Source organism: Camellia sinensis, chromosome 15 (assembly GCF_055761805.1).
Source record: "Camellia sinensis isolate YWXY chromosome 15, ASM5576180v1, whole genome shotgun sequence".
In the NCBI taxonomy this organism is placed as follows: Eukaryota; Viridiplantae; Streptophyta; class Magnoliopsida; order Ericales; family Theaceae; genus Camellia; species Camellia sinensis.
The window spans coordinates 22,551,326-22,623,414 of NC_138975.1; the positions used below are offsets into that span (position 1 = coordinate 22,551,326).

General features: G+C 36.2%; 1 protein-coding gene and 1 long non-coding RNA gene across 8 annotated transcripts; one reads left to right on the plus strand and one right to left on the minus strand.

The window, feature by feature from the left end:
- Positions 1 to 26,314: 26,314 nt before the first annotated feature.
- LOC114284126 (uncharacterized) lies at positions 26,315 to 41,118 on the minus strand. 7 transcript variants are annotated; one of them, XR_014357326.1, is made up of 10 exons: positions 40,963 to 41,118; positions 40,705 to 40,853; positions 37,671 to 37,764; positions 34,590 to 34,655; positions 34,331 to 34,487; positions 34,140 to 34,246; positions 33,995 to 34,055; positions 33,820 to 33,915; positions 33,651 to 33,741; positions 26,315 to 26,517 (listed from the first exon to the last, which is right to left on the minus strand). It is a non-coding gene; the product is annotated as an uncharacterized LOC114284126 (long non-coding RNA). The 7 variants fall into 7 exon arrangements; XR_014357324.1 differs by having other exon boundaries at positions 34,391 to 34,487; positions 40,959 to 41,118; XR_014357323.1 differs by having other exon boundaries at positions 40,959 to 41,118.
- A 7,687-nt stretch (positions 41,119 to 48,805) lies between these two features.
- LOC145812852 (FCS-Like Zinc finger 10-like) lies at positions 48,806 to 50,672 on the plus strand. The gene is made up of 3 exons (XM_082908080.1): positions 48,806 to 48,819; positions 49,485 to 50,309; positions 50,516 to 50,672. The coding sequence occupies exons 1-3, from the start codon at positions 48,806 to 48,808 to the stop codon at positions 50,670 to 50,672; spliced, it is 996 nt and encodes a 331-aa protein (XP_082764206.1).
- The last annotated feature ends 21,417 nt before the right edge of the window (positions 50,673 to 72,089 follow it).

The window sequence follows — 72,089 nt, forward strand, 5'->3', positions numbered from 1 at the left end:
TACAGAGCCTTGTGTTCATACTAACTCGTTTTTTAAAGTCTTTAATACTTTATTTGTTTCTAATGTCTATTTTTCTTGCAGCTCTTCCTCAGCCACCAAAGGTCTTCCGCCTATCTTTGTTTCCCAGCAAAGGTCTGAGGAAGCTATTAGATTTGCCAGTCTACAAATGGAGAGCTCCTTTGGTACTCAATTTCATTCCCACCTACAAGTCGGTTCTGCCTGATGTCCCAAGGAAGAAGAAGAAAAGCCTGTCACCTCCTTCTGCCATAACTCCTCAAGCTGCCTCCACATCTCGACCAGATCAAGGATCGACCTCTGATCATACTGAGCAGCCGTCAACCTTGGCTCCATATCTGATCCCAATATCCCAACGCTGATGACAGCGATGAACTGTCTTTGCTGCTGAGATGGGTCACCAAAAAACAGTCGCCAAAGACCTCCTAGCCAACATTTCATCCACCATAGACACTCAGGAAGTACCAACATAGCCTCCAAAGCCAAAACAAAAAAGGATAAAGAAGGCTCAGCCCAAGGCAATGGTGACTCAGGTTGACACTGAGGACACCTTGCCAATCTCCAAATTGGCTGAGAGCGATAAGTCTCATTCTGCCGCTGAGAAGAGGCTTGCCGAGGCCCAACCATCCGAGTCTACCCGATCAAGAGGCCCAGGTCATCCGTTACAACCACCTTGGGGTCTCTAAAGCATGATGCCCCTTGGGCCCCCCAGATCACGTTGGAGGATAAGCCAGTTAGGACTAGCAATAGTGCCGACGACATCAATGTCGGCGTTGCCCTTAGTATCGCTCTGTTTCTTCCCGACGATCTTGACCGAAACGCCGAGCTGAGCGAATATGAAAACTATGCTCTGATGCTCCAGCGCTCTGCTCAAGTAAGTCTCTTTATTCGGTAATTTTTCTTTCTTTTTTCGTTTTTGTACTTAGAAAATTTTCTAATAACTTCAGCTCTGTTCACTTTCAAGCCATCCAGCATGCTCATTCTTTCTCAATGCAAGCCTTTGAGAATCGGAAGGAGTTGGCCGACAAGAAGAGGGAGGCTACTAGTCTGCAAAAGACTAATAAAAACTTGCAATCAAAGATGAAGACCTTGGAGGATCAAGCCGAGGCTGCTATTAAAGCTCAAAATGACGCCGAAGAAAAGGTAAAATTCGCTGAGGCCATCAGGAAGGTTCTCGAGGCCCAAAAAAGAGAGGCCGAGGAAAAGATGTCCCAGGCCCAGAAAGAACTTCAAGATGCCTTGGCTATGAAAGAGGCCGAGGTCAAGGCTGCCGACAAGAAGGGCTATAATGAGGGGGTGGCCGATATCACGGCGGATTACGAGAAACAAGTAAAGCAGGCATGCAACAAGGGTTTCACCCTTGGTTAGATGACTTTACTTAAAAAGCTCGAAATCCCTGATGACTCCCCCCTTAGGAACACCGACGTCCTTCTTCTGCCATTCCCCCCAACTCCAAGCCAATCTGACGACGATTCTGAGTCTGAGGAAGAGGCTCTGGTGAGGAAGTCGAAGGAAGCTGCTGGGGCCAAGTCCCCTATTCCAATTGAGCAAGTCCTGGACTTGACTCAAGACGAGGAGGGTGAGGAGGTTCCCAAGGATGCTACACCTGAGAAGGCATCTTCGGACTTGCCTCTTGCTGACAAAAGCCTCGATCAAACCCTTCAAGAAATAGATGCCGAGCTTGCGGCTGAGAAGGCTGCCGAGATGTCCTCTCAGCAGTCTTTTGAACTTCAAACCCAACCTGCTAGTGGTGTTGAAGAGTCTTAGTTTTGATGTTTTTTCTTTTGCTTCTATACTTTGCATTTTGGTTTTCCTTTGAAACAATGTAAGCTCTTCACATGGCCGATGTGCGTTCTTTTGTAATCTCTGAACAATTACTCTTTTGGTAGGTCGAAGTGCCCTCTTTTGTACATAAATGCAACTTCTTTTCCTGAATGCTTGTATCTTTATCATCCCTTTATTGCTTTTGTATGACTTTTATACTTGGAATAATTTTGTGTCTTCAATATACACCTTAGTCTTGTGCCGCCTTCTCGGGGTGACATACCTCGGTTATACAAGCCAATGGTTTACCTCGACAAGTACACAAGTACCTTTCTTGGTACAGTCTTGGTCTTCAACTTGTAAATTTTTCACAAATTTTCAACAAGTGTTCAATATAAACTTAGTTTAACTTTAACTTGTAAACTCAAGCTTCAACAAGTGTTAAACATAATCTCGGTTGAACTTCAACTTGTAAATTTATCACAAATTTCAATAAGTGTTAAACATAATCTCGGTTGAACTTCAACTTGTAAATTTATCACAAATTTCAATAAGTGTTAAACATAATCTCGGTTGAACTTCAACTTGTGGATTTATCATAAATTTCAACAAGCGTTAAACATGATCTCGGTTTAACTTCAACTTGTAAATTTTTTACAAATTTCAACAAGTGTTAAACATGATCTCGGTTTAACTTCAACTTGTAAATTTTTCACAAATTTCAACAAGCGTTAAACATAATCTTGGTTTAACTTCAACTTGTAAATTTATCATAAATTTCAACAAGCGTTAAACATGATCTCGGTTTAACTTCAACTTGTAAATTTTTCACAAATTTCAACAAGTGTTAAACATGATCTCGGTTTAACTTCAACTTGTAAATTTATCATAAATTTCAACAAGCGTTAAACATGATCTCGGTTTAACTTCAACTTGTAAATTTTCACAAATTTCAGCAAGTATTAAACATGATCTCGGTTTAACTTCAACTTGTAAATTTATCATAAATTTCAACAAGTGTTAAAACCATTTTCCAACTCTCTGCCCTCTAATGTGAACTTAAGTTTCACTTTCACTTGGGTTCTTATTATCCATGTATTCTGGAAACGTCATCAACTATCATATTAGTCATGAAAAAATCAAGCTTTATTTATTACTTCGGCTAATAACAAAGAACAAGAAAAGTTAATGATAAAAAAACTTAAGATTGCAAGTATTCCAGGGCCTTGGTAACTCTTTGCCTTCATTATCTTCAAGCCGATATGCCCCATTTCCCAGTACCGAGATGATTCTGTAGGGTCCTTTCCAATTTGGACCAAGCTTGCCCTCTCTGGGATCCTTCCTGTTGCCGACGACTTTTCGTAAGACGAGGTCACCAATTTGAAACTCCATTGGGTTGACCTTTCTATTATAAGCTTTGGCAAGCTGTTGCTAGTATGCTGCGAGCTGAATTGCAGCTTTCTCCCTTCTTTCTTCTAGAAGATCTAGATCTCGGGCTAAGAGTACATCATTAGTCCCATTCTCTACTCCTTGGGTTCTGATCCCTGGGATGCCGACCTCCAGTGGAATGACAACTTCTGTGCCATAAGCCATGGCAAAGGGGGATTCCCCTGTTGATCTTCTCGGCATAGTTCGATATGCCCAGAGTACACTGGGCAACTCATCCACGCACTTTCCTTTTGCTGCCTGTAGCCTTTTCTTTATCCCATCCAGGATAACTTTGTTGGATGCTTCGGCTTGTCCATTGCTTTGGGGAAAGCTTGGGGTTGAAAAGTAATTCTTGATTTTGAACTTTGCGTAAAAGCTCTTGATTAGTTTACTGTCAAATTTTGTCCCATTATCTGCAACTATTGCTCTTGGAATCCCAAACCGGGTGATGATATTCTTCCATATGAAGCTTTTCACATCCACATCTCGAATCTTGGTAAGGGGTTCAGCTTCTATCCACTTGGTGAAGTAGTCTGTTGCCACTAGTAGGTACTTTCGCTGTCTAGTTGCTTGGGGGAGTTGTCCAACGAGATCCATGTCCCATTGGGCAAATGGCCAAGGACTGGATACTGGGTTTAAGTCTGCTGCTGGTTAGTGTATCAGAGGTGCAAACCTTTGGCATTTTTCATATTTCTTCACATAGGCTTCTGCATCTTTCTGCATGTAGGGCCACCAATACCCTGGGTAATGGCCCTATGGGCAAGTGATCGGCCCCCAGCGTGGCTTTTACATATTCCTTCATGTATTTCATATAAAAAATCTTCAATTTGTGAAGGATGTACACACCTCAAAAGGGGTCCAGTGAAGAATCTTCTGTAGAGTGTCCTTCTGCTGTTAGATTGAATCTTGCCGACTTTAATTTGATCTTGTGTGCCTCTTTGCGATCATCTGGCAGTTTTTCTTCTTTCAGGAATGATACTATTGCATCCATCCAGCTTGGTCCTATGTCCACACACATTGCTTCACACTCTGTGGTCAGTGGTTCAATGCTCGGGCCCGACAAGTAATCGACCATTATCGTCCTTGCCTTTCCAGGTTGTATTGCACTAGCCAGGTTGGCCAGGGCATCGGTGTGGCTGTTATCATCTCGGCTAACCTGCTGTAGTCGGCAATTCTGAAACAAGGCCACCAATCTGCCTATTTCCTTTGCGTATGCCGATATACGTTCATCTCGGGTTGCGAACTCGCCTGTTGCTTGGTTGACTATAAGTTGAGAGTCACAAAAAACTATCACCTCACCTGCTTCTACTGCTACTGCTAGTTTTAGTCATGCGATCAGTGCTTCATACTCTGCTTCATTGTTTGAGGCCTTGAACCCCAAACGAATGGATTGTTCTAGTATCTGCCCGTCTGGAGATACCAGTACTACTCCTGCCCCCGCTCCTTGACGGTTTGAACTCCCATCGACAAATAGTCGGAAGGAGTTGCCGATATAAATCCTGCAGGGCCTTAGTTTTTCTTCTTCCCTTTGTTCTGTTGCCCACGGCTGGGCTCCTTTTTGCTTGCTTGGACGTCGTTCATTTCGGCTCGACGGAGCCCGATGTACGGTGGCTCTTGGAGTGAACTCGGCCACAAAGTTGGCCAAGACTTGGCCTTTGATCATCGTTCTGGGTCTGTACTCTAGGTCATACTGGCCCAAGGCCACTGCCCATCTGGCTATTCTTCTTGTCAGAGCTCCCTGTTGCAACAGGGACTTCAAAGGGTGTTCAGTTAGCACCACAATTCTGTGTGCTTCAAAATAATGGTTCAGTTTCTTTGAAGCCATTACTAATGCCAGTGCTAACTGCTCTAGGGGTAAATACCTGGTTTCTGCATTAGCCAATATTTGTCTTACATAGTAAACAACCCTTTGCTCCCATTTTTCTTCTCGGATTACCACTGTGCTTACCGCGTGTTCTGAAATTGCCAAGTATAGGAACAGCTCCTCTCCAGGTTCTGGATTTGAGAGAACTGAAGCCGTGGTCAAATACTTCTTTAAGTCGGCCAGGGAGACTTCGCACTCCTCTGTCCATAAGAAGTCTGTGGCCTTCTTTACTAATTAAAGAAGGGTTTGCATTTGTCAGAGCTCCTGCTTATGAACCTGTTCAGGGCTGCAGCCCTTCCAGTTAGCATCTGTACCTATTTTGCCGACGTCGGGCTCTTCAACTCAAGGATGGACTTGATCTGATCTATGCTAGCCTCAATGCCCCTTCTGGTCACCAGGTATCCCAAGAACTTACCAGATCCAACTCCAAATGCACATTTGGATGCATTGAGTTGGAGCCGATATGTTTTAAGGATGTCATAGACTGCTTTTAGGTCGGCTAGATGACCTTCAGGTTCCTTGGTCTTCACGACCATGTCGTTGATGTAGACTTCTACCGTTCTGCCAATTAGATATTTGAACATCTTGGTTACCAATCTCTGGTAAGTTGCTCCTGCGTTCTTTAACCCAAAGGGCATCACTCTGTAGCAATACAGCCCTTTTGGGGTGATAAACGCAGTCTTCTCCTCATCTGGTGGGTCCATTGCTATCTGATGGTACCCCCTGTAGGCATCCAGGAAGCTTATCCTTCCATGCCCCGAAGTGGCATCTACCAGTTGGTCAATCTTGGGTAAAGGAAAATTGTCTTTGGGACAGGCCTTGTTCAGGCTGGTAAAGTTCACGCAGACCCTCCGTTTACCATTCTTTTTCTTCACCACCACTGTATTTGATAGCTATGTCGGGTAATTTACCTCTCGAATGGCCCTGATCTCCAGAAGTCTGTGTACTTCCTCTTCCACTGCTTCGACGTGCATCAACGTCGGTCTTCTTGCTCGTGGGATTACAGGTTTGGCCGACCTGTCAACGTTCAGTTTATGGCAAGTGACCTCGGGGTCAATGCTAGGCATTTCGTAAGGCGTCCAAGCAAACACCTCAATATTTGCTCTCAAGAAAGCTTCCAACTCTTTTTCCTCTTCTTCGGCTAAGCCCGAGCTGAGAAGAAAGAAGTGTTCTTCATCCCCCTCCTGGACGAGGATTTTCTTTAGTGCTTCTTCACTCTTCTCGGCTGGCTCCTTGTCGACGTCCTTTAGGACTTCCACATCCTCGTCTTCGATCTATGCCTTCTCTGGTTCTCGTATGCTACAGGTGGATTTCATTGCTGCCATGGAGCAATTCTTTACCTGAAGCTGATCTCCTCTATCCTCCTCTATCCCATGCTCTGTTGGGAACCGCAATAGTTGATGCAATGTTGAGGGAACAGCCCCCATTACATGCAACCATGGCCTTTCCAAGATAATATTGTAAGGGGAGGGTGTGTCGATTATGGGGAACTCTGTCTTTATCTTCTTCGTGCCAGCCTGCACATCTAAGTTTGTTGCACCCAGTGGCCATGTTGGCGTTCCATTGAACCTGACCATTGGGCCATTGGATTGCTCCATATTGTCGGGGTGAAGGCCCAGCTCCTTGTAACATCTGACATACATGATGTCACAGGAGCTGCCTTGGTCAATCAGAATGCGCTTTACTTGGCACTCCCCAACCTGGAGAGATACTACCAAGGTATCGTTGTGCAGATGTTGTACCATCTCAAGGTCGGCTTCAGTGAAGGACACCACCGGTCCCTAGTACTCGTCGGCCCGAGGTCTTTTCTGCCGGACCTGGTACACATGCTGCAGGTGCTTTACCTTCTGGGTCTCCTCCCGTATTTCGTTTTCGTTGACCTTCGAGTGGATTACATTGACTACCCGAGGTCCGCCTGCCTGCGGTTGCTGTGCTGGGGGAGGTGGAGCTGCTGGTGCTTGAGGAAGTCTTGTTTGCTCCTTCCTCGTTTTGGCCTCATCTACAAGGTCCCTTAAATGGCCCTGCCTTACCAGGTCTTCCAGGTGTGACTTTAGGGCTCTGCAATCCTGAGTCAGGTGCCCATCTTCATTATGGTAAGCACAATGCTCACCAAGGCTCCTTCCCATAAATTCTCCTGGTACCCTATCTGGTGCTCTGAAATAGGGTTGGGTTCAGATTTTGTCCAGGACTTTGTGAATTGGAATTCAAAATACAGTTGTGACTGCCTGTGCAGTTCTCAGCCCTATCTCTTGCTTGTTGGATCTGTTGTTACCTCGGCCTCGCTTCGGCGAGCCGCTTGTTTTTTCCTGCTTTGTTGCCTTAATCCCTGGAGTGTCTTCCTTGGCTCTAGGGTATTTCTTAATTCTGGCCATGAGCTCCTCCATGCTTTTTGGCAATGTCTTTGCCAATGACTTTCGTAGTGCACAATCCTCTTTCAGGCCGTTCTTGAAAGACACGACCGCTACCTCTTGGTTGCATTCGGGTATTCGGTTGAACACCTCATAATACCTTTTTGCGTAGGCTCTAAGGCCTTCATCCTCACTGATCCTCAGAGCCATCAGGGCATCCACCCTTAATGGCTGCAATTTGTTCATCACGAACCTGGCCACGAACATCTCAGCCAGGCTTTCCCAGGTCTTCACATTTCTCTTGGGCAATTTGTGAAACCAGTTCGATGCAATCTCCCCGAAGGATGAGGGGAACACTTTGCAGAGCAACGACTCGTTCCCAGTATACAGTGCCATCGAGTTCAGGTATAATTCGACGTGAAAGTTAGGGTCCGACTTACCATCGTATATTTGGAACCTCGGCATACTGAATCTTTTTGGGACCTCAACTTTATCTAACTCTACCGAGAATGGTGTTCTCGGTTTAACTGCTGAAGTTACCTCAGCATGATCTTGCTTCCTCTTGAGGTAATCTCTCAAGTCCTCTTTGGTCCGCCCAGGAGCTTGGCTATCTCCTGATTTCAGTCTCTTAGGTGCACTGCTTTTAGCTTCGCTGTGAGCCCTTTTTGATCTTTCTCCGTTGGGTGTGTCGAAGCACAACTCCTGCCTTTGAACATGCCGATGTTCTCTGGGGTCTGCCTCTTTAGTGCGATGTGTCCTTCGAGATTCTTCCTTTCTTGGCTCTCCTCGCCCGACCTCCCTTGAAGGCCAGTAAGAGAGTCTTTCGCTCCTGGCGTGTTGGGGGGCTATAGGGATTGTTTTCTACCCTTCCTTCCGGGCATGGGCCGCTGGGATCAGCGTGTCCTGTAGCGGGAACGGTGGCTGCATGACGTAATTTGGCATCATAAAATTGACGACCGATTGCAGGTCTACCAATTTATTTGCCATGGTCTTCACTTCGTCGTCCTTCCGCAGGCATCTTTCTTTCCATACCTGGAGGTCATCCTTGTTGTAGTAACCGCTTTGGTCCGTTTTCTTTGGTGCGTCGCATTCCTGGCCGACGTCCTTTCCTCCGTGATTCTGGTCTTTATTGCAGTTGTCTTCTTCAACATCAAGGTCTACAGGTCTCCCATTCCCAACAGGAGTGTTATCCCCAATCTTCTCTTTCTGTCCGTCGTCGTTGGCCATCTATTCTTCTTAAGTTCCCACAGACGGCGACAAATTGTGTGAGTGAATTTCTGACCACACTGCCAACTCAATATCCAGCTGGAGAACATTGACAGAATAGGATTAGCCTGAATGACCTATCACAAAAAGAAGAGACTCCGGCGGTGGTTCGTCCACCTGGGGGCACTCCGATGATTAAATCAGTAATCAAATATCTCTCAAAGATAATCAATAGTGCTTAACTCACTATTCTGAATATAAATTACGTACATTACACCCATCGGGGGTGCCTTTCTTTTATAGTTAATTCAATCCTAGTCCCCATAGAAGCCTAGCTTTAATGGACTTCTGCTTAATGCTTATCTTGGACTCTCCAAGAGATAAAGATAAACTCCCTAAGAGTGTTATCCTTATCCATGCTGAAGTCCTTTCTCATGCTAGGACTCTTGCGCCTTATCCGCTTATCTCAGATTTCGATATCTTCGGAGGTAACTTCGGCCTAGCCGAGATCACCTCGGCGTCACGAACAGGACACATGGCACCTCGGTTGACATGTCGGCGTCACCTTGGCCACGTGTTGGTACTCAGAAAATATATCCTCACAACCCTCTTCTTCTGATGCCTTTCCAAATCAACATTTGGAAATCTCCCTTACCATAAATCATTTGGTTTCATCATCATTTTTTACTTTGCCTATTTCTCTAATTGTGAATTGAATCGTTAATCGTTTAATTTAGTGATTATCTAATATTTTGTTGTGTGAAATTATGAGTTCAATTTTAATGAAAAGAAATTTGATACTAATTGTAAAGCTTATTTATCCTCAAATACAGGAGTTGCATATAATTATTTATTTCTTTCCTAATTTAGACAATTAGTGATTATTGGGCTTTTTAGCTATTGTTAGAATTTAGTTGTTTAGTTTGATATAATGTTTTTCATATTTATATTTATTCTTTTACCAGTTGACAAAAAAAAAAAAGAAAAAAAAAAAAAAGAATTTACATAATTGCATATAATATACATATAAAAATATGAACATAATGTTTAAAATGAAATAAATATCAACATAGTTTATATGTGTAGGGTTAATTTCACTTTTATCTTTCTAAATTATTATCATTTTTTTCTATTTAATCCCTAAATTATTGATATCGTCTATTTAGTCCGCCAAATTTCTAATTTTTTTCATCATGTGATCCAATTAGAGACGATTATACAAATTAATATCTATTGTAGCTTAATTTAATTAAAAAAAATATTGTTTTAGAATTTGAACAATTTGAATCGTACAACAAAATACTCAAATTTCTTATTATTTTGAACAAACTATACCCCACAACCAATATAATGGGTATTTGATTGTATGATTTAAATTGTCTAAATTAAAAAAATTCATTTTGAACCCATCAAATTAAGTTCTAAGGGTTACTGATTTGATTTGTACAATTGTCTCCAATTAGACCACATGAACAAAAATAAAAAACCTTATGGATGAAATGGACACTACAGGAAATCGCACTTTTGCCGACTAAAAATTTGATCGGCAAAAGTCAATTTTTAGTCGGCAAAAGTTATTCGCGACCAATTTTTTTGGTCGCCACTTGGTCGCCAAATGAGGGTTGGCAAAAGTAATTCGCGACCAAACCTTTTTTTAGTCGGGAAAAAGTTAGATTTGCTGACTAAATTTTTGGTCACTAAATATATCATTACTGCGACTAATCCATTTAGTCGCTAAAACACTTTAGTCGCGAAAAGTGACATATTTCCGACCAAGCACGTTAGTCGCCAATTGTCACATTCCATGACCAAACATGTTAGTCGCCAAAAGTCATATTCCACGACCATACATACAACAAAAATAGTCTTTAGAGACGAAAACTAATAACGAATTTTTTTTTTTGTGACGAAATACGTATCTTTTAATGACGAAAATCATATTTCGTCTCCAAATGTACCATTTTTGGAGACAAAAATAAAATTTCGTCACCAATCTAAATCATAATAAAAAAAAATAGGTGACGAAATTATATTTCGTCATTATTTATATTTTTTTTGTCACCAAATATTTTCCCGCTAATATTTTCGGAGGGCGCCAAAATTAATAGACTTTTGGTGATGAAAAAATTTGTCATCAATTAAAAAATTATTAATGACGAATATATTTTTGTCACCAATAATTTTTAATATTTTAATATTATTTAGTGGCAAAACTATTTTTGTGGCCAATATTTTTATCTTTAGTGAAGAAATAATTTTGACACCAAAATATAATTTAGTCACTAAATTTTTTAGGGGGGAAATAAAAATGTTTTGTTACAATCGGTTCTTCTTCTCAAACACACACAATAATTTCTCGGTTCAAACCTATTTCACAGACACACACACACACATACGCACACACACGTTATACTCATTCACACACAGGGCCCTCACCGCCGCTGCTACCATTACATCAACCCACCGCCGCTGCTACCATTTTCGATAGCCCTCACCGCCAACAGCCCTCACCACTGCTGCCGTTAGCCCCTCCTTTCCTCACCGCCGCTGCTGTGCCGATCGGAGAACACCACCGCGGTTAGTCTCTCTCTCTCTCTCTCTCTCTCTGATGTATTTGTCTGATGTATATGCTCTGTATTCATATGAAATATGCTCTGTATACATATAAAATATGCTCTGTATAAATTTCTTTAGGTAGATAGTTGTGTAACTTTTTGGTGTTCAAACAAATTTTTAAGACTTGTACATTAGAGAAAACTAAAGGACTATTGGAGTAAATACTAATGTTGGGGTGAATAAAGGTTTTCCTTAATCCGTAATCAAATGAGGATTGGCTAATGGAGTGAATGGACTATATGGGTTTACTTTCAAACTGAGAGATCAACTTCCCAACCAAAGGAGAAAGTCTATCGTCTTGACTAGAATAAGGAAAATATTTTGTTTAGAGTCTGAAATTTTCTAAGAGCATGGATTAAAAGGAACAAGTGGACCTTGTGGTCCAATGTCAACAGTGTCGGCCTTCTCTTTGTCAAGAGTTATCTACAAGTTGTGTTTCATACACCAAGCTAATGTTGCGATGCTTTTCTTTTTCTTAAGTGACTGATAGTTTTGGTGCTCCTATGAATGGGGCTGCTAAACTTGCAGTTGTTGTAAGGAGCAGTGATTTAAAAAAAAGGAATAGGAATGAGTTATGGAAAAATTCACTTGTATATGACTGCTATTTCTCCAATTTTTTTTTTGTATACCATGTAATGGTCCCTCCAAACTCATTCCAGTGCTGCCAAATTTTTTGGAAAGCTCACTCTATGTAAGAGTTGCCCTTTAAAATTTGGTTACTGATGTAATGGCCCACCCAAAATTTAATCTGATTTCCTATTAAAACGCCATTGGTGACTATATGTTAAAAAAACTTGCAATAAATAAGAAATATAGTCCACTTGATTATTGTGAAATCATAATTTAAAAAAAAAAAAACTTTACTAAAAGCAGTTAAATTGTGGTAGAGAAAAGAGATTTGTTTCTTACATAGATTCCTATGGTTTTTTTTTTATTGGACCACTAGTGAGGCTTTATGGCCCTAAAAATATAACTATAATTGGAGAACACCACCGCTGTTAGTCTCAATTTTTTTTTTTTCTGTTGATCCCCACCTTTCATTCCTCAGTTTCCCTCTCACTGGTTGCAAATTTTTTTACATATAAAATATATATATATATACAACCAGTTATATATATAGGCTGTTATATATATACAACCTGTTGATACTTCAATTTCAATCCCATCTATTGCATATATATAGGCTGCATATTTTAGGCCTTTTGACAGTGGCAGGCCTTTTGAAAGTGGCATTACATGATTGAGTGGTTTCACCTATAAGTTGCACAAACAATACAAGCAACTTAAGGATGCAATTGTTGGAAAAAATGGTTTTTTGGTGACTTTAATTAAATATTAAAGTGGGTCCCAACCATCTATTGTGTTGGGTCTAAGTGGGTCTAGATACTTTGCATTGAGATCTTTACACCACAGATAGAATGGCCAAAAACCATTGAGATTTGAATGAGAAATTACCTCATGAAGTTAGCTTCATACAAAAAAGGTAATGAAGTTTGTAACTCCTGCATTAATGAGGTTTGTAACTCCTGCATTAATGGGGTTTGTAACTCCTGCCTTTATTGCAGAGGTTAATGGTACATTATGAACAACCATAAAGGCTGGAGGCTCTTCTTCTCTCCCCTATACATGTATAAATTGAGACCCTCCTGTCAAGTCTCAAACACAGAAATTTTTACTTCCATTTCACAAGTCAGTTTGCCTGAAAGTTCTTACAGTGAGAGAGTGCTGCCACTGTTTTGTTCGCTAAGCTAGATAGAGAGTGCTTCTGCCGTAGCTGGTTTTGACCGTCGTATCCTAGGAGACAGACGCCGGGATTCCTCAAGCACTCGACCAGTGAGGCGGCGAAATCTGTTTTAAGGAAACTACTTCCGTGCAGGCTTCGGTTTCGTCTCTTTACCCTTTTATGGTTTTGTGTATTTCTGTTGAAATTTAGTTGTAATTATTTGCATGTGTTCTTAGTATATATATAATTTGATTTCTTCATAAATCTATTTATTTAATTTCAAAATTTGAACAACAAGCTTAAAACAGATTTTTCATATATGTTTTTCCTATGAAATTGATCGAATAGATTTATATAGACATTTGTATAATGTCACTAGGAATTGTTGCGGAATTGCTCCCTATTTCAATGATTGTAAATTATACAATGTGATTCTCTAATTGTTTAGTTTAATTAGAATGCCCTATCATAATTTGTATACTTAATTGTATTACTCTGATCTTATTTTATGAGTATGGTTCATCATTCCCCTTCTATGATTTGCATGAATTTTAAGGTTATAAAATATAATTATTGATGTTGCAATTTGACATGCTAATTCTATTCTATTCTAGGTTTTAATTTGTTACATGCTTATTATTTTCTAGACTAGATTACATGATTTAATCTTTAGAATTTTTGCATGTTAATGGTTGAATGATTATATACTTGAAGTGCTTGGTTATTAGTTTATTACATATAAACAATTCAAATTATTTACATAAACCGCATGCTACTTATTTGGTTTCATCCTATTTGTCTAATGTTGCATATGTATATTTTGATTTTGCATGCTTCTAGCTTTACTATCTAATTTGCATGTGAAATTGCTTCTAGTTTTCTAGAGTTATACACATAAGTTATTTCCATGAATAGTGTGTGATTTAATTGGATGAATTAAAGTTTGAATTAAATGTAGTTCTTTGGAGTTATAAAATTTGTGTAACTTGCCTATATTTATTTACATGGTTATTGTGAATTAAATTCTTATATAATTTATGGTAATTAATTTTTTAATTTAATGTAGAAGTTATAAGGTTTTGTAACTTGTATAGTATCTTAATTCCTTAGTTATTTTGCTATTCTATGATTTGCTAGAAGGTTAAATAATATTTGATTGTATGTACAATTGCTTTATATTATGTTGTCGTTTTCTACTAACTCTCTTTGTAGGCATACCTTAGCGTAGAAAGGAATTATATGGACTACTTATAATCCTTAATTGGATTGGTTATTTTTCTTTATGTTTGAAGAAATTTTTTACTTGAGATTTAGTTGGTTTGTTTGCCAATTTGTAGTAGCAAGTTTTATTTGCTTATTAGACGCATTTTATATGCATGTATTTGGTTGTAGCAATTTTAAATTGTTTGCAAGTTTAAATTGCTTGTAAGTTTGGATTTTGGTTTGGTTTTCTGAATAGAAACCAAAGTGTTTAGCCTTGGCTAAAAAGGAGGTTTTATTTGTTCGAAATGGCAACTATCACTGATGCTGTTGCTATTGCTAATGTTGGTGGGGATCTGAACCCCGGGGCAACTGGGTTGCCAACCCCTACTGTTGTGACCTCTGTGGTCAACCATGGCGTTACTCCGGCTGTTTCAGGAGGACCACTCAGTCATCATGAGCGCCCAGAGAAATTTGCTGGGGTGAACTTCAAGAGATGGCAGCAAAAGATGCTGTTCTACTTGACCACGCTAAACCTTGCAAAGGTTCTGAGCGAGGATCCTCCAGCCGTGGCAGAGAATGAGCCTAATAGGCAGAAAGTCATGGCGCTTGACACATGGAAGCAGACAGACTATCTTTGCCGGAACTATGTGTTCAACAGCTTGGCAGACTCACTTTATAGTGTGTTTTGTTCCAAGAGCTCAGCAAAAGAGTTATGGGAATCTCTGGACAAAAAGTATAAGACTGAGGATGCTGGGGCAAAGAAATTTGTGGTTGGACGGTTCCTTGATTTTAAAATGGTAGATTCTAAAACTGTGATAAGCCAAGTCCAGGAGTTCCAAGTGATCTTGCATGAAATTCATGCTGAAGGAATGCCTTTGAACGAGTCATTCCAAGTTGCTGTGATCATTGAGAAACTTCCCAATGGTTGGAAGGATTTCAAGAACTACTTGAAGCACAAGCGCAAGGAAATGTCAGTTGAAGAGCTGGTGGTCCGACTCCGGATTGAGGAGGATAATAGAAAGAAAGGAGGGAGTACCTCCTCAGTAAAAGCCAATTTCATTGAACATGGCAAATCTTCTGGAATAAGAAAGAAGCCCTCTAAGTTGGGGCCTAGAGGTGGTGTTGCAAAGAAGCCGGCTTACAAGCCACCGGAACCATGTAATCGATTCTTTGGGAAGTGCTATAACTGTGGTAGCAATGGGCATCGGGCTAGTGACTGCCACAAGCAGAAGAAGTCATACAAGACTAAACCTCGTGCTCATATGGCAGATTTACAAGAGCACTCCCATGAGGAGGATGATATGCACTTGTCTGCCGTTGTCTCTGAGGTGAATCTGGTAGGTTCAAACCCAAGAGAATGGTGGATTGATACTGGGGCTACACGCCACATCTGCTCCGAGAAAAAGCTGTTTACAACTTTCGAACCGGTTACAAACGGTGAGAAGTTGTTTATGGGAAACTCTACTATCTCGATTGTTGAGGGGAAAGGAAAGGTGGTCCTGAAGTTGACGTCAGGAAAAGAGCTGACCTTGAACGAAGTCCTGTATGTTCCGGACATTCGTAAAAATCTTGTCTCAGGGTCTCTTCTTAGTAAACATGGTTTTCGCATTGTTTTGAGTCCGACAAGGTCGTTTTGACCAAGAGCGGAATGTATGTGGGTAAGGGTTATATGTTGGGGGGTATGTTTAAACTCAATGTAATGACTATTATCCCAAAGATGAATAAAGATGCATCTTCTTCTGTTTACATGCTTGAGTCTTCCAATTTGTGGCATGGTAGACTAGGATATGTGAACTTTGAATCTTTACGTAGATTAATCAAGTTAGATCACATACCATCTTTTAAGATTAATCCGAAACACAAGTGTGAAGTTGACAAGATATTCGTTTTATTCTATTGAAAGAAGTTCAGAACCGTTGGATTTAGTGCATAGTGATGTGTGTGACTTAAAATTTATACAATCACGTGGTGGCAATAAGTACTTCATCACTTTTGTTGATGATTGCACTAAGTATTGTTATGTCTATTTGCTTAAAAGCAAAGATGAGGCTATTGATAAGTTTGTTCTTTATAAGAATGAAGTTGAGAATCAAGTAGGCCGCAAGATTAAGGCTCTAAGAAGTGATCGTGGTGGTGAGTATGAATCTCCGTTTATTGAGATTTGTGCTCAATCCGGGATTATCCACCAAACCACGGCGCCTTATTCTCCTCAATCAAATGGGGTTGCTGAACGAAAGAATAGGACACTAAAGGAAATGATGAATGCAATGTTGATAAGTTCTGGATTGCCACAGAACATGTGGGGGGAAGCAATTCTCTCTACAAATTACATTCTGAATAAAGTACCCCGGAAGAAGGTGGACAAGACGCCATATGAGTTATGGAAAGGCGTTAAGCCTTCGTATAAATTCTTACGAATGTGGGGGTGTCTTGCAAAAGTGGCAATTCCTACACCCAAACGGGTTAGGATAGGCCCGACATCCGTGGATTGTATATTCATTGGTTATGCACATAATAGTAGCGCATATCAGTTTCTCGTACATAAGTCTGAAATTCCAGACATACACAGGAATACCATTATGGAGTCAAGGAATGCATGTTTCTTTGAAGACATTTTTCCTTGCCGAACCCATGAAAGGGTTCCAAGGTCTTTGGAGAAATTTGATGAGCTTGCTAGTGAGGATGATCATATTGATGATTCAGGTGATGATCAAATTGAGGTTTTAGATGAGCCCAGAAGGAGTAAAAGGGCTAGGATATCCAAATCTTTTGGTCCAGACTTCTTAACTTATATGGTTGAGAACGAACCTCAAACTTTCCACGAAGCTGTGACTTCTCCTGAGAGTCCATTATGGAAAGAAGCGATCAAAAGTGAGATTGACTCCATCTTACAGAACCACACCTGGGAGTTGGTAGATTTACCTTCAGGTTGCAAGCCTTTAGGCTGCAAATGGATTTTTAAAAGAAAGATGAAGGCCGATGGGTCTATTGACAAGTATAAGGCGAGGCTCGTTATCAAAGGGTACAGGCAACGAGAAGGCCTGGATTACTTTGATACGTACTCACCTGTTACTAGGATAACATCCATTCGGATGGTGATTGCGATTGCTGCTTTGCACAATCTAGAAATTCACTAGATGGATGTAAAGACAGCTTTCTTAAATGGAGATTTGAATGAAGAAATCTACATGGAGCAACCTGAAGGATTTTCAGCTCCAGGGCAAAGCAGGAAAGTTTGTAAACTTGTCAAATCTTTGTATGGTTTGAAGCAAGCACCTAAACAATGGCATGAGAAGTTTGACAACGCAATGTTGTCAAATGGGTTTAGAATCAACGAATGTGACAAGTGTGTTTATGTCAAAGACACTGACAGAGGTTGTCATTTTGTGTCTATATGTTGATGATATGCTCATTATAGGTAGTAACAATGAAATGATCAAAACTACCAAGAAGTTGTTAAACTCTAAGTTTGACATGAAGGATATGGGCATTGCAGATGTTATTCTGGGAATTAAGATTACCAGAATCTCTGACGGAATTGTACTATCTCAGTCTCATTATGTTGATAAGATACTTGAGAAGTTTAGTGGATCAGATACGAGTGTGTTATCGACACCTGTAGACTTAAGTCTACATTTTACCAAGAATAATAATGAAAGTGTCTCGTAGTTAGAATATTCTCGGGTAATTGGAAATTTAATGTATCTGATGAGTTGTACTAGGCCAGATATAGCTTACTCGGTTAGCAGGCTTAGTAGATACACAAGTAATCCCGATGCTTCTCATTGGAAGGGTATTGTGCGGGTGTTAAGGTATTTACGCTACACTCGGGATTATGGGCTGTATTATACTCGATATCCAGCGGTGCTTGAAAGCTATAGTGACGCAAATTGGATATCAGATATAAAGGACTCAAAGTCCACTAGTGGATATGTGTTCACTCTTGGTGGAGCAGCGATGTCTTGGAAATCTTCCAAACAAACGTGTATATCTAGATCAACGATGGAATCAGAGTTTATTGCTTTGGATAAAGCAATAGAAGAAGCTGAATGGCTTTTCCATTTCCTTGAAGATATTCCAAGTTGGTCCAAACCTGTGCCTGCTATTTGTATTCATTGTGATAGTCAATCTGCAATTGGTAGGGCACAGAGTAATATGTATAATGGAAAGTCTAGACATATCCGTCGTAGACATAATTCCATACGACAACTACTCTCGAATGGAGTTGTCTCTATAGACTATGTAAAGTCTAAGGACAACATTGCGGATCCGCTAACCAAAGGGTTAAATCGAGTGTTAGTCGAAACGTCGTCAAAAGGAATGGGGTTCAGGCCTTTGGAAGTTACCGGAATGGAAACCCAACCTAGTTGACTGGAGATCCCAAGATCTAGGTTCAATGGGACAACCTAATTGCGTGTAACGGTGGTATGTCACTGAGGAGGTTAAACCTCCAGCCATTCCTTCTATCAGTGATACCTGTAAGTGTAGAGGTTAAGCTGAGCTTTTAATGACTCTAGTGTGTTAAGCTATTGAGCTGAGTATAGCAGGATACTCAAGTAGAGTCACCTATGCGAGTGTGAAGTGGGGCCGCTTCTAGAAAAATTGGGCAGGCCAAGATTCTTTGAAACCACTCGCTGAACCAGGCTAGTGTCCAGGGCCACACAGGGCACACCAGTGAGAACATAATGGTGGTAGGAGTAATTCCCGTGTGAGATCTATTGTCTCAGTTTCCATAAACGGCAGAGCAGTTCAAGATGTCATATTCACTGATCAGCCAGTAAACTCGATAGGTTTTCACTAGGAGAGGTTCAAAGCCAAAAGCTACATTCTCTGATGTCGGGGTTAGTCCGTTGTACTCTCTCTCAGAGTCTTTATTGTTGAACGGTGTTCGTTTGTTGCGTCATTCGGTCAATTTTTATTCATGTGAGGGATTGTTGGAAAAAATGATTTTTTGGTGACTTTAATTAAATATTAAAGTGGGTCCCAACCATCTATTGTGTTGGGTCCAAGTGGGTCTAGATACTTTGCATTGAGATCTTTACACCACAGATAGAATGGCCAAAAACCATTGAGATTTGAATGAGAAATTACCTCATGAAGTTAGCTTCATGGAAAAAAGGTAATGAAGTTTGTAACTCCTGCATTAATGGGGTTTGTAACTCCTGCATTAATGGGGTTTGTAACTCCTGCCTTTATTGCAGAGGTTAATGGTGCATTATGAACAGCCATAAAGGCTGGAGGCTCTTCCTCTCTCCCCTATACATGTATAAATTGAGACCCTCCTGTCAAGTCTCAAACACAGAAATTTTTACTTCCATTTCACAAGTCAGTTTGCCTGAAAGTTCCTACAGCGAGAGAGTGCTGCCACAGTTTTGTTCGCTAAGCTAGACAGAGAGTACTTCTGTCGTAGCTGGTTTTGACCATCGTATCCTGGGAGACAGACGCCGGGATTCCTCAAGCACTCGACCAGTGAGGCGGCGAAATCTGTTTTAAGGAAATTGCTTCCGTGCAGGCTTCGATTTCGTCTCTTTACCCTTTTATTGTTTTGTGTATTTCTGTTGAAATTTAGTTGTAATTATTAGCATGTGTTCTTAGTATATATATAATTTGATTTCTTCATAAATCTATTTATTTAATTTCAAAATTTGAACAACAACAAGGTAGGAGGATTACGCGAGAAGCCACCCACCTGCAAGAGTTACTCTCAATCAGTGGACATCTCTAATTGACAAGTGGAATAGTAAAAAAATCAAGGTAAAATGTTTTATGTATGTTAATTGTCAAAATTTAAGTTTTTTCTTACTAATGTTATCTTTTCTTGTTTGTATTGGTGTTTCAATTGTGTAGGAACAATCACTAGCTAATGTGAATAATAGGATGCAAATGAAAACAAAACATCGATGTGGATCAAAATCAATCTCGGTCAGGGTACACAGCTCAGTGCGTTCTACTAATTTATTTTATTGGATTAGTAGGCTTTGTTATTAAAATCATTGAATTAACATTGACAAACAAATGAAGCAGATAATTTCAAATGGCAAAGTGCCCGATTTAGCAGAATTTTACAAGTCCATCCACTACAATTCGGACACGCATGAATGGATTTCATCGGAGAGCCAAGTTAATTATGTATGTACAAGGCATTGCCTTTCAATTTTGATAATATTATTTATTTCGCTGTGTAGGGTAGAATAACTAACACTTGTTTGATTTATTTCAAATTAATACGACAACATGATACAGATGCAAGTAGAACACCTTTCGCAGACTAGTGCGATCCCCTTGACCCCAGAGGAGTTGTCAGTCAAGGTGCTTCAGCCAAGGCGAGGTTATGTGAAAGGACTCGATATGAGGCCATCTTCTTCTGTGAATACAATTGTTGCACCTGCTGAAAATAGTGACCATGTTCAACGCCTCGAGTTGCAAATAGCACAACAAAATGAACAAATTGCAAGGTTTGAAAAGTCAGAGAAGAAACAAAGCAAGAAGATACAAAGTATTATCGAGGGTATGAGGCAGAAAGGTATCACGGGAAATTTTGAGAGTAGGGAAAGTTCAAATTCTGATGGACAAGCTTCTTGGTTAGTATATTATGTTTTTATGTTAATTTAGTAGAAATTTTTTCTTCAACTAAGATAGTGAACTATGCATGTAAAAGCCCGAGAAACATCACAAACACTGAAATATGCATGTGGCTCCCAATTAGGAAACTTGTTTAAAAATTTGCACTATTCTAACATGTAGGCATGAAACTAAGTTGAGAACTAAGTCGAAAACTATTCTAACATGTAGGCATGGAACTAGTCGAAAAATAGGCCACCAGAGGCCAAAATCATGCAATAGCCACGAAACAGCTTAAGAAACACCTCAAACACCTCGGGAGGGACCAATGTGAATTGTGGGAACTTACGGAACTAGCACGAGACTCCCAGTTTGAAAACCAAGTCCAAAAATGTAATTTTTCACACTTAAGTTTGAAAATAGGCCACCGGGGGCCAAAATCATGCAACAGCCACAGGATGGCCCAGGGAACACCTCAAACACGTTAGGAGGGACCAATGTGAGTTATGGAAACTTATGGAACTAGCACGAGACTCCCGGTTTGAAAACTAAGTCCAAAAATGCACTTTTTCACACTAAAGCTTGAAAATAGGCCACCGGGGGCCAAAATCGTGCAATAGCCACGGGACGGCCCGAGGAACATCTCAAACACGTTGGGAGGGACCAATGTGAGTTGTGAAAACTTATAGAACTACCACGGGACTCCCAGTTTGAAAACTAAGTCCAAAAATGCACATTCTCCTACGTAAGCTTGAAAATAGACCTTCGGGGGCCAAAATAGTACAACAGCCAAGAGACGGCCCAGGGACCACCTCAAATACTTCGGAAGGGACCAATGTGAGTTGTGGAAACTTACGGAACTAGCACGGGACTCCCGGTTTGAAAACTAAGTCCAAAATGTAATTTTTCATACTTAAGCTTGAAAATAGGCCACTGGGGCCAAAATCGTGCAACAGCCACGAGATGGCCTGGGTACCACCTCAAACACCTCAGGAGGGACCAATGTGAGTTGTGAAAACTTACGGAACTAGCACAGGGCTCCCGATTTGAAAACTAAGTCCGAAAATGCACTTTTTCACACTTAAGCTTGAAAATAGACCTTCGGGAGCCAAAATCGTACAACAGCCACGAGACGGCCCGGGGACCACGTCAAACATGTTGGGAGGGACCAATGTGAGTTGTGGAAACTTACGAAACTAGCATGGGACCGGTTTGAAAACTAAGTCCAAAAATGCACTTTCTCATACTTAAGCTTGAAAATAGACATTCAAGGGCCAAAATCGTGCAACAGCCACAAGACGGCCCGAGGACCACCTCAAACACCTCGAGAGGGATCAATATGAGTTGTGGGAACTTACGGAACTAGCACGGGAATCCTGGTTTGAAAATTAAGTCCAAAAATGTAATTTTTCACACTTAAGCTTGAAAATAGGCCACCGGGGGCCAAAATCATGCAACAGCCACGAGACGGCCCAGGGACCATCTCAAACACCTCGGGAGGGACCAATGTGAGTTGTGAAAACTTATAAAACTAGCACGGGACTCCCAGTTTGAAAATTAAGTCCAAAAATACACTTTTTCACACTTAAGCTTGAAAATAGACTTTCAGGGGCCAAAATTGTGCAACAGTCACGAGACGGCCTAGGGACCACCTCAAACACCTTGGGAGGGACCAATGTGAGTTTTGAAAACTTACGGAACTAGCATAGGACTCCCGGTTTGAAAACTAAGTTCAAAAATATACTTTTTCACATTTAAGCTTGAAAATAGACCACCAGGGGCCAAAATCGTGCAACAGCCATGGGAAGGCCTGGGGAACACCTCAAACACCTTGGGAGGGACCAATGTGAGTTGTGGAAACTTACGGAACTACCACGGGACTCCCGATTTGAAAATTATGTCAAAAAATGTACTTTTTCACACTTAAGCTTGAAAATAGGCCACCGGGGGCCAAAATGGTGCAACAGCCATGGGACAGCCCAGGGAACACCTTAAATACATCGGGAGGGACCAATGTGAGTTGTGAAAACTTACGGAACTAGCACGGGACTCCCGGTTTGAAAACTAAGTCCAAAAATACACTTTTTCACACTTAAGATTGAAAATAGGCCACAAGGGGCCAAAATCGTGCAACAGCCACAGGACGGCCCGAGGAACACCTCAAACACATCGGGAGGGACCAATGTGAGTTGTGAAAACTTACGGAACTAGCAAGGGACTCCCGGTTTGAAAACTAAGTCTAAAAATGCACTTTCTCACACTTAAGCTTGAAAATAGACCTTCGGGGGCCAAATCGTGCAACAGCCACGAGACGGCCTGGGGAATACCTCAAACACGTCGGGAGGGACCAATGTGAGTTTTGGAAACTTACGAAACTAGCATGGAACTCCTGGTTTGAAAACTATGTCCAAAAAGGCACTTTTTCACACTTAAGCTTGAAAATAGACATTCGGGGGGCCAAAATTGTGCAACAACTACGAGACGGCCTGGGGAACACCTCAAACACCTCGGGAGGGACCAATGTGAGTTTTGAAAACTTACGGAGCTAGCATGAGACTCCCAGTTTGAAAACTAAGTCCAAAAAGGCACTTTTTCACACTTAAGCTTGAAAATAGACCTTCGGGGGGCCAAAATCGTGCAACAGCCATGGGACGGCCCCGGGAACACCTCAAACACCTCGGGAGGGACCAATGTGAGTTGTGAAAACTTACGGAACTAGCACAGGACTCCCGATTTGAAAACTAATTCGAAAAATGCATGTTAAATTGTATATTTTATGGATAAGATAATAATTGTTTAACTTGTTTTTTTTTTTTTTTTGTGTTTCATTTTTTTGCAGATTCGAGATTTGATATAGATATGTTTGGTAATTTGGAGGGCAGATGGTAGCTCATTTTGTGTTTTTGTTCATATTACCTTACATGTATATTGGTTGGTTATAAATTTTCTATTTTTGTTAGTATTACAGGGCATGTTGGGTAATCTGCCCTTGATATTTTAATTTTGTTGATATTAGTAGACATGTTTTTTGTTGGATATTAGGAGATGTGTTTGGTAATCCGCATGCGGTTGATATTATATTTTTGTGGATATTAGGAGACATATTTATAATCCGCATGTAGTTCATATTGTATTTTTGTGGATAGTGCTGAAATTCGAATGTGATGTTTATGAAAATGAACAGATTTTTGTATTGATTTGTAATAGATATTTTATTGAACAGGTTATTGAAATGCGCAGAGAATTGTTACTGAAAACAAAAAATTTCGGAAGAAAATAGTACCCCTATTTTCAAAATTTTTAATTTTTATTAGTGACAAAATAAAAAATGTCGCTATTAGTTTGCAAAAAACATGACGAATAATTTTGTCACTAATGATACAATACCAGACAAATAATTTCGTCACATTTGCTGAATATTTCGTCGCTAAATTGAAATATTTGGTGACAAAATGTTTTTTGTCATTGAAGAATTTTCTTTTCTGCTCATTTTAGTGACGAATTTTTTTGTCACCTTAATCCATATCGTTGGTGAGGAAAACTTTCGTCACTAAAATCTATTTGGTGACGAAATATTTCGTCGTGAAAAATAATTAAAATAAAATATTATTTAGTTTTGGTGACGAAATTGATGTTATAGAGGACGAAAAATTCAACATTCGGAGATGAAACAATTTGTCACCAAAAATAAAAAATAGGCGACGAAACTGTTTTTCGTCACTAGGTACTTTTAGCGACGACGTATAGGCCACGAACGTGGTGACAATTTTTTTTCGTCGCAGATCACTTTAGTGACGAAAATTTGATGTTTGGAGACAAAATCAGTTTGTCACCAAAGACGTTTTTTGTTGTAGTGATATTAGTCGCCAAAAGTAATGTTTGCGCGACTAAAAGTTTAGTCGGCAATAGACTTATTCGCGACCAAACTCTTTGATTGACAAAATTAATAGTTTTACCGACTAATTATTTAGTCGCCAAATGTACCATTTTGCCTACCAACATTTTGGTCGGCAAAACCACAATTTGGTCACCAACATCCAACAAAATAAACCTATAATTGAAGACAAATATTCCATCCAATCCATTCAATATAATTTGTAATTAAAAAGAATCATTCATACCAACAAAGTATCTGAATCATGAACATTTAACAAATACATAAATCATCCAATCCTGAACCTATTTAATAAAAGTCAGCAACCATTATAAGTTTCCATCCACAAGTAATTCCAAAGTACATATTCCTCCAATTAAAATTCTGATTCACATCTTGACTAGCATAAAAATTTAAAACATAACAAGTACTTGTTATTAAATGCTGTTTTTGCTTTGTTATTAAATTGGTATCAAAGCCAAGTTAAGTTGTATCCTGTTTCTAATTGCTTTGTTTCTTCCAATTAATCAATTTCATTGTTTATTTGATTAATCTAGTTTTCAGTTCATCTTAATCACCCAAGAGATCAGTCTGTGTTTATCTACCTGGTTTAAGTCACCCACTTTCGTTCCCTGTCCAGAGTAAGTCCTTAGGATTAGGCAGTGTAGGACATAAGGGTTTCCTCGAATAGGGTCTGTACTCAAACCACTGTGGTCTATGATAACACAACTAGAATAGGGTATGTATTAAGGTATCTGTAAAACTGATTAATTAAAAAGAACAATGAATCGATTATTTAGAAGTAACTCATCAGTCAGTTCTAGGTCAATAACAACTTTGCCCTCAATACCTAATCAAGGATTCGTAATAAATGAAGAAGATGTTGAAATACAAAATGATAAAATTGATGCAGGATGGAATATACCTAAACTATCGATTAAAAAAATTTATAAAGCTACTTTTATACATAATGTTTTTAAAGTAACTTTACATGTTAAAACAATTGAACAAGTTTATGCTTTAGAAAAACCTAGAGGAACCTGCAGATTATTTGATGCTAAGTTAATTAAAAGACATTTAAATAATGGTTACAATTTTATGCATATTGGTTTAATTCAAGTTGGTGTTAATCCATTAACTATAGTAGGAAAAAATACTTCTGTTTTATTATGCTTAAGAGATGCTCGCTTTCTTAATTACAATGATAGTTTAATGGGTATGATGGAAACTGGTCTTCATAAAGGTCCAGTACATTTTAATTGTTTTCCTGATTTTACACTCAGTTTACGTGATCCACATATTTTAGATGCAATAACATTAAACATTCAATTACATGTTTCATTTACTAACATGAAAGACAAAGTTTATAATATTACTTTAATATATCGTGTTCATTATAAATGCATGCAAACTAATTTAAATGTTCATGCTTTACACAAGAGTTCTAAAGATCAAACTCTATTAATCCAAAGCAATAATAATCATGAATCCAACATTAATGTTCCTCAAATGATTGGATGGAAAAATATCGACTTACCTGATGAATGGGTTACTGTCAATGAAAATTACAAACATAATCAACAACAATCCTCAATTCAAGATATCCAAGATATTTAACAATAGAATGATGGTTCTGTCCGAATTAAATTTAATCGTAGTCAAACTTCTTGACATAGTACATCTAGTGTTCCGACTGAAATTGAAACTGAAGATGAAATATTTAATACTCCATTATTTTGTAAAAATAGTCAAATCCATCTAGGCCAGCCTTCCACTAATAAATTAAAAGGCATTGATAATACTATTTCCTCTCAAATTAGTAAACTTGTTTATTCTACACACACACATTTACCTGAAGAAGAAATTGCTTCTAATAATTCTACAACTCAAACTGATTTTGACGAATTTATACCTCCTGTCAATCCCCAATCAATGACAATCAAAAAAGATTTTAAACCTAATATAGACAAATTACTTATTGAATTTAAATCTCCTAAAAATAAAATAATCAGACATGCTTACTATGCTAAATATAATTCTGCTCAAATGTCCCAAACTACTAGACAATGGTATGATTTTATGATTGAATATGGTTTTGAATTACCTCTATTAGAATATGTTGACAAATATTATAAAAAGATTAATACAATCACAAAACATAAATGGAAAACTTCTGACACTACTTCTGTTAGTTCTAGTCATCCTCCTTTGGAGAAAATCCTTCTTACCCAACAAGGTTCTGAAATCCCTGCTTCACCTTTCAAATTACCTGGTAATGATAATGAAATTAAAAAGGTTATTGAACAAAATAATTATACTAATCAATGTTTAAACACAATTGGTAAACAATTAGACAAGATAGAAACCACTTTAGATTCTGTTCAAAACATATCCACTAAACAACCTTTAGAACCACCTTTACTTAATCTGCCTAGTAATCGTTCCAAACGAACTAGTTTAGTTACCAATGATAATTCTACTGTCAAAGCTAAAAATTATTTGCTAAACTATCTACTTCTGATAATGCTTCACCCTCTAAAGATAAAGGTCTTACTGTTTTAAATCAACAACCTAGTACTGCAATTGTTTCTACCCAATCTGAAACTGAAACCACTGATAATGAAATAAGTCAATTAGCTCAACAATTCCAATCTTTTAACCTTGATAAAATTCATTATCCAAAAGTTAATCCTCAAACTACCAAAAATTGGTATTCTCGACCTACTCCTCCTGACCTCCAATTTGAAGAAACTAATCTTAATAATCAATTTTCTATTTCTGCTAAACGATTATACGAATGGAATATTGATGGTCTTAGTGAAGATCAAATCTTCCAAAAATTAAATCATTTATCTATGGTTTCCAATAGTTATCTCTCTAATTATCCTCAATATTTTCAACCTGAAATTGTTACTTTAATTACTTCTGGTTTTACTGGTATGCTCAAATCTTGGTGGGAAAAATATTTAACTGAAGATCAAAGAGAATCCATAATTTATGCTAATCAAACTGATGATAATGGTTTGCCTATCTTTGATGAAAATATCGGATGTTGCCACCCTGATGGTATTAATGCATTAATCTACACAATTGCTCGACATTTTATCGGAACTCCTACTAATATCTATTCTCGCATACATGATCAACTTAGTAATCTTACCCGTCCAACCTTAAGTGATTTTATATGGTATAAAGATGTCTTTACCTCTAGAGTTATGTTAAGAGAAGACTGTACTAAATCATTTTGGAAAGAAAAATTTATTAATAGATTACCTAGTTTGTTTGCACACAAAATTCGAGATATTCTTAGTCAACCTACTGGTGTTATTGAATATGATAATTTAACCTATGGAGATATAATTAGTACTATTCAAAAAGAAGGATTAAAAATGTATATTGATCTTAAACTTAGTCAAAAAGTCATTAAAGATAAACACAAAGCTAAATATGAATTAGGAAATTTCTGTGAACAATATGGTTTACCTCCTGTCGCACCTTCTTGTAGGAAATCACCTAAATATTCTAAGAATAAATATAAATCCAAATATTCTAATAAATTCAAAAAGAATTATTCACCTGCCAAATCTAATGATAAATTTTATACTAAACCCAAAAGAAATATCACAAAAAATCACATCCAAAATCTAAATCTAATAAAGACATTACTTGTTATAACTGTGGTCAAAAAGTTCATTATTCTAATAAATGTAAAGAAAAATAAAAATAAAAAGATAAGGTTAATCAATTACAACTAAATGATGAATCTAAGAATCAAATATTTGAAATCTTCCAATTAAATCAATCTGTTAGTAATTCCTCTTTTGATAATCCAGAAACTTCCTCTCATGATACTTCATCCAGTACTGATTCTGATGATAATAACATAACCTTAGGATGTAATGATGTCTGCTATAAACCTGTTAAACAAATTACTGTTCTTACAAAACAAACTCAAGAAGAATCTGCTCTAATTGAATTAATTAGTAAGTTGGATGATCCCAAATTAAAACAAAAAATATATTGGTAAATTAAAATCTTTATTAATTCATTCGGATAATAAACCTAAGTTTGATAAACCTATTATTAGTTTATCTAAGACTCTAGAAAGATTTAAAAATAAACATAAAGAAATTACACTTCAAGATTTACAATCTGAAATCAATCAAATTAAACAAACTATCCGAGACTTGCAACATAAAGATAAAAAATTAGAAGACGAAATTATTACCCTAAAACTTAATCAAAGTTTAGATAATTTCCAACCCAATTTGAATACAACACCTAATGAATCACCACATGAATCTGAACATGATTCTGATCATACTAATCCCGAAAAGCTCTTATTAGACAATCGTTCCCAATCTGATAATCTTGAAGATAAACGATTAAATCTAATTAATAAAATTTATATGCAAAAATGGTATTCCAAAATTACAATTTCTATTAATGACTTTAAATTACAATTAATTGCTTTAATTGATACTGGTGCTGATTTAAATTGCATTCAAGAAGGCTTACTTCCTACTAAATATTATGAAAAATATCATGAGAAATTAACCTCTGCTAATGGTAGTAGAATGCATATTAAATATAAATTACTTAAAGTTCATATTTGTCAAAATGATATTTGTTTCAAAACCTCATTTGTTTTAGTTAAAAATATGACTGATAAAATCATTTTAGGTACACCATTTATGTATTTGCTATATCCATTTACCACATCCAGTGAAGGAATAACTACTCAGGTTTTAGGCCAACCTGTTACATTTAAATTTTTATCTCCACCTGAAATGCTAGAATCAAATCAATTAAAAGATTGTTCTATTTCTCATACTATTAACCGATTAACTCGACATTTAAATTTTCTTAAAGCAGAAATTAATTATAAACGAATCGACCAACAATTAATTGATCCAGTTTTTGTTTCTCAAATTAATGATTTTAAATTAAAATTAGAATCAACTATTTGTTCAACTTTACCTACTGCATTTTGGCATAGGAAAAAACATGTAGTAACTTTACCATATATTAAGAATTTTGATGAACGACAAATTCCTACTAAATCTAGACCTATTCAAATGAATCATGAATTACTTGAAATGTGTAAAAAAGAAATAAATGAATTATTGAAAAATCAAATCATTAGTCCAAGTAAATCACCTTGGTCTTGTCCAGCTTTCTATGTCAATAAAAATGCTGAATGAGAACGAGGTGTCCCTCGCCTAGTTATCAACTATAAACCATTAAATGCTGTTTTAGAATGGATTCGATATCCTATTCCTAATAAAAAAGATTTGATTAAAAGATTTAGTCAAGCTGTTATTTTTAGTAAATTTGATTTAAAAAGTGATTTTTGGCAAATTTAAATTCATCCTAAAGATAGATACAAAACTGCTTTTAATACACCCTTTGGTCAATATGAATGGAATGTCATGCCTTTTGGATTAAAAAATGCTCCCAGTGAATTTCAAAATATAGTGAATGACATATTCAACCCATTTAGTCATTTTTCTATTGTCTATATTGATGACATCTTGATTTTCTCCAAATCAATTCATGACCATTGGAAACATTTAACTGCATTCTTTTATACAATTAAAAGTCATGGTTTAGTTATATCTGCTCCTAAGATCAAATTGTTTCAAACTAAAGTCAGATTTTTAAGTTATGATATTCACCACAATACTATTCTCCCTATTAGTCGCTCTATTGAATTTGCGTCTAAATTTCCTGATGAGATTCTTGATAAAACCCAATTACAACGGTTTTTAGGATCACTCAATTACATTGCTAAATTCTATAAAGACCTTAGGAAAGTCTGTCAACCTCTGTTTGATAGGTTAAAGGATAATCCTCCTCCTTGGTCTTCTGTTCATACTGCTATTGTTAAACAAGTCAAACACTATGTTAAGTCTCTTCCTTGTCTTGGATTCCTACTGAAAATTCATTCAAAATTATTCAAACTGATACTTCTGATATTGGTTATGGTGGCATTCTTCTCCAGAAAGTCACTCCTCAATCTTCTGAACAAATTGTTCGTTATCATTCTAGTGTCTGGAATAAAGCACAATTAAATTATAATATTATTAAAAAAGAGATTTTATCTACTGTTTTATGTATTCAAAAATTTCAAGATGATATTTTAAATAAAATTTTTTTACTTCGTGTTGATTGTAAATCCGCTAAATATGTTTTGGAAAAAGATGTTCAAAATCTTGCTAGTAAGCAAATTTTTGCCCATTGGCAATCTATTTTAAGTATTTTTAATTTTGATATTACTTATATCCCTGGTTGCCACAATTCCCTTCCTGATTTTCTTACCCGGGAATTTTTACAGGGGTGTAAGGGATGAGTGCTACTCCACAAATTGCCAACCATAAATCCCGAATTACCTATTTCAAATCCCTGATTAAACAATTATCCTACCGAATTCACCGCCTCAAATTAGCCAGACCAACTACCAAAAGAGCCCAATATATCAATTACCACCAGATCCACGCTCGTCGCAATTTACTTGCTCATAATTACAATTGTTTAAATCATCATCAGAATTATTTAGATCTTCTTTCTGGTTACTAATCATTATTTCTTGCTTAACAGATGTCTCGTCCAAGGCCTCCCTCCAAGGCTTTGGTCCCTTTGGTCTCATCTTCTAGTAAACCTAATCAACTTCTTGTTCCTTCTCTTTCGGAGTCAGTTACCCAATCTCACCCTCTTGAAATGGTTAACCGTTACCAAGTCCTTGGTAACATTTATCGACCCAATTACTCATCTACTTTGGCCTCAGACCCTTTTGCTTCCTCCAGCCAAACAGTTTTAGTTACTCCATTTCTTGCTAACCTAGTTCGATCATCTCGATCTGATTATACCAAATCACACACCACTAATTTGTTCTACAAAGAACCTAGTCACCCCAAAGGCCAAATTATTCATGAAATTGCTAAATCCTATTTTGGCTCTGGATGCCATTTCATCCTTTCACATCCAGAGAAAACACTCACCTATTACAAAGATATTTTGATCCATCACCAATCAGTTTTGATCAAACCCATTTATGATCGAACCTATGCTAGCAAGGTTCTGTATCATTCTATTTACATTCATAACATTGTTTCCTTAACTGAGTGGGGTCCTCCTTATCAGTTTCGTGATTTACCTGGTCACTCTATTCAATACAATTACCATGATTACATTGATGCTTGGTTCAAGACTCCTGGTTCATTTCTTTTGATAAAAAATTCAAGTCTAAATTACTTTCCTGGTTTCTGCGATGGTGGACCCATTATGGCGCTATTTCAGATATCCTTCCTGGTGATCTTATTGAGCTAATTAATCATTTTGCTTCTGTTTACCCATTCACTGCTCATCAGAGAACATTTCCATTTTTGTTAATTTTTATATCCAAATACAAAATTCCTTGGATATTTAAATGACATTATGGAATTGATGATAATATAATCATTCGACAACACTCAGTCAAATGGTGGGCTAAATTCAATGTGCCTCGCATATTTGAAATTGTTCAAGAAGAATTTCCCATTGATCAATATGCTTCTACCCCTGCCATTGCTAAAAACTCAGCAGAACCCAACTTCTGCAATCAGCCAAGGAAGTCAGCCCAGTCTTCCTCCAATCAACCTTGGAAGCCCCTCATCTAGTGGTTCCAAGCCCACAACTGATAAATCAAAATCCAAGGCTAAGTCCAAGGCTCCTACAGTACCAGCTTAGCCCAGGACTCAACCAAAGCCCAAATCAAAATCCAAATCCAAGGCTCAGTCAAAGCCCATATCACCTCCTGCTTAGCCCAAAGTCAAATCCAAAAGCAAATCCAAATTATCCAAGGATGAAGTACTCCAATTAGTTCAAAAAATCATGGATCAAGGTGAAGCCCAGTCAACCAGTTCAGACAATTTAGAAGACAGTTCAGACCAGTCACAATCTTCTGAAGGTTCAACTACTCAACCCATCTCATATGGAAGATCTGAGTTTTAAGATGCTCAGGACCCATATGCCTGATCAACATAGGATTCCCTATAAATACAAATTAGCTTCAATCAATACTCTTTTGAGAAAAGCTGCCAATTTGTATTGATTCCTTTATTCACTTGTTCTACCGAAAGTGATGAATAGTAAAAGTTACTGTTCACTTTTACTGTTCACTCAATCAACTTTTGTTGAAGCTGCTCAACTGATCAATCAATCAGCCGAAAGCAACCGACAGCATCTGTTTTGCCTCATATGCTGGCAGCTGCCTTCCTCAGTCACATGCTGCTCTACTTTTCTTTTTTATATATTGTAATCAATTTTAGTCATTCAGGCATTCTTCAAATTTTCTTTCCCTTCAACTGTTGTAAGAAAAACCAAAGTGCTCTGAGTGAGAATTAATCATCTCTGTTTGTAACCCAATTAAGATCCTTGCAGTTGCTACGATTGTAATTGTAAGTTATTTTTTGTATTTTAATTAAAATTTTTATATTAAATGATTTTGGTTAATTAGTGCATTCCAATTCTGTTGTTCAATTTTAGTCAAATTTGATTTCGTAATCCATGTTCTTCATCTACTTGCAGTTCTTGTTATTATGTTTTAAATTTTTATCTATGCGTATCTATCAAAAAATATAACTTATAGTGTACCCAAATATTTTCCATATACACCCATTCAAAAATATAACTACTAGTCTATCGAAATATTTTCCATACACATTTATCCAAAAATATATAATCCTTCCAAAAATACTTATAGTGCTAATTAGTCCTGTATAATTTAGCTTCGTGCACAAGTTCATCCATTTGTACCAAAGAAAAAGAAAAAGAAAAAGAAAAAGAAAAAGAAAAAGAATGTCAAGAATTGAGCAATTATAACTTTTATTTGAGATGAAAGCCATAAACTAAATGAAAGTATTAACATGCTCAAAAATTTAATCAGATCAATTAATCCATAACATAGAAGCTAAATAGAAACCATTAATAGCAATGAAACACAAAAGACATTAATCAAGTTAAATAAAAGCTAAATCGTTTCACTTTTCCCTTTTTTTTTATACTTACAGATAGAAGATAATCACATGTTTTCTAGGACGAAGTTGATCCACTCCACATGCAATGGTACGGATTCCATGTAAGTCGTCTTCCCATTGAACTACAAGAGATCATTAAGAACCAACAACTAAAGGTCATTCATAAATAATTAGTAAACAAGTATTAGAATTGATCTTACATTTGTTTTGGTTAGGATGCCTTGATCTCTAATAAGGTGTTTTATGTACCTCATTACACAAAATCCACATTCCACGCGTGTCAATTGTTGTGGGCACTACATACAAATAATTAATGTGATTTTTACTAGAAAACTACATATGACAATTATACTCAAGATGAATCATCATCATTACCTCAACAACTTTCCAAGTTGGCTTTCTATTCATCCCTTTAGTTGTTCCATAAATCTGAAGACTACTTTATAAGGAGAACAAAGATTATTACATTGTCATTAGAATAGCTCTATTGCAAAGAAATGTACAAAAGCAATAAACTTACGTGTTTATTACAATTTTCAAATTGAGTCGATTTGACCATGACAAAATGAATCAAGATAGTACACTATCATCAACGATAGATCAATGAGTACTAATACCCAATGGTACCTAAAATTAAACAAACCGCAAGTATGTGAGCTCAACAAGTAATTATTTTTCAAACACATGAAATAAATAGCACTAAGAAATTACCCAATAATATATGGACACTACAACAATTATTTTCAAATTGACGATATTCTTCTGTAATACCAATGTCGGTGCACCAGTAGCAATGTTTTGTTATTATTTGCAATTTGTTAATGGTAAATAGAGGCTTAATTCTTCATGGCTCAATGGTAAATAGAGGCTGCAAAAAACTAATGGAATGTTTTAGACAACAATCGACTCTGCATTGAATAATTAAAGAAATGGAAACAAGGAAAGAAATTTATTTGAGAGAGAGAGAGACCGTGTCCACACTAACTGGTTTCCCATCCTCTGCAAGTTCCTCAACTATGGTTCTAGCTTGATCATCCTGACACAGAGAAACAAAAGTATAGCGATCCCGGGTTTACCCTTGTTGTACAGTGATCCGGACATGTGTCCGTGGATGTTGGTTGTTGTTTATTATCGTGTTTGCATCCTTTGTACTTTGTATATTGAGTTATGGGATGTGTTGGGCAGGTTTGTTTCAGGTTGGTTGTGTTTGGGAGCCTGGTGTTGCTGCCCAGATTTTTGGTCCTTCGCTCGAGCGAGGAGTTGTCGCTCGAGCGAGAGTTGTGTTGCGTCTGGTTCTGGACCTGAGAGTTCCATTTCTTGGCTCGAGCGAGCTTCCTTCGCTCGAGCGGTCTGGATTTTTCTTCGCTCGATCGAGAACTTCTTGGCTCGAGCGAGAGTTTTCTGTGTTTGGTCGCTCGAGCGACCAAGTCTTCGCTCGAGCGAGCGTGTTTTATATCAGCGGACAGCAGCGTCTTAAACATCACTTTTTCAGTCCCTTTCTTTGATTAAACCCTAAATCCGACACCCTCTCTCTCTAAACTTGCACTCTCTCTAAGATTTAATCTCCCTAGGGTGTGAATCTAGCCTAGGGCCTTTGTTAAAAAGATAGAGGGCGTTGAGAGCTTCGATTTAATCTGAAAAAGTTTGGATTTGGAGCAAGTTGATCTTCGAGTCTTCATCTCCTTTGTGGCTGAAACTTCGAGGTAGGGATATCCTACTCCTCTCTATGGGTTTTGTCTTTAAATTTTGGTATTTTGAGATGTTGGGCTTGGTTTGGTAATTTTGTGAAAGTTTGGGGCTTTTGTGTAATTTTACAAAAGTTGGGGTTTTATTCATAATAAACCTGAATGCATGTTTGGCATAGAGAAATTGAATGAATGTTAAATCATTGATGAAAATGGGACCTAAGGGTTGAAATGGTAATTATGGATAATGGCCTAATTACATTGTTTAATTAATTGGGATAATTAATTGGGAGAAATGAGGAAATGAAATGTTGATTGAATATCCATTTGTGCATTTATTTTCTGTTTAGAAATAACTGCTTTGGGCTATCGGTGGAGGATAGTCGTGATTGTTGTAGACAATGCATGATGATTAGGCAAACTGAAACTAATCAATGAAATGTGTCATGGAACTTGACGGTTGATAGAATACATTAATTGTATGTATTGGGTGATTGTATATAGAACCAATGTGTTTATATACGTTATGTGTAGAGGAGGAGATAGGGGATGTACTCCGCGGTTTAGGGGAAGATAGGGGATGTACCTCTAAACCGGATAGTGTTGGGAGAAGATAGGGGATGAACTCCGTAGACACAGCTCATATGCTTGTCTAGAGAAGTGTGGATACAGCTTATATGCTTATCTGTGAATGTGGGATATTGTTGTTATACATATCTGTTGAGAATGTGGATATAGCTTTTATGCTTATCTGAATGTGAGATATAGTTTTTATACATATCTGTGGAAATAATGATAGAGCTAGCATGCTTATCTGTTGAAAAAGGGAAAAATGAAAGGTAACTTAGACTCATAAGTTGTATGACATAAATGTATAATTTATGTGAATGTTTCAGTGTTGACCATCTATCAATTGCTAATATTTTAGTCATTGTCCATGGTTGGTTTAGTGTATTTCTACTGGGCTGTGGCTCACCTTATATGGGAATATCATTTTCAGGTGCAGGAAGCATGCCACCTCCAAGGACATAGCTGGGAGGCTATTGGCGGACATACTTTTGTCGCTTAACTTTTGATGTATTACATGTAACTTCAAGCCTAGGGCTTAATGTGTAAACGAGTTAGTACTCTTTGTTGTAACCAAGTGTTAACTTGGAAAGCTGTAAGCCCGTAGGGCATTTTGTTTTTGATGTTAACATGTAATACTTATGTAATGGAACTCTAATGAATAAAAGAATGTGATTAGTTTATATGTAAATGCATGTCTTATCTGATGGGTTTATTGTTGTTATTTTGAGGGCGTTACAAAAAGGGAATTTTTATTTAATATCAAGGCATCCATATACCATGAATTAAAAAGTGAGTTTGTTAGCAAATTTTTGTGTGAAGTAGCCAATCTACAGAATCTACAACCAAGCTTTCACAGCTAAAAATTATTACTCAAAAGTGATAATTTTACCTTTCTTTCTATCTCATTTATGCAGCGTTTCAAAATTCAAAATCGATATTCTATCTCATTTTACCTTTCTTTCTATCTCATTTGACCTTTTTTTCTTCTTCAATATTTAGTTCTTGTTGTGATTTGGTACCTAAATTAGATGGTTCAAAGAAAATGTTCAAGGTTTAGGGATAATTTCATGGATCATCTTCTGATGAGTGGTCTGTTGCCCCAAGGTGGGAAGTGTGATATGATTGGCTAATGTTGTCCTTGTGAACAAAGCTTTCTTTGGAGTTTGTTGGTCGAAATTGTTTGTGATCTTAACAAGAATAATGGTATCTGATGCAGCCTCTGGGATATATAGCAGTTCTTGGAAAGCCATGTTATAGCAACTAGTAGCTAATTATGTGTCACATTATTGTAGCGAGGTCTAGTGTCTGTTTCTTGGAGGGATTTATACCAGTTCTTGTTTTCTTTTTCTTTTTATGATACTTGTTTCTTGGACCTCCAAATGGTTGTGGGTCCCTAATTTTTATTCATAGATAAAATCTGGTGTGTTTTTTGGATTTATAGGCTCTTAAAATGATTTTAATTTTTATTAGGATTAGAGTGAAGGATGTGCAGGGTGGAAAGCCCTTTGTATATGTGTTTAGGCTTTTTCACCCTGCTAATTGTGTGGAGATGTGTACACAAAAGTCTTGTTTTATGATTCCCGCTCACTTCCCTCTATGACTGCACTCTCTGTTCATTGTATAGTAGGGGTTTTGTATTGAAGGATGTTTGGGGCTGTAATCCACTCCACACACATCGAGTATGGATTCCATGTAAGTCGTTTTCCTATTGAACTACAAGAGGTCATTAAGAACCAACGACTAAATGAAAGGTCATTCATAAATAATTAGTAAACAACTATTAGAATTGATCTTACATTTGTCTTGGTTAGGATGCTTTGATCTCGAATAAGGTCTTTCATGTACCTCATTACATAATCCACATTCCACACCTGTCGGTTGTTGTGGGCACTACATACAAATAATGTGATTTTTATTAGAAAGCTACATATAACAATTATACTCAAGATGAATCATCATCATTACTTGAACAACTTTCCAAGTTGGCTTTCTATTCATCCCTTTAGTTGTTCCATAAATTTAAAGACTATTTATAAAGAGAACAAAGATTAGTACATTTTTGTCTGCATAGACATGGTTAGTAATACCATTTATATCTGTTATTCATTGGTTATATCCCCATGGTGCTATAAAGAATATTGGATGTGCAAGGCTAATTATAAAGGACACTATAAGTCTCTTAAAAATTGAAAAATAATAATTAAAAAAGTATGAAAGCAATCGAACTAGCTAGTTCGATATGATATATCCATTTATCAAAAAAGATTAAAGCAATTTAACAGGATCTGTATTTTGTATTTTATTACAACCCAAATAAATTAGTTATAAACAAATGAAAATAAAACAAATAGAACATTAAGATTTGGATTGTATGCCTCAAAACACCATAATCGATCAAAGATTTATGTACCCACACAAATTTTTTAAAAATGCAAATAACAGAGTGATCACTCAAGAAAAGGATATATCTTTCAGTTGGGTTTGCATAAAACACAAATATATAAGAATTTTAGGCTAGGAAACACAACAAAACAATGATCAATATATTTGCTATGCAAGGAAAACATAAAATCCCAAAACTAGACTAGCCACAAAGCCAACATCTGTTAAAATATATATATATATATATATATATATCACCAAGATCTATAACCTCAGTCCTTAGATCATCCAAGCAAGAAATTCCCAACAAACACACACACACACACACACACACATGCACATTATATTTATGCAAGACATGAAACCAAAAGAATTGAATAACCCAGAAGTCAGCAAGATCGGATTAAGAAAATGCATATTGCGCTTAGCAATAGCCAATAGTGTCAAATTTCATAATTACATCTAAAAATTTGATTGTAGGAATGCTAGATTCTAATTAGCAAGTTGATCAAGTCGACCTGTTTGATGATCATGGTTTGACAGTTTCCTCTCTTGTTTCTATTGACTGCAATGAAGACAGAGGTATAAACTTCTGGTTTTGGAGTTGTTATTCCATTTCCTGAGCTTGTTAACTTTATACAACACAAATGAGAAAGTTAGCTTTTTACATTGTTTCATGTTTTATATTGTGTTTACTTCACTGTTGTATAGGCAATGGTCCTGCTTTTTTGGACAAGTCTTTCAGGGAGGATAAATATGTAGCAAAGGAGAAGGTTGTAGGTGGCATGGTGGATAATCTTTCAATTGACGCTACAGATGGCTCCAATGTTGGAGAAAATGTTTTTAGTGAACGAAAATTTTCTAACACGCAACTGGTGGCCAAGAAGAGGTGCTGGAGGAAGATGCCTTTGTGAGTGGCGTTGGTGGTTTGGCATTAAACAATCCTTTATGTGGAAGTGAAGTGAAACTAAGAGCATGGCCGAGGAGGTTGATCAAGCGCATGGTTCATTACATTACGTAATGTCATGGTCCAGTGTGCTGGTGAGTATGGAGAACAACAAAACTTCTGCCACGCTTCTACATTAAAACATGCAATAAATGAGGATTGTGCTGCTTATCACAGTTAGTTCCTACTTCTTTACACATATAAGGTTTTTAACTAGTATTGGATTTTATTATTATTCTTCTTTATTCTTTTCATCATTCTCTTTGATTTAATTCTATGGGCTGTATCTTCACAGCTAATGATTTTATTTTTTTCCAGGGACAATAGATTATGTAGCCTCACAACATAGTTTTGATTTCAGCATTTCAGATATCAATCTGTTTTTAGGAGATGAAGTTATGAAATCAACTTCAGATTTCAGCATTTCAGATATCAATCTGTTTTTAGGAGATGAAGTTATGAAATCAAGTTCAGAAATCTCAGAAACTAATTTTACATGCGAGGATAATGCTGTTACCGGTGTGACGAAAGGAAATGAACCACATAGTAGTTTTGTTTCAGATGAGTCAATCTATGAAATTGATGAAGTTTTGATGAAGGAAAAAGATTGTGGTCAAGAAGTCCAGTGATTGCAAATATTCTGAGAATGAATTAGTTGAGGTTGAGAAATCTAGCATTTGTATAAATGAACCTGCTGACTCAGTTGATCTGAGAGACTAGATGGTTTCAAATCTTCAGAAGAAGGTAGTATTACCAAGATGTTGGTTGGAGGTCACAGAAGTGAAGTTGAAATCAAATTCAATGATTGAAGATCAGTCATCTCAATTCACTGAATTAGCTGTTGATGGAGGTATTCAGAGCTTCATTAAGAGCTCTAATCATAGATTTTATCTGTATTTTATTATTGAGCATATTGACATCTATCATCAATGAATGGTTGGTCTTGTTATTTCCTTTTACAGGCACTGCTGCTGCTGAAGACGCTACCGAGATGTGGAGACCAAACTCAGAATCAGTTGAAGTGAAAAACTCACTTACCAAATTGAATTCAACAATTAGAAGGAAGAACGAACAAAGTAGTTTGATTCAAAAAACACCCAAGAAGCCAATCACCACCAAACATCAAGAGAGAGCATTTGGGTAGTACAGCTGTGAGATCAACGACAAGGAGGCATGCTCTTGGGTGCAACTCGTGAATCTTTTTTTTGAGAATCAACGAGTGAAAGAAAGAATTCCGGAGCCCTGTAATTAGTGTGCAGGCATATCTCATGCAAAAGTAATGCAACTTTTTTGGTGGTTTTGACAAATTTTTATGTTGTAATTGTAGATTACTTGTAACAAAATTCCTAAACCCAAGAATTGGGGCCAAAATACCCACTAATCATTAATGATGCCATTTTGGTATTAACAAGACCAGACTAACAAAACAATCTGAAAACCTTACATATGCTGATTGATTTTACAAATGGGTGGGTTTCAACAAAAAATGAAGAAATGTTTACCAGGCAGTGTCGGTAGAGGATTTCTTGACGGCGAGGCGAGACCAAGTGACGACCTTGCCAGAGCTGAGGGGCTTGATTTGGACAGGTGTAACGACGATGTCGATGAGTTGTACGGAGTTACGAAGCTCCTTCTCCCACTGAAATGCTCGCTTTAGAGCAAGAAGAGTATGAGAAAGAGGAGTAAAGGAAATCAAAGAGAAAAAGCGAGACAGAGAGAGATAGACAGAGAAAGACAGACGCTTGAAAAAATATACCTACATAACAGTGGCGAGGCGAAGATGGGCGGCAGCATTGACAGTGGAGAGGCGAGGACGGCGGACGGCTGCGTTGATGGTGAAGAGGTGAAATGAGTGGCACAATTGAGAGGATGGGATCGATTGAGCGCGTTTTTGTGAAATATTATAAGGGTTTGAGTTTGTTTTCCCCTACAACAGTGTTGGTCGGCTATTTGGACTTTGTGCATTTAACAAGCAAAACAACGTCGTTTTGCAATTTGCGACTAAATTGCAATAGTCGCTAAAAGATTTTAGTCTCCTTTCCAATGTTTCACTTTCCTGCCTAAATTTTTTGCGACCAATATTTCAAATTAGTTGCGAAAAATCACTTTTCAACGACTAAATTACTTTAGTCGGTAAAAGTAAGAACTTTTGCCTACCAATTTTTTTCTTAGTAGTCAAATGTGATTTTTTTGGGACCAAAAAATTTTTGGTCGACAAAAGTGGTCGGTAAATGTGTTATTTCTGGTAGTGAGATGAAATAATAGTTTAAGGCTGAAATAGAAAAAAATGTGATAGTTTAAGAGATAAAAGTGAAATTAACTCAAATATAATCACATATATTAATATCAGTAACGACCTTTTTTTTTTAATTTATTTTTTTTAAAAACGATTCCGTTTCATATATTATACAAACAAAATTAAATCACAGTAAAAGGCAATATTGAAATTCAAAATTTCTCATGTTCCACTTATTATTATTATTTTTGATCAGCAAAAAAAGAACTTTATTGATGAAAAAAGCATATACATGCAAAAAATACATCAACAAAGTAGGGGAGAGCAGAAAGCATCATAACTAACTTAACGATCCTAACTAGGTTGGCACCGCAAAGAGAGCACAATCATATGCTAGCTCTCGACCCAGGATTGGTGAGGAACCAATCAAAGACACCCAAAGAGAATGAGATTAACAACCAAAAGCTTACACAACCAAACAAACATAACAGTGTAATATCAGGAGACCAAAACAATAGGCCACTCAACAAACAATATGGAACCTGTCTAGACCACTGCTACCATGAATATCAGCTGAGTAAAGCACTAGCAGTAGAGTAATTTCAGCAGAATAAATATTCCACCAGACTTGCTCCAGATCAAACTACCTCCATTTCTAATACATAACTCCACCTAATACATATACCAGAAAATCAGCCACTAAGCTGCTACATCTCCAGTCTCTTCCAACCAAATACTTCAATTAGTAGGTTGAGCTCTCAACAGCCAAATACTTCAATCAGTAGCAGCAGGACCTTGCTTCATCTTTATCACTAAAGAACTCCACTCCTCACAGCAACAACCAGGAGGTGTCATTTCGACACCAGCATCATTAGTATTACCACTTCCCTGTTAAACAAGTCTGTTGACAGAACACATCAGCCACCATAAGCCATTTAGACACCAGAAAACAGCAGCCATCCACCTGCAGATCACAGCAGCCAACCAACCCATACATCTCAAAAGCATGGCAGCACCTGACTCAGGTTCTCAAATGCATAATAGGAGGGGCATTTGCATTACCACTCCTCAACCTCAGCCCATACAGCCACAACAAAGCAACATACCACCTGTAGGCCAAACAACTCCACCATCTGCAGAACATAGCAGCCATCCACATATCAGCAGCATACACATTAGCAAACAGAGCACCACAACTGCAGACCAGATTCCAACATCATATCCCAATGCTTGCCCCTTTACCCAAACCACTTAAGTCTAAGGACACCTCAAGTTATCTGTTCATACCATAGCAATCTCATATATCAGCAAACCTAACCAAGCCTTTGAGCCCAACACCAAAAGCTTCATCAAAGCATACATCAGCAGTGCATAACAGAACACAGACCAGTAACCTGCAACCAAAACTGGATCCACACAGCAAAATTCAACATCGCACCTACAGCCACCAGCATTCAAACAAAAACCTGCTTGCATCCCTCAGCTGTATTGCTTAATCTGATCCAGATTGTTAATTAATTTCATGGTAGAGTACATAAATCCCTTAGAGGAAGCTTTAACCCACATAACAAATCTGATCTTAATGGTCTCACATAACTCAGACCCACATAGCTGCACTCCATTAAACATACAATCATTTCTTAACTTCTAAATGGACCATAGAGCAATAGAAGGTAAGACTCTCCACAATCTCCTAACCAATTTCTTATAATCCCAACCTATCCACCAATGAAATTTTCAATCAATAGTCCTTGGCACCACCCAAACACACCCTCACCATAGTATTAGGTCAGACCAAACTTGCCAAGAAAATGGACAGTGTAATAGAATATGAGAAGCAGATTCATTTTCATTTTTTCAAAAGGCACATAAGACAGATGCATTACTATTAAGGACACCAATATGTTATAAAAAGTCCCCTGTTTTAACTCTATTCCTCCAAGCCAACCACCCGAAAAATTGGACTTTGGGGAGAATAACATTATTCCACACAAACTTACAAATTTTGAGTTGACGGCCCATACTAGCATCGCATAATCGATAAAGATCAGAAACCTTGAAACTATCACCAAGAGAACCATTCCAAATAGGATAGTCTTCTACATCAACCCTCAGAGAAGGAGCCTCCTGTAAAATTGCAGCCATACTAGCAACCTCCTCATTCTCCCAATCATATAAATCCCTTTGAAAAGATAAGTTCCACTCCTCCGCATTGGATTTTCTTGCTGCATTATAAGATAGTGTACCTTTCTTATCATTTGACAGACTAAAAAGTCTAGGGAACTTTTCTTTAAGACACCTATCACCAACCCACTTATCATACCAAAACTTGATTCTGCACCCATTACCAACCTTTATCCGATACTTTCCCAAAAAGAACTCCACTAAAGGTGGGTTACGACCAGCAGTTGCAAGAACATCACTCCAGATTCTAGAGTGGATAGATGATGAGTGCACTGGTGGCATCCAATTAGCCTCTTCAATCATATACTTGCTACACAACAATCTTCTCCAAAGGGCATTTACTTCACTTCCAAATTTCCACCACCATTTAAGAATCAAACTGTCATTGACATCCTTGATTCTCCTAATCCCCAACCCGCTTTGATTCCTATTTTTTGATACTTCAGCCCACTTCACCAAATGAACCTTCATCTTTAAACCATTCCCTCCCCAGAGGAAAGAAGCTTCCAACCTTTCAATCTCTCTAACCACTCCAAGAGGCATTTTAAACAAAGATAGATAATAAATAGGAAGGCTAGATAAAACAGACTTAATCAAAGTTAATCTACCTGCAAAGGAAAGGAGACTTCGCTTCCACCCGACAGCCTAGATCTTACTTTATCCAAAACTGGCTTCCAAGTAGACTTCCTACTTGGATTAGCACCTAATGGCAGCCTCAAAAATTTAAGCGGTAGGCCATAGACCTTACAATTCAGAATATCTGCGAAAGAGGCCAAAGTATCCTCCTCCACTCCAACTCCACACACAACACTCTTGTGAAAATTAATTATCATGCCAGACAGGATTTCAAAACATCTTAAGATCCTCTTTATGAGTACAATTTGATCCATATCTGCTTCACAAAATAATATGGAATCATCAGCAAATTGAAGATGCGATATCACTACCTCATTTATACCAACTTTTACCCATTTGAGAATACCTTTTTAATTAGCTCTGTTCATTAAAATATTCAGACCTTCAGCCACTATGTTGAATAAAAAAGGATGCAAAGAATCACCTATCTGAGACCTCTCTGTGGTGAAAATTCCTCAGTTAGAGAGCCATTCACTAAAACAGACAACCTTACTGTAGATATACACTCCTTTATCCATGATACCCACTTTGACCCAAAACCAAAATTAGATAACATTGAGAATAAGAATGCCCAATTAACTGAATCATAAACTTTCTCAAAGTCTAGTTTGATAATAACACATCTTCTTTTGGATTTTTTCCATCCACCAACTATTTCATTAGCAATAAAAACACCATCCAATATACTTCGCCCTCCCAAGAAAGCAGATTGTGTTTCACCAATAACAGTAGGAAGAACTCTCTTAAGTCTATTAGCCAGGACCTTAGAAAGAATCTTGTACATACTACCCACCAAACTAATAGGTCGATAATTTGACAGCCCAATGGGGTTATCAGACTTAGGTATAAGAGTGATAAATGAGCTGTTAAATCCATAGGAAAGCTTGCTATAAGCATGAAAATCCTGCAAGAAATGCATAACCTCAGGCTGAACTATCTTCCAGAATTTTTGAAAAAATAACAAATTAAACCAATCAGGGCCTAAAGCTTTATCACCACTACACTCCATAACAGCTGCCTTGACTTCATCTACAAAAAAAACAATAAGTTGTTTATTTAATTTATAACAAACTTTGTTTTTTTTTTTTTATTATTTATTTTTAGATAGCATAACTTTGTTATTATTAATACATAAAGTGAAATATAATTAATGCTGCATTGTATATCAAATAACCAATAAACAAGCCAAATCATACTTTGCTTCCTCCCATTAAAGAAAGATTTTATTTAGATGTAGGAGTATAAGGCTCCTACATCTAAATAAGGCAGCCGGGAGGAAGCAAAGTATGATTTGGCTTGTTTATTGGTTATTTGATATACAATGCAGCATTAATTATATTCACTTTATGTATTAATAATAACAAATTTATGCTATCTAAAAATAAATAATAAAAAAAAAAGTTTGTTATAAATTAAATAAACAACTTATTGCACTCTCTAATAATTAATTCACAAAAGCATATTAACCAGCTTGTAAATAGTTGTAAATAAAACCAGCCAACAAATAGAAGAATATCTTCTTATTTCGAAGTATTTATGTTGAAAGGCTATCACAGTTTACTCACAAGTAGAAGTAAAAAATACACCACATCAACTCCCGTAAATTGTGCTCATATATGCGTGTGTGCAGCCTTATAAATGTGTAAATATTTGAAATATTAATGGTTTAGATGAATTATCTTATTCATGAAAGACTAAAGTGCACAGCATAATTTTTTGGATTATAGTTGTTAAAATCTTTCTTTAGAAATTCCTTAAATAGGAATTACATTAGCAATGGTTTTGAATTTTAAATAAATTGACTAAAATGCTTGATTAGATAGTGATTCACTCAAGCTTAGTGATATATATGCAGCATTTATATAGATAATGACGCATATGATGATGTTAGATGAATAACACAAAGAGATGAATAAAAAAAAGAAAGAAAGACGAATAACACAAAGAAAATGCCAACATTTCTAATGAAAGTTTACTACTTCAAATTCTAAAAAAACACATAATCAATAAGAAATGGAAACCATGCCACGGCTCATGACAATCAAGCAAATGTCATGAGTTGTTCACCTGACTACTAATGTCATCATAGGTATAAAAATTTGATCTCTTATGTTTGTTCATGTATAAATGAAAACTACATTAGTTAATGCTTTTCAATTTATTATCGTTATCAGTCAGTGTATTTGTAAGAACGTATAATTTATTTTGTCATAACTAATCAAATATTGTTGCCTCTATATATTTGACAAAGTAGGAAAGTAAATTAGATCGTTAATGAACTACTCGTGAATTGTTGACAATATACTACGTCAACGATTTTCTTTGATTCCTTATTTTTGGAATCATGTCAATGGCTACACAATCAGGACAACCTTTCCCTTGCCTTCAAAATTCTCTTTATTGAATGAACACAGCATACCTTTCCAAACAAACTGTATAAAGAAATCAATGACATATCGGTGACATTTAACTTTAATTAGTAGAATTTTCAAAAATGATCCAACATAATATTGCAACATAATCAAAGGTACTCGATTATTTTTTTTAAAAAAATCAATGAAAAATTAACTTTAATTATTAAAATTCTCAATTATTGTGGCCCTTGTTGAGGTTAAAAAAATAAATAAATTGTAAGATGTAGCATTTAAGGGTATTTATGTCTCTAGCAAAGTATCAAGGGTTTATGTCATTATGTGTGTGTTTTAGGGTATTTATGTCATTTTAACCTTTGTGCCAATTGGCAATCCTAGCCAGGCCCAGCTCACCTCCCCCAAAATTTTGAGCTGGCGAGGAATTGAACTACTCGGGCCCCCTCTACCCCAACTCGCTTCTAAAAACTTCGACTTTTCGGAACTGATCAATGAGTTCTTTTTGGTACCCTATCAACACAGTTTTGTTTAGTCTTCTTTTTTTATTTTTATTTTTTGTTTTACCAACTTAGATATCCAGTTCACTAAATCTAGTTATCCGAAAATCAATCTCATCGTTCATTAATAGAGCTCATAAATTATTTGTATTTAGAATTCTTGGAACCTGAAAGTGAGCATAAATTATTTATTTTTAAAATTTTTCAAACTTGAAACCTTTGAGCGAGGATACCACTACAGACTCCAAACCTTGACCACAAGGCCATCTCCGTAATTTTGTTTTGTCATTTTTTAATTTACTAGAACTCTTTTAATTCTTAAATATGTATCCAAAATACAATTATATTTTAGTTTTATTTTATAAATCAACTCACACTATCCTATGCAGGAGAAGATTATGGGGGCTCATAGCCCTTGTTTTTGTAAAAACAACAATGATAGAGAATTCTAATTTTGAAACTTTAAAGAGAATTTTAGTAATGTGACAAGGAAAAAAAAAAAAAAAACAGAAACAAAAACAAAAATATAGGCAGACATATTACATCACATGTGGACCTCACTTCTTGTCACATCACTAGAACTCTCTTTAGAGTTTCAAAATTAGAGCTCTCAATCTTTATTAATATGATTTGTTATGACATTTTAAAAATATGTATCTCATTTTATACATAAAATGACCTATAGTATAAAAAAATACATATCTCATTTTTATCCCATCTTGCATTCTCTTTTTATTTTATACAAAAACTTTTTTATGCTATTAGAAATTATTTCCATGGTATTTGAATTTTTTTTTAATATGTAGATATAATTTATATATCATATTGTACATATATATATATATATATATATATACTTATATGTATGGTAAAAAATTTTATTTGTCTTTTGACTTTTCTGATGATGAAATCTTGATTCCGTCTCCTATGGGGTCTAAAGTTTTTCGCATGATGACGTGGATGAATCTTAGAATACTATCAAGCTTAAGTATTGCGATCACAACGGTCGGAAAGTGTATTTAATGTGCTTCAGAGATGCACACAAAATTAAAACCTCTCATTTAATTTAAGAACTCAAAAATAAAAAGTATATTTACACTATGAGGTGTACCATACGTGTGAAGTGGTAATCATGAGAGAGAATCACAGGCCTAACTGTCCTTGGTGTTTTACTGAATTTGAGCAGAAAAAAACAAGAGAGAGAGAGAGTGGGGTGTCTCATGCTACCTTGTGAGAGCAGTCATGCCTATAAGAGCATGCATTGGGGTTACAAGGCCTCACCAGTAAAGCTTTTCAGAGAGAGAGTTGAGAACTAGGTTAGTTTTCTATCTCTTCAAACCATGTTCATCTTGTTTTTGATGAATGCATGGAGGTTTCTTTCATCAAATTCATGCTTCAATGGTTTTTGATCATGATACATTTGAAGAATTTATATATATATATATTCCAATCTGAGTTCTTGTTATGTCTAAAGAAGATTTTGTATCATTTGATTTGTTCACATCTCTCAATTGCTTCACTTTGAGACCATGAAGTTCTTGTTTCTGAATTTGTTGTTTTTGTTTTTGTTTTTTGCTTTTGTGAGGTGATGATGTGTCTTAATTATGAGCCTACAAAGCATCCAAATTGGGGTTTTTTTTGCTTTAAGTTGAATTTACTATGTAGTTTCAGACTCCTTTAAATGGCTGCACTAAGGTTTCTCCCATTTCAGGATATGTGAGTTTCTGGTTATCTTTAATATTTCTATTTTTTATACCTTTTTTTGACTTAGGCCTCGTTTGGGAATAGGCTAATTTAGTAACTTTTTGGCTATTTGACTAAAAAGGTAGGTAAAAAAAACTTGTATGTTTGGGATGACTTTTTGGCTAATTACGAAAAGATGTGCAAAAAGTAGAGAGAAAAGAGAATCTTTGACTTTTTGGTATGGGTTGTTGGCTTTCTGGTTAATTTAGTAACCTTTTAGCTAATTGGCTAAAATAGCCTCTTGCCAAACGAGGCCTTAATTTTCTTTTCCAATTTTGATATATAAAATAAAGCAAGGCTTTCTCTGCATCTACACTCCATTTTCTTGGTAAAATTATAACTATATTATTGATATGTATGCATTGATTGTTTTTGCAGAGCTTCTTAAGTTTACTCTTTTGTTAATTTTCATTAGGACTATTAAAGACTGTATTTGGATCTTCAATTTGTGAAAAAAAATGAAAACAGAAAGAAAAGATTAAAAAAAAAAAGTTTTTTTTTTTCACCTTGTATTTGTCTTTTTGGATACAAATTTCTCTACAAATTCAAAGTACGAAGATAGTTTTAATTTTATATTTTGTTATAATTTTCTTTTTGAATCCATGAATTAATTGCAGCAAGGAGGAGCTAGTTATAGGCAATATGACAACTCATGGTGCTTCAGCTTTAACCTTCACCACCGGTCTGAATTCGAGTGATCTCTCAAACCCCGACAACAACCCCTTTAGGCTCTCAGGATCATCACACCCATACAAGCCTCACTTTCGAATGGATCGCCCTGAGGTAGGTCTACGCATCTTAAATACACTCACTGATCATCACACAACCAAACCATTGTCTGGAGTACTCTTTGAGCCATCGAAGAGCAAGAACATAGTTTTTGGACCACAAGTAAAGAACATGAACATGAACATGTCCTTCGAATGTTCTCCTGGAACCCCTCCAGTCCCTAGAAGTAACATGGTTCCACCACCATTGATCGTTGGTTCCAGTGGAGTTTATGAAGTTGGAGAACCCTCAGGCTCAGTACCTATTAGAGGACTAGTCTCACATTTGGGGGGTTCTTCTTCTTCTTCTTCTTCTTCTTCTTCAACTATTAAACCAATTAGTTTGTTTCCAGTAGTACCCACTGGTCCTAACCATGAGGGTTCCCTCACTTCAAGCCAGGCTAGGGTTTTTATGGATTATAGTAGTACCCTTGTGATTTCTCATCCTCCATTTCCTAAAATGACTCATGATTTTGATGACTGTGTTTTGGGGTGTAATCCCTGCAAGTTCTTGGATTTTCTTGGGTGCGAAAGACCAGTGAGGCAAAGGAATCATCAAGTGGACAACTTCTACAACAGTTCAACCTCTTCTTATCCCTTAAGTCAGTACTTTTTAAGAATGTGTTTCACTTGCAAGAGGCAATTGAAACCAGGGAAGGACATTTACATCTACAGGTTTGTCTTAAAAATCGCTTAAAAGTATTTTGAGAAGCACCCCAAAATGAAATATCCGATGCAAATTGAAACTCGTTGTGATATGGTCTATACCCACAATAAATATGATCCATATATTTCACTTTTGGGGGTACTTTATTTTCTGGGTGTGTAGTATTGCTGTTAGATCTTTGACATTGTGATTTTGATTGATTGATTCCTTGCAGAGGTGAACAATCATTCTGCAGTGAAGAATGCCGCTTTGAGGAGATGTTGGCTGAGAGAATGGCAAAAGCTGCTAATAAGAACAGCAACCCTAAGAGCTATCCCGCTTTAAACCAGAATGGGTCTATTTTCTTCTTGGATAATACGACTCTATCATAGAAGGCACTAATTGCATTCCCAAGGCCTCAATATATGTCCTTGATTGATGATCAGTGCATACATTGAGCTGTTTTGCACATTTTGTTTCGGCTTTCGTGGCAGTTGTGGGTCTTGGGTTGCAACAGCTAGCTACATAAGAGTTTCTTTATGTGTGGGCCTTAAATAAAGTTCAAAACAGTTTGTTAGTTTCTTCAAACTAGAAGTGACCATGGTCGATTGGCTTGTTGGTTTTCTTCATCCTAGATTTCTAACTAAGCTGTGGTTAAAGTGCAAATCTATCTAGTTTGTCAGTGTCCTTTAAGCTTATGTCTTGGTAAGAGTCAGTGTTGTTGGTTTTCTTGAATCTGGTTTATATGTGACTTTAGTCTTTGAATCTAATAAAATGTTGAATTAATAAATGCTATCTTTCCATTTGTTTTGTTTTGTTTGAGTTTTATATGATCTTGTGAGAAAGGATAAATGAAGTGATGGCTGAACTTATTTAATCGCCATACTATAAGTGCAGTTTGGAAGAAATTTAACTTTTATGGGCATTTTATAAATGCCGCTAAAAATGAAAAAAAAGAAAAGAAAAGAAACTCCAAAAATTATGATGATATTTTTGCGAAACACTGACTATGCAGTTGTTGCCTTAAGTTTGCAAATTGCAGCGAGTACATTGAAGTAATCATTCCCTATAACGACATTTAACGGAAAAAAAAAAAAACACCACTGAATGTTCTATTCCGTTCCTTTCTTTTTCTTTTCTTTATCAGCAAAAAAAAAAAAAAAAAAAAAGTTCTATTATTTTCTTCTAGTTCTATTCTTTTCTTATTTATTTATTTATTTATTTATTTATTTTTTTTTTGATCGGCAAAGAAAACTTTATTGATGAAGCACGTACATGGTACAATGGGAAACATCAATAAAGAGGAGCTAAGAGCTAAAAGAAGCTCAAACCTCCAGTTGGTGAGAGACCAACAAGAGAGAAAAAGGAAAACAAACAACAAAGCAAGGGGCAAAACTGCAGCAGAAACAAGGCAGCACAAAGCATTGCAAACAACAAGGCTAACACTGCACTATACTGAACAAAAACCAAAAGCAAACCATCCCAGACTCAACCTTTGCACAGCAATCATCTAGCAGACCCAGCACCCACAGAGATGCACTGCAGCACCACAGATAGAGCCTAGTGCATCAAGCAAACCAGCAACAGATAAGTCCTAGGCAACCCAGCGAAGCAGACCTTGCATCACCATGCCACTGAACCAGTATTGAGAAACTCTACCAAAACCCACACAAGGTCAAAGGACCAGCCAGAATTCAGACCCAGCCAAAATACTGCTAGCACTAGCATTACACCTCCCACCAGCTACCCACATAGCAGACCACAGATATGCATAACAGCCCAGAGCAGATAGAGCTAACCAGTCCAAAAACAGTCCAAACCAGAACAAAACAGCAACCTGCAAGCTGCAGATTAATTCTGACTGAGCCAACAGAGCTACAGCACCTAAGCTGAAGAGCTACCACCTGCAGCCTAAAGTCATGGCAGAAACTGTGGGACTGAAGTATAGCACACAAACAAACAAACCAGACACCTATCCTTGCAACAGAACTGCAGAAGTCACCACTGCTGGAGCATACAGATGGAGCAGATTTGCCTTAAGCTACATTGCCTAGCAACAGCCCAAACAAACAAACCAGACACCTTTCTTTGAATAAGAGCAGAGATGCAGATGGACACTCCTCTGGCTATGAGCCTTGAAAGTACACTCCATAGCCAACTGAACCAATTTATGACAAACTCAACACAGACTTCAGAGCAGACCAACTAACCAACCACAAAACCAGAAGCAATTCAGCACTTAATTACACACAGTGACACACTTGCCTCAAGTTAAAGATAACATCTTGCACCGAATAATTAAACCCCTTTAATGATGTAGAAACCCACAACGCGACTCTAGCCTTTATCAGTTCTACCAGTGCCTTCCAATCCGGTTGTGCCTTATTAAATAAACATTCGTTTCTGCTTTTCCACACAGACCACATGACTGTTAGAGGTATAATCTTCCAAACTGTTTGCAACTTCTTCTTCACTTTTATGCCTGACCACGACAGGAGTAATCCCTCCACTGATCCAGGGATAACCCACTTATAATTCCACCAGTTCACTAACATGGCCCACACTTTCCAAATGATAGGACAGTGCAGAAAAACATGGTTTACGGACTCCACCCCAGATCTGCAGAACACACAGACAGCCGAGGCGTTTGGGTTCAACACTCCTATTCTTTGCAAGAATTCAGAGCATTTTATCCTTCCTTTCCACGCTAACCAACTCAAGAATTGAACTTTGGGTGGGGCTATATTATTCCAAATGCACCTAGTGACTGTGCAGTCCACCCCTTGACTTGCTTCCATCCACTTCCAAATTGATGCCACAGTGAACTCTTCAGACGGATGGCCTAGCCAAGCACAAGAATCTACCACCCCTTCATTGAGCCTAGGCGCACTCTGCAGAAGATCATTAAGTTTTTGCACTTCCTCCTCTTCCCATGCTAAAAGTGGTCTTCTGAAAACCAGATTCCAGTCGGGATCTGCCACTCTTCGATGAAAAAAATCAAACAGCTTTCCATCTTTGTCAACTGATAGTGTGAATAATCTGGGAAAAGACACACTCAGATTTTGGTTGTGGCACCACCTGTCAGTCCAGAAATGCAACCTTCTACCATTTCCAACAACTAGCCTGTAGTTTCGCAAGAAGAAATCACGCAGGGCAGTGTTAACAACAGCCACTGACAATATATCTTTCCACGTATGTGATAGCCACATTGAACTAGAAAGAAATGGGCACCAACCACCACCTAAACCTCCATACTTACTACAAATCACTTGTTTCCACAACGCTGACTCCTCCTTGCCATACCTCCACCACCATTTAACTAGCAGGCATTCATTTACCTGGCTAAGATTTCTCACACCTAGCCCACCTTTAATTTTGCTTAGGCATACCTCCTTCCAGTTAATTAGGTGTACTTTCTTCCTGATTTCAGATCCTCCCCAAAGAAAATTGGCTTGAATTCTGTGAAGGGCTTTTGCAATGCCCACTGGGAGCTTAAAAATTGATAAGAAATAAACTGGCAAACTTGACAGGACGGACTTGATAAGTGTTACTCTGCCCGCAAAGGATAAATACCTTCTTTTCCAAGCAGCTAGCTTCCTCTTAAACTTGTCTATCACAGGTTTCCAAGAAGCCTTTCTCCTTGGGTTTGCACCTAATGGTAGCCCCAGGTAACTCATTGGCAACTTTTGACTGAGACAGTTTAGTTTGTTTGCAAAGACCTGAACAATATCCTCCTGCACACCTACACCACAAACCTTACTTTTGTGGAAATTTATTTTGAGACCAGACATCAACTCAAAGCACCTTAGAATTCTTTTCACGGCTACAACTTCCTCCCACTCCGCTTCACAAAAAATAATGGTATCATCGGCAAACTGTAGATGTGTAATTATCAATTCAGATGATCCTACGGATACTCCTCTAATCAGTCCCACTTCCTTAGCTCTTTCCAATAGAATGTTCAGACCCTCCGCTACAATATTAAAGAGAAGAGGAGAGAGCGGATCTCCTTGCCTAAGCCCTTTCATGGGAGAAAACTCAGAAGTTGGTGAGCCATTTACAAGTACTGAAATTCGAGCTGTGGATATGCAGGTCTTCATCCACCCCACCCATTTCTCTCCAAAACCGAAGTTTTTCATCATTGAGTACAAGAACTCCCAATTTACGGAATCATACGCCTTTTCAAAATCCAGCTTTAGGATGAGACCTTTTTTCTTTGACCTTTTCCACCAGTCCACCACTTCATTGGCAATTAACACCCCATCTATAATGTGCCTTCCACTCAAGAATGCAGTTTGAACTTCACTAATGATCTTAGGCAGCACTTTCCTCAGCCTTCTTGATAAGACTTTAGCTATGATTTTGTATACGGAGGTAATCAAGCTGATTGGCCTGTAATCCCCCAACCCCACAGGATTTTCTTTCTTGGGAATTAAGGTAATAAATGAACTATTTATTCCTTGGACTAGCTTTCCATTAGAGTGGAACTCATTCATCAACTGCACAAACTCACCTTTCATGATGACCCAGCACTTTTGAATACATTTCAAGTTAAAACCATCCGGCCCCGGGGCTTTATTTCCCTCGCAATCTTTAAGTGCTTCCCAAATTTCATCCTCCAGAAATTCTGCCTCTAACACCTCAGATGAGTCAACTGAACTAATTGAGTCGAAAAAACCTGACAGCTTTGGTCTATTCTCCCAATCTTCAGTGAAAAGGAACTTGAAATGACTCTCCACTGCCTGTTTAATCATCCCAGGCTCATCATAAGTCACACCATTCACGGTAACTGAGTTTAACAAGTTTAACCTCTGCCTTTTGGTTGCCATTAAGTGAAAAAACCTGGTATTTTTATCCCCATTTTCAGCCCATACTCTTCTAGATTTTTGGAGCCACAACCATTCCTTCTTCTTACTCAGATCCCAGACTAATTTTCTTATTTCTATCCTTCGTTTAATCTCAACATCCTGTAGATTCCTCCCTTCAGCTATTAAATCCCATTCATGCAATTCGTCCTCTGCTTTTTTCAACTTCTCCTCAATGTTACCAAAGACTTCACAGTTCCACCTCTTCAGATGGGATTTCAGATTTCCTAACTTTTTCAAAAGCCTGAAGCTTGCCCAACCACTAACCTGGAATGCTTCCCAACAGTTTTTCACTTCTGTTTTAAATTTTGGGTGCAGACACCATGCATTAATAAACCGGAATGGTTTTGGACCCCAATCCCTTTCATCCTCCATAAGGAGAATTGGGCAGTGATCAGAGATACTCCTCGGTAGTCCCCACTGTTTGAGCTTGAACTCTTCCAGCCACCTAGGATCAATTAAAAATCTATCAATTCTACTCCACCTATCACCATCCATCGCATTACACCAAGTAAATTGCCTCCCCAGCATTGGCATATCTACCAACTCCAATTTATCAATCAATTCATTAAAATCCTTCATCCCTCTTCCCCTACGAGAACAACCCCTTCTTTCGCTCGTAAATCTGATTTCATTAAAATCGCCTCCTATGCACCAAGGGCTTGGGAAAGATGATTTCAGTGTTGATAGGAGCTTCCAAAGTATACTTCTTTTTTGTACATCATTAGGTGCATAAACATTAATAAGAGAACAATTGAAAGAATGATGGGCCAAACCTGATAAAAGAATGAAGTTCCTGGAGCAGCAACATTCCTTAAGCTCGAAATTCTGTGGATTCCACAAGCATAGCAAACCACCAGCACTCCCTTCTGCACCCACCTCCATGAACTCCAGCTGATCCCACGGCCAAAGTGACTTAACAAAATTAACATCTACTAAGCTTCTCTTTGTCTCCTGCAGCAGAAGAAAATCTACCTTCCTCGCCCGAATTACACTTTTAACTTTTGATCTCTTCTCGGGTCTTCGCAGACCCCTGATATTCCAAGATAATACAATCATAAAAACTGCACAACTCCAAAAGCCTCCTGCCGTAAGTCCTGCCCTGACTTACAGAGCAACACCTTTACCTTCTACCCTCTCCGAGTCTTTCTGTTCGAGTTCAGTCAGCTTGCCAATCACCTCTTTCTCCTTCCCTTGAAAGTCCAATCCCAGAATCTTCCCAACTTCCATGGTAGCCTGGGCTTCATTTAATAACTTGTTCCTCCTCCTGGTGTTAAGGCTCTGCTCTACTACCATTGAAATAGCCGCAGCTGCTGCTCTGAAAATGGCTCCTTGCTTGAAGCATTTCCTCTGCAATGCACCTTTTTGGTTGATCAGATTTTTGTTCGGTTTTGCCCTATGACGCAGATTACCTCCAACCTTATTAGCTCTATTTACCACGGATTGTGTAGTCTTTCCCCTTCTTACTGGGTTGGCTTGTTCTGCTACTCTAGACTTGGCTTCTTGATGAACAAGGGGCCTAAGTTGAGTATGGGCTGCACAGTCACTTAAATCTGAAAGATCAGTGGTGGGCCTAATCTCCTGATTCCCATCCTGTGGCCCTTCCAGCACCACCTCTAAATTTAAGTTGGGCCTTAAAATCTCTGGCCCACTCAGGCTTCTAATAAACCCAGGAGTATAGACATGTCCTTCAACAATTTGAATTTGATTTCTTGGGGTTGCCGTATTCTCCATACCAACCTCCATACTAGCTCCTCTGACTTTGTGATTTCCCATGTCATCCTCAGTTCCTTTTACAGCTGATGGAGACAGGCACTCATTACCTTCACCTTTATCCCTTGCCTCTCGGTCCACCATAACCTGATCATCACCTGGTGCCTCATCTTTTCTGCTCAGCTCCTCCATCCTTGTGTGTTCAGCTTGAAGTTCATCCTTATCTGACCCACCATTTTTTGACATTTGATCTACTTCATTATGATCCGTATAACCACTAACCTCATTATCCCTGTATGAACTGTTGCAATGGCACGGCTTAAATGCTGCTGGAATCTCTTCATAAACTCTAACTGGGAAAAGACTACCATTGCATTCAACGTGAATCACCGTATTGATGAACTCCATCTTGGACGTAATTACTCGTACCTTTCCCCACTGAAGAAAGTTTTGATTAGTAGTGTCATCATCCAATTGGACAACTTCACCCCAAAGCTTGCCTATATCTTTGAATGTATTAACACTCCACAGATGAAATGGAACACCTATACAGATGAGCCATACGCACCTTTCTTGTTCAATATACTTCCCTTTCTCCCAATCTGTAATGGACTCACACCATTCTAGCATCCACTCTTCTAACTTAGATCTAGCCTCCCTCCGATGTTGCTGGGACTTGAAAGTTAACACTGCTACCCTCCCTCCTCCTTCTCTGACTCTTACATCCTCCATACCTCTTCTATCAACCTCCTTTTTGAACTCGTCCAAGGATATGCCTGATTTCAACTTCACTATTAAACTCTCGTATAGCCACCCATTGCCAACTTCAACTGCCTTGACAACCGTCTTCAACTTCTCATTGCTTCCACCACTCTGCACTACTTCTGCAAAAGATCTTCGACCTATACTATCCCATCTTCTGTCCCCAAAACTCCTCTGTGGGCGCTGCATCATCTGGCCATCACCTCTGTTTTTCATTGCCTGCTGTTTAAACTCCCCTTTTTGGTATTCTGCTTTCTTCACTTTTAGAGCCTTATTATCGCACCATAGTCCATCAGCCTTCAACACCGCCATGTCAGCAGCCACCTTGCATTCGTATCTCACAAAACCAAACCTCGACCCCGTCGCTTTCCGTCTTTTTGACGGGATGAAGGCGTCCTTAACTACACCAAACTTATTGAACAGAGTAAACAAACACTTTGGGGTCATTGAATTTGGGATCTCATCCACAAAGACAGTAAACACTCCAAAATCCACTGATCGAATGTTTTGGTTAGCCTCACGCCTTCTTTTCAGCACCGGATTCCATCCTCCAGCCTCCAGAAAATGTGGTTTACTGCTGGTTCTCTCCCTTTCCCTCATATCAAAGTTGTTCTCCCTCCCTTCTCTCCAGAATTAATATACTATTGTAGACACAGGAATGGCTGGGTGGCGATAGTCCTGCACTATATGTGTATACCATATATAAATTATGATCTAAACTGATATTTCTATTCTTTTCTTATTGGATGTTAGTTAGTTTTAAATTGTCTATTAAATGAATTTTTCAAATTCACTCAACACTAGAACATTTAATATTAGAATATTTTATTTCAATTCTAATAATTTTTTTCTCATATCCAAATTTTATTGCTAAATTGGAATCTAACATTTGTTGAACTTGCTATATCAAAATTTAAATTACACAAAATTTTCAACCATATTCATACAATTTATTCTCATTTTAAAATTCAAAATTTCATTCAATTTATATTATATCTCAAATCAACATTATGAAGAAAATGCAAATTTTCCTTGTAACTATTAAGATCATTTCCCAACGTTTGTATTGCACCATATATGTTGACATTTTAAAATGATAAGGTGTTGCATAGTTTAATGTGACAAGTAAATGTGCAATAAGTTACCAATATAAATTGGAAGAATAGAATCAAATCGCTGAGTTTCTGTAGAAAATTGGGATTTTGAGTAGCAATTCAGATATTAAATGAATTCTTTGCAAAGCTGAGCTTGAGTCTGCTCGCCATGTCCTTCTTCTGTGTCCTTTTTCTTGGCATATTTGGGCTGCTATGTTAAAGTGGTGGGGTTTTTTTTGGGGCTTTGCCGAATTCAGTGGAAAGCTTGCTGCTCTGGTGGGATGGAGCCAAAGTCAGGAAATCAGAGAAAATGTTATTGAGAAGTATACCTCTAGCAGCGTTGTGGTCTATTTGGAAGCTCAGAAATGAGTGTAAATTCAATAACTCAAATCCTTGCCTTGATGAAGTCATTGAGTTGGTCAAGACTAGAGTTGCGTTATGGGCGAAGACATCACCTAAACTAGCTCAGTTTTCAGTTAATGACATCATTTTTAACATGAGGCAAATCAAAGTTTGCATTGGTAGCAATGTGTAAGTGTGATTCCTGCTGAGTATTGGGGACTTGGCTGCTTTAGGGTTGTTGGAGTATTGGGTTGCTGTTGTTGTTCTGTTTTGCTGTTGCTAGTGTTTGCTTGTTGGTTGTTATTGGTTTTTCAATTGTTGGTGTCTTGTTTATTGGGCTGAAGCTGCTGCTGCTGATTGTTGTTTGCTTGTTTTGGTGTTTTTTTTTTTTTTGGGCTTGGTTTCTCACCAACCCTTTGGCTTGAGCTAGCATATGGTTGGATGTTTCTCTTGGTGCTAACTTAGTTGGGATGAAGGGAAGCTCTGTGATACTTTATGCTATTTGCCTTTGCTTTATTGATGTTATCTATATGTGTATATGTTTGATACCATCAATAAAGTTTTTTTGCTGATAAAAAAAAAGTTACCAATATAAATCATTTACCATAGGTTTGCTTTCTTCAACACAATGCATAGTATTGGAATACAATGAGAATATGTATGGAAACTGTTTACAAGGATAAAATACAATATAAAATAAGTGTTTTTTGATCGGCCAATATATAAAATAAGTTGACAATTAGAGTTGTTAAAAAAATAAAATAAAAATAAAATTCAAACACACCTTAGTGATCAATAATTTGAAAATCTGAAATTGTTTTAAAGTTTAATAATATCAAAGGAGAATGTTGACGTATGAGAGAATGTTGACGTATGAGAGAAGTTATGACAAACGTTACAATAAATTTAACATTTTTGCGGTTACTAGGGTTTCAAAATAACATAGTTTTTTTGTTGAGCACAATTATTTGAGGAAAGTAAGTTATCTAACTACTTGAATTGCCAATAATAAAGATGAAAAGTACTTGTTTGTCGCTTATGAATTTATTACACGTCGATTATGCATGTACGTAGAATATTTTTCTTCAACGTGATAAATATAATTTTGTCGTTTTAAGAATAGGAAGTCAAAAAGATTGTGAGAATCGTTTACAAAATACTAATAAATCATTGACATCTTTATTTCTATTTTTTTTTGTTTATCTCGTTCTTGGTTCAATTATAATAGGCTATAAAATACAAGTAGCATTCTTCTTCTCAACAAGTCACTCTAACTTGAATGAAGGTGAAATTCGATATTCATTTTTTAGGGCGTCCATTTAAAGACTTTAGTAGTTACGATACTTGGCACCCTGTAGATGATGGTAGTTTATTTTATTTTATTTTTTTATTTTTATTGTCAAAATAAATTTTTTATTGTTAAAAAAATGTATTACAAGAAACACAATTAAATTACATCAGTAAAATAGGAAACCTAAGAAAATTACATTATGTTGATTTGATTATAGCTTAAATAATGGTTTTTGAATAATTCCTTGTTTGGAAAAGATTTCTAGGGAAACTAATTAAGAAGAATCACATCTTCTTATGTTAATGGTGGCACAAGAGACACCCAGTAGTAGGGGTATTTTATACTTTCCGAATCTCTCTCGATGCATGTCATCTTCCTGTACCTTTAATTTCATGTTGTTAATGAAATTTTTCTTTGCTGATCAAAAAAAAAGAGACACCCACACACAAATAATAATTCAATCATAAAATAGACATAGCAACACAAGCAAAGGCCGCTAGTTCCACTAATTTAAAAATATTATTTAAAAATGAAAAAAAAAACTTCTATATATAGTTTGTTTTGTTTTGTTTTTTTTTTTAAGGAAAGTTACACAAGGCAATTTACCGTCATCTAATTTTGTCTATTAATGTTTTGCTTGGGGGTAAAAAAATAAAAATAAAAATAATCAAGGTGCAATTATGTTTGGTTTAGATTTTGAAAAATGTTTTTGAATTTTTTGTTTTTCATATATTTTTGTTTTGAGTGAATTTTTTTAATATTTTAATCAATTTTTAAATTTTTTTAATTTCATATAATATACGCACACTTAAAAAGAAAATATTTGTGAATAAATCTAATCTGTTTTTACTAAATACACAAAATTACAAAAGTGTACTTTTTTAAAATTTATTTTTTGTATATAGTGATTTTTTAACGATTTCTTCACATGTATTACCTTTAACAATCTAGGTTAAGTGAAAAAAAAATGATTTAAAAAAATCATAAAAGGCAAAAAAAATAAAAAAAGAAAACTAAAAGAATTCAAATTTGAGGATATTTTTTTTTCATTTACGCCAAAATCAAAATTGGAGGATTAAAGTGAGAACTATTTTATTGAAGGACCAAAATGAAACACCGGCAACAAACTAGGGGCGAAAGTTTAATTTACTCATTTTCCAAACCGTCATTTTGGCGACGAGTAATTGAAATTCCTCGGTCCCCAAAACGTACAAAAGCAATTTTGGACTTACAGAGTTGTGGCGGGTTTGTTTGTTTGGGTCAGTTTTTTGCTTTTTTGTGGGACCCATCTCCACCATCTTCATTTCAGTTAAGTTGTCATTTTTTGAGACTAGTGCGTAATCACTCACACCATGACCATACTATCACATGTTGAGATTGTGTGTGATGAAGGTCATGTGGTTATAAATTGTTTCATCAATCATAAATGGGATTGGATGTTTAAAATGTGAAAAAACTAGTTTGATTAGGAGAGAGTCGGAGTGTGTTTGGGTGTCGGTGAAATGTACATGAAAAAAACTTGATTTTGTGTACAACGGAGAATATGTTTGTATATTCTGTGACAAGTGCCATACGTGTGAATTAGTAATCATTAGAGTGACAGAGAATCAGAAGCCATGAAAAAGATGCATGGGAGAAGATAATGAAATAAAATAAACAAATAAAATTAAGATAAAGTTCTGGTGTATTTTTTTTTTCTATTTTAATTATTTTATAAAAAAATTTAGATGCAAGCGGTTGTTTGAAATAATCCAGATAAGTATATTTTTAACTTTTTATGAAAAGATGTACGAAAAAATAGAGAGATGATATGATCAAAATAAATGTACTTTGTCTAAATAAGTGCACTTATTTAATTTACGCCAAATAGTGTCAATTTAAATTTTTTTTAGAAGGTTAATTTAAATTTACTAAAGAAATAAAATATTTGCGAAGAAATTTTTTAAAAAAAGAAAAAGAATTCAATAAAATACAAAAATTTTGTATTTCATAAATTTATGAGACAAATTTTATATTTTTTAAGTATATCTAGGTTAGTGGATTTAAAAAGTAAAATAAAAATAATAAAAATATTTAAAAAATTACTAAAAATAAAACAAATATGAATTAAAATTTCAAAAACTATTTTTAAAAATTTCTAAACCAAACAGAGTGGGTAATTTTAAAAAAATTATTTTAAAAATTTGTGTTAAATTATTTGAAATAGAATATGGTTGCGATTTATGAAAGGGAAATAATTTAAATAAATTAGTTTTTACAAAATAAAATAAAAAATATTTTTATATTTTACTTTTTAATTATCAAATTTCAACTTACGAAAGACTAATAATTCTATTCTAGAGAGAGTTTTGGTCATAGAAAGAAAGAGAGGGGTGGCAAAGTATCACACAATACCATGGGCTGTTTAGTGTATTTTATAGAAATTCTTATATTTTTTTAATTATTTATTATTAATTTGAAAATCTATGTTTAATGTAACTTATACATACAATTTATAAGACAAAAATAAAATAAAAAAATTAAAAAAAATTAAATATTGTCACATAGTGAAAATGTGCTTTTAACCTTTATTTTCTGATTATCAATACTCAGCTCGTGAGAAGTTGTTTTGAACATATCCTATATAACTCCAAAAATTATAAAGAAGAAAAGAGATCTATGAATTATAATTATTCTGCGAGGGCCAAATTTTATCAATTTTAAGCTTACATCATATTTCTCACTTTCAAGGTAATTTTTGAATTTCATCTATTAAAGTTTTTTGAATTTTTTTATTTATTGTAAATAGCATTTTTAAAAAAAAATAAAAAATAGTGATAATAGTTCTAGAGAGAGAGAGAGAGAGAGAGCGAGAGAGAGGGGTGAGGGTGGCGAGTTTGGCACCAGCTTGTCAGTATCCATTCACAAAATCCGCACTTCGGTCTCTCTCAAACTCATCCCTAAACAGTCTGAACTTCTTACAGAGAGATAAACAGAGAGAGAGGCAGAGACAAAGAGCAGAGAAAGAGAGAGTGAGACAGAGAGAGAGAACCAGTCAACCAGGTACGAATAAAGTTTCCATTCTTTCAGGTTATGGTTTCATTTCCAAAATTCAGTGACCCACTAAACCCCCATTGATGAACTCTTCAAGCTTGAGAAATTCTGAAGAGTTTAGTCACACAACTTGTTCATCCCATTTTTTCTCAATGTCGATATGTCAATTCTAAGCTCTTTTTAGACTACTAAAAAAGCTCTCAAAAATGGCTTTTTTGTTTTATATCTTCAAAAGACAAAAAGTTTAGAAGTTAAGTTCACTACTCTGTGAATTACAGAACTTTTTCAATGTCTTTTTTAGCTATAGTTTCTTTCACTCAAGCTTTTTCAATATCAATCTATCTATGTATAGATATAGATAGATCTTAGCTTGTGTATGATTCTTTGTTTTTAATTTCAGTCGGTGGTGTAACTTCAATTTTGATTTACTTGCAGTTAAAAAAAAATTTGATTTTTTTTTTCTTCTGAATATATAACAATTTTAATTATTGTATGGGTATGTACATCTTTGCCCTTTTTCTCCATGCCAGCTCAAGTCTAATTGGTTTATGAAAGTATACATATATATAATTTAATTAAGTGTCTGTGTTGTTTTTAGTGTTTAATCTTTTATATTGTTAGTTCCAAACGTGAATAAAGAAAGAAGGGTTGTGTGTTAGACCGCCAAATAGTAAGCACTTAAAATTCACGTAAAATTTTTGTCGAATTTCCTATGAGCATGAATTTTAATATGGCTTGGTTTGGTATGATCTAATAAACAGTTAGAATTTATTTTGGGGTTTGGTTCTTCTTTATCTCTCTCTTTTTCTTTTTTTCCTTTTTCCTTTTTCCTTTCAAAATCTTGCTATTTAGCCAAGAGTAATGCTATACAAAATAATTTTTCAATAGATTTTTTTAACTACAAAACATAAAAATAGTAAAATTCACATTGATAAATTCTAAAATTTCCATACATTTATGTTTATTGATAACAAAATCAAATAAAAATCCGTTTATATATAATAGCTTCTTTAGCAAATATGCAAGTTGAAATGCTATCTCTGTATATCTAACATAATTTTAATTAGGGGCTGTGAATGTCATTTTCTCATTACTCTGATTTTTTATTTAATTGTTCTAATTATTGTGATGTTCTCTTTGTATTCTAATTAGCGGCTGTGAATGTAACACTAATTTTCATTTAATTTCCCTACTATTGCAGTATTCTCTTGATTCCTTGAATCTATTGTAGGGGATAATTTCTTTATGGGTAACATGCCAACTCATTGTGAGACAAACTCATTTTCAAGTACTACTGGCCACTCTATAGAGCCCATCACCAAACCCTCATCAAATTCTCACTCATTTATGTCCTCAAAACCATCATCCCAACATGGGTTTTCTCAAGAGAGCTTGAATTGTAGCAAGGTAGGCCTAGGCATCCTAAGCCCGGTTGCTGAAGACACCAAAACCAATTTCGAGGTCTCTGATGAATCTTCAAAGGTCAAGAACACGGTCCTTGGTCCTCAGTTCAAGATCAACATCTCTTCACCCTCACTCCATTTGAATGAACCCTTTTCTCTGATCGACAAAGAGAAAATTTTATCGACTCCAGATCAAGAAAATGGGGATTTGATTGAATCCTTTGGGGGGTCAGATGACTCATTGCCTAAGTCTCCTTCAGAAGATAAGATTGGAGGGAGTTCACTTGATTTGGAGCCATCCTTGCTTCCAAAACCAACTACTTTGCCTCCAAAACCAACTAAGCCGAGCTACAAAATCCCAGAAGCAATCACTGCAAGTGAGATATTGCTGTCTGAGGACTATACTAGGGTAACTTGTCATGGTCCAAACCCTAAAATCACTCATGTTTACTATGGGTTTAGTCTTGAATGTCATCCCAACCAATTGGTTATCAGTTATGCGGAGAAGAGAGAATTGGTAAGTGTGTTGCAACATGTAGCTAGCTTCCCTAGTGGTTCAAGCTCTGATCATTCTTCAAGTCAAGAGTTCATAATGACATGTGATGCTTGCAACAAAGAACTGAATGAAGAAGAAGATCACATTTACATATATAGGTTTGCCCTAATTTAGTTTCATTTTATATCAATTTGCTATTTCAAATTTTAATTTCATCAATTTTATCTCCTAATTTTTTATTTGAATCAAATTAGTCTAATTTCAAACGACAATCTAAATAATTAACAGAATTATAACAAAATCTATCCATATTCCTTAATGCGTCACGTTAGATTATTAAATTTTAATTTTTGCCAATTTTGTTTCTCGATATTATAAGACATTTAATTTTGTCAATTTCCTTTCTCAATAGTGTAAAATTATTTTGTCTTATTCATTAGTGTTTACCATCGGTTAGGAACAAAATTATTAATTTTTTAAAATAAATATAATGAAATCGTAAGATCATGACTATTAATTCAATTTGAATTTTCTTTTAAATAATAATTATATACAGAAAATTCAAATTTATTCTCACACTTTCAATGTGTGTGAACAAATAACAACTTTTTATTGGTTTCAAAATAGTGGGGTTCACAATTTTGGGTGAGGTCAATATACTTTTTGGGTGAGTGGGGTTAATATACTTTGTAATGCTTGAGCTTGGCTTATTTGTTTATCAAGCTTGAGCTCGGCTCAAAAATTGATTAAGCTTGTGCTTAGCTCGACTCTTTAATTCTAATCTCGTTTAAGTTTAGCTTGAAATTTTAAAAATAAAAAATTTTTTTTACTCAGTAATCAAACTCAAGCCTAATTAATCACTGAAACTTGGCTTATTTTAACTCAGAACTTGACTTATTTAATATAAGTAACTGACCGAGCCAATTTGATTGATTACTAAGCCAAGTTTACCAGTAACTCAATTAATTTATAGCCTTAACAAGAGCCCAAAAATTAAATAAATTAAATCATCAAAATATTTAGAACTTAAGATGGGTCTAATGGGCTGAATTGGATGGTCCAGCTTAACAAGTGGAGACAATCCAGTCTTTTTATGTTTAAGTTCTGCAATGGACATTACTTGAGGCAATGGAATTTTTAGGGTATGTGATTTCAATATATTTCCTTTGTTGCAGGGGTGAGTCATCATATTGCAGCCATGAATGCCTTGCTGTGGGGATTCTAGCTGAGGAAATAAATAAAGCAGCTTACAACTACTCTAAGATCTCTTCTGTCTCAAGCAATGACAATAATGACAGCCACGACGACGACATCGACGACGACGACGACTTTGTCTTCCTTATGGATGAATCAACCATCCCTACACACCCAAATGGGCAGTAATTGCCTTCACAAGGCTTCCATGTCCGTGATGATGAAACTTACATCAAGGTATATGCAAGACATCATTTTCTTTCTCTAAGAGCAGTTTATTTGTTTTTTTTGTTTTTATAATTTTTTTGGCGGCCGTGGATGACCCATATGTTGCTCTTGGTGTTTGCAAATGTTGTTTCAGCTTTCATGGTATTGGGGAGTCATCTAGAACCAGCTCCAGTAGAGTTTGTTTGTGTAGTTAATTAGGACATCAATGCAGTTTGAACTGTTTTTGGCTTATAAAGCCTGCTATCTATATTAGCAATAGCTCTTTGGATGGGGGTTTCAAGTTGTCCTCATTAGTTGGTACAGCTTGTGTATAAGTTTTAATGCTTGCTTTGTCTTTTCAATTAGTGTTATGTTATGATCTGGTTTTCCTTCAGTGTTGGTGTATGAGAAATGAATTCTACAGTTCTACATTGAGTTTGAGGCTTTATTTGGGAATTAGCTAAATAACTAGCTTACTGGCTAAAAATCAGTCAACAAATAAATTAATTCTAAAAATATTAGAAAAAAAAGTTAATTCGTTTAGGATATTTCTAATTTTTTAGTTTGTTAATGACTTTTCAGAGTTTGGAATGGATAAAGTTGATTTTTTAGCAGGAAATATATATATCCAAATGATCTGATTTTTTTTTTTTGCCAAATGAATATTTTTAAGGATAAATTATCAATAGATCTTAATAGTTGGTTATATTGAAAATAAGTCCTACTAAAATCATTGCTAAAAATAATTTTTTGTGACGATTTTTACATATCGGTAAAAACTGACAATTAATCATTTTTTTTTGTTATGACTTTTATAAATTGTCGCTAAAACTTACAATTAGTGACATTTTTCTTTAACAAATTTTTCAAACTTTCTCTAAAAGTTAAAAATTAGTGACTTTTTTTGTTATGATTTTTTTAAACTGCCGCTAAACTTATAATTAGTGACATTTTTTGTGACGGTTTTCAAACTGTTGTTAAAAATTAACAATTAGCGACCTTTTAAAAAGTTTTTGATAAATTACTATTAATTATCATATAAGACTTATTAAACAATAAATTTACTTATTACAATCTACGTGTAAATCCTTCTTTTTAAACCAATAAACAGACTTTTAACATGTTGCTAAAGGAAGCCCGAATTTAATGAATGCTTATATATCCTACCTTCATGTAATGAATTAAGTTCGTTTTTGTCCACTAGTTCTTGAGGCCAAAATTAGATCTTATCATCCAATAATTATCCGATTTATATATGGATGAGAACTATATGTAATGAGAGATTAGTGAAGGTGAAGCCCCGAATACTCTCTCAAGAGAAATTTTTTATTTTTATTTTGCTTGAATTGGCTTTATTATTTTTGGCCGAAAAGGTAATGGGACAAATGCTTTTTTATCTCTTTTCCTGATTATAATTAATGGATTCACAGGCACAGACATACCTCACAAATAATTTCCATAAGTATAGATTTACCCCCAAAAAATGTTAGCCTTGTCATTACTGATGATTTTTTTTTGTTTTTTTTTTTTGAACACAAAAAAAGGATGTTCTGAGGTGTTATCAGCCACGGATAAGTTTTGATCGGAGTACGGCGCAAGGTCGCTGAAGCGAGCCCCTGGAAAATTCAGGATTTTTTGCGCCCCAGGAGTTGAACTTGACTCATGGCTGTGAGAAGGCAATGCCTTCACCACTAGGCCACTACCCACGGTGGTTGTCATTACTGATGATTGATGACAAACATTTGTAGACTTATCTATGTTGGGCTTTTGAATTTGTTAAAATGACATGAAAATAAATGTACAAAAAATAGATTTTTTTGATAAATATGTATATATATATATATATATATATATATATATATATATATATTAATTTCCTTCTTATTTTCCTAACTCTACCAAAAAGGACCCAAAAAAATAAAATAAAATAGTTGCTACATATATAGAAATATATATAGAATCTATTGACAGTATGAACATTTAAATTACTAGTCCAGTCACACAAAAAAATAAGACAAATATGAAGATAAAATATTAGACTAAGCCTCCGTTTGGAAAGTGGGTTAGCTTTTTAGTTTTTTGACTTTTTTGGCTATTTTAGCCTGAGTTAAAAAGCTTGGTTTGGGAATGGTTTTTTAACTTTTTGACTTTTTTGTCTTTTTTTTTTGAGAGAAGAGTGTAATGATTATGGATTGGATGTGATATTTTGTTTGTTGTGGCTAAAATAGCTTGTTTTGTCTTTTGTGGCTAAAATAGCCACAAAAGCCCTTGCCAAACGGAGCTTAAATCATTCGACAGGAAATATATATAATGCTCTCTCTCTATATATATTCAGCATGAGTATTTTATCAATATTCAACCCAAAAAAATATTTTATTAATTATTAGATTTTAAAGTACCGAGAGAGAGAGAGATGAAATTTCTTTGTTTTGAAAAAACAAGTGAAAATTTTGTTTGGGTGTTTTAGGATATAAATCTTCATTTTTCTTATTTTGGAGCCATTGCTTTGAAATTTTTTGCCTTAAATTTGGCATTACGTATTCAATTTTTGCAATTAGCCTTCAAAATTGATAATTTTTAGACATTAATTTCAAAACAACTATGTCAACACAGTGAAATTTCACAATTTGATAACAGTGAGCACAGTGAAATTTTATTAGTTTTTTCCCTAGAATTTTATACTCATCATAAGTCTTATTTAACAAATCTTGATAAGAAAATTTTAAAAATACTAATTTCATTGATAAGAAAATTATTCTTTACAATAATTTTTAATGCACCTAAATTGTAATTTTTTGAATGAAAGTGACACCAAAAACAAAATCTAATGGCCCCAGTTGCACCACCTACTTTTATTCATAAGAAAATTATTCTTTACAATATTTTTTAATGCACCTAAATTGTAATGGTTTCAATGAAAGTGACACCAAAAACAAAATCTAATGGCCCCAGTTGCACCACCTACGTTAACCACCCAAATCTAATTGTTTTGTTGTGAGCTTGTTTGTTTGTATTTTTTGGCTTAATTAAATTTTTTAAATTATGTAATTTTACCAAAATATTATTAAAAACAAAAACAAAAAAAGGGATAATTATGCCTTCGGTCCCTTAAAGCAAATGTTTTGACAAATTACAAAAAATCACAAGGTTTGATTAGGGTGTTGTATAAATTGTGTGATAATATAAAACAAATAGAATCATAATGGACAATTGAAATTTTAGAACAAGCAAACCATATTGAAAATTACAAGACATCATAAAATAAAATAGCAAAGGAAAGCAAACCGAAACCTGTACTAGACAGTGTCCTTAAAACAGATTCGTCGCCTCACCGATTGGGTGTTAGAGGTTGTTTGACGTCTGTCTCCCAGGATATGACGGTTGGACCAGCTATAACAATGTATTGACTGAGTAGTTTCGGCAAACAGAACTTTACAGCGCTCTCTTACAAAAAGAAAATAATATAAAACTGAAAAACTTAGGAAGACAGGAAGAGCAGCAATTTCTGGTCCAAAAACTAAAGGAAAGGGGTCTTATTTTATACACATGGAGGAGGGGAGAGGAGGAGCGTCCTGCAGCAAATGTAGGATTTAATTATGAGAATTAATTTGCAAAACTGAAAACCAAATGCTGCAAAACTAACGGATTTAATCTATCACCATTATAGAGCAGTTGCATAGTGTTATACACATGTGAACCAAGATAACAAACCTCACACAAAAATTACTCCAACCATCGTTCGGTTCTCACTGTTGTGTCCGGTTTGGCCCTAGAACACTCGCCTGATTCAGTGAGTGGTTTAAAGAATTAGGCCTTCTTAATTTTTATAAAAGCGGCCACACTTCACACTCACATAGGTGACTCTACTTGAGTATCCTACTATACTCAGCTCAACAACTTAACACACTAGAGTCATTAAAAGCTTAGTTTAACCTCTACACTTGCAGCTATCACTGATAAAAGGAATGGCTGGAGGTTTAACCTCCTTAGTGACATACCACCGTTACACGCAATTAGGTTGTCCTATTGAACCTAGATCCTGGGACTTTCAGTCAAGTAGGTTGGGTTTCATTTCCGGTAACACCTTACATCAAAGGCTTTAACCCCATTCATTTTGACGACTTCTTTACTAACACTCGATTTAACCCTTTGGTTAGCAGATCTGCAATGTTGTCCTGAGACTTTACATAGTCTAAAGTGACAACTCCGTTTGAGAGTAGTTGTCATATGGAATTATGTCTATGATGAATATGTCTAAACTTTCCATTATACATATTACTCTGTACCCGTCTAATCGTCGATTGGCTGTCACAATGAATACAGATGGCTGGCACAAATCTGGGCCAATGTAGAATATCCTCAACGGATTGGCGAAGCCATTCAGCTTCTTCAGTTGCTTTATCCAAAGCAATAAACTCAAATTCTATCGTTGATCTCGATATACACGTTTTCTTAAAAGATTTTCAAGACATGACTGCCCCTCATAGGGTAAATACATAACCATTAGTAGATTTGGAGTCTTTTATATCAGATATCCAATTAGCATCACTATACCCTTTTAGTATCGCTGGGTATCTGGTATAATGCAGTCTATAACCCTTGGTGTAGTGTAGATAATTTGATACCCGCATCATACCCCTCCAATGAGTAGCATTCGGATTACTCGTGTATCTACTAAGCCTACTAACAGAGTAGGCTATATCTGGCCTTATACAGCTCATCAGATACATTAAACTTCTAATGACTCAAGAATATACTAGCTGAGAAACACTTTCACCATTATTCTTGATCAAATATAAATTCACGTCTACTGGTGTCCTAGACACACTTGTATCTGATTTACCAAATTTCTCAAGTATCTTCTTAACATAGTGAGATTCAGAAAATACAATACCACAGATGTTCTGGTAATCTTAACACCCAAAATTATGTCTACGAGGCCCATATCTTTCATGTCAAACTTAGAGTTTAACAATCTCTTGGTAGTTCGAATCATCTCATCATTACTACCAACAATGAGTATGTTATCTACGTATAGACACAAAATGACATAACCTCCATCAATGTCTTTGACATATATGCATTTGTCACACTCATTGATTTTGAACCCATTTGACAATATAGCGTTGTCAAACTTCTCATGTCATTGCTTGGGAGCTTGTTTCAAACCATACTATGATTTGACAAGCTTACAAACTTTCTTATTTTGTCCTGGAGCTGAAAGCCCCTCGGGTTGCTCCATGTAGATTTCTTCATCTAAATCTCCATTTAAGAAAGTTGTCCTTACATCCATCTAATGTATCTCCAGACTACGTAAAGCTGTTATTGCAATCACCATGCGAATGGATGCAATCCTTGTCACAGGTGAATATGTATCAAAATAATCCAAGCCTTCGCACTGTCTGTATA

Excerpts from the sequence above, each read along its gene's own strand:
- LOC145812852 (XM_082908080.1), top strand. Across the intron at positions 50,310-50,515 it reads AAGGACATTTACATCTACAG|AGGTGAACAATCATTCTGCA; the intron begins GTTTGTCTTAAA and ends GATTCCTTGCAG.